The 72,089-nt window shown below is 42.9% G+C and overlaps 1 protein-coding gene across 1 annotated transcript; it reads left to right on the top strand.

The window, feature by feature from the left end:
* The first annotated feature begins 27,619 nt into the window (after positions 1–27,619).
* Positions 27,620–46,522, top strand: LOC129163239 (uncharacterized). Its single transcript, XM_054740077.2, has 2 exons — positions 27,620–30,522; positions 30,625–46,522. Exon 2 carries the CDS (start codon positions 44,042–44,044, stop codon positions 44,402–44,404), a length of 363 nt encoding a protein of 120 aa, XP_054596052.2. The 5' UTR covers positions 27,620–30,522; positions 30,625–44,041; the 3' UTR covers positions 44,405–46,522.
* Positions 46,523–72,089: the final 25,567 nt, after the last annotated feature.

The raw sequence follows: 72,089 nt of genomic DNA, 5'->3' as shown, positions 1-72,089 counted from the left end.
GATTTTAGTTTTCAAAATCTTCAGAACTTCCTGAGAGAAGCATCATTTAATTTACTACAAAGTCCCTCTATACCATCCGAATGAAACGAATCCCCCATAAAGCACATGTTTTGTACAGTGATAGGGTGCCCATGATAGGGCGGTAGCACCAGGACCGTTTCCTAGAGTTGAGTTACCCGATTAATATAAACTTTGTGTAATTGTCAATAAAAACTTTTCAGACTCATTTGTTATTTTTACAAAAATGCATCAGCATGGCATGCAAACCAACAACGTTCTGAAAAACAATACTTGTGTCACTCTCAACGTTTAGTAAAGACGTGCATGAAAACTGCAATGGGGAGATGCTGAGTACAGGTGCTTAGGGTGCAAACAACAAACTATGTTATTTAAACAAATCAGATACAGATTTTTTACAAGTTGGCAAATACATAAATAACTACGCTTCAGTATTGATGCTGGCAAACTGCAATCCATTAATGCTGATAGGTCAGAATGATTTCAACTAGCTCAACGCTGCGGCTAATAAGCAGGACTTGCAATGCATTTGCTGGTTCTTAAACTTTTTTTTTTTGGGGGCACACTGCAGTGTTTTCTTAAGTGATGTTGTATTTTCTGCTAAACAGATTTGCAGAGATCTGTGAAGCGTTCATAAAAGTGAGCCAACTAAGTTTAAGTAGACAACAAGATATCATCAGAAACAAGTCAATCCTACTTTCACAGATTTTTTTTCTAATACATTTTTTATATAAACTTTGCATGTTCAGTGAAAAACATGTATATATGTGTGAAAGGAAGAAAAAACATCCACTTGCTAATTACCATGTCTGAGAATTTTAGATGAAGGGTGAGCTGCTTGCAGAGTTTTTGTTTCCCTCATGCTTCCTTGGGTTACACGTGTCTGCCCCGGTTAACTTTCACCTTTCCCCCTTACTTGGATATCAGCTCTGCCCCCACTGACACCTGTAGCTCCAGACTTGAGCTTCGCCATCAGAACTGGAGATGAAGGGTATTGAGACTGCTCACTGCTCCTGAACGAAAAACGGGTCATGAATTTTTCCATTAGCATTTATGAGGTAAGATATTTGAGTCAGGGCTTCTCATATCTAAAGAATAATAACACACTCAGTCTTAATAAGAAGGAAAATACCTATAAAGAAGATAATTAAAGAGAAAAATTATCAAACTTAAAAAAAAAAATGTAGAAAAGTTGTGGGAAAAGCCATCCCTTTTAGCATTTTTCAGGACATTTATTTAAACTCCAAAGGTGCTGAAAGTTTCTTGTAATGAAATAAATTACTGGGGAGATTATATGTAACCTAATAATGATGACATTTCATCAGCTTGAATCAATACTACCGAAATGATCCAATGTGATTGATCTAAGATTGTAAGTCATAAGGTGTATTCATTTTAATTGATCACATTTTTAATCCTATTAAGCATGTTTGCAGTGAGAACAGCTCAACGGAAGAGTTTGGATGTTTGGAAGCAGGGTTTTGTTAAGAAGTAACAGATAATTGACAGCCTCCTTAAAGTAGCTTTAGAACAACTTGGCTTCGGGGAATTACCGGTAGTGCTGATAAAACTAATGAGTTAATGGTCACAGTGGGCTCGGTAAAGAATGGGGCTCTACACTTGTTGGAAAAAAACCCCACCCCTAATCAAAAACGCCTTTACTTCATTTTATGTGAACACTATTGTTTGAATGTTTGCATTTCTGTCAGTTCTGCAATATGTGTTTTGTCGTTTGGGTCCCGGTATTAAAAATGTTACCTCGCGGTGGGAAAGTTGCAGGTTTGAATCTTGGTTGGCATGTTCTCCCCATGCCTGCGGGAGTTTTCTCCAGTGACTCTGATTTCTTCCCACGGAACAAAACTATGCATGCTAGGTTAATTAGAGTCTGACTTCCTACGTGTCTAGTTGTGTGTGAATGATTGTCTTTGTGGCACTGTAATGGATGGTTGGAGCTAGGCACCAGTTTCTCACGACTGTCACGACCAAAATGAGTGAGTGTGAGTTTCCTGCAGGAAGTGTACGTCTGAAGCTAATTTCTCCTGTTAATAACTATGGAAACAGCTAAAGATGCTAACTCAAGTCAGGCGTGAGTTACAGTTATGGTGATTTTAAACTCAACATGAAGAAAAAAAAATCCTTTTGACTTGATTCTCAAAGTCATACTTTCACTGTGTGACTTTTCCAGATGTAACATTTAGGTCCTTCTGGAACTGTATGACTTTCTCACAGAGCAAAACACACAAGTCATGTTCTTAGATATGACCTGACTGCTCATATTGTGTGTGTGTGTGGTAGCAACATGTTGGATATAAAAAAATGCTAAAAAAAGTACTTTTTACACTCGCAGACCATCAAGTTTTAAAACCCAGAAGACCTGAAGATTGTTTCTATTGTCCATCAGGCAGGTAGGAGAACATGCAAGAGTTTATGTGGGTTGAAGAAGGAAGCCAAATGAAGAAAGTAAACGTGTTTTATGTTTTATTTGACGGATGGATGGACGGACGGACGGATGGATGTTTTATTTAACTTAAACACAGCAAACGTGTTTTCTTGACAATCCTTGTCATTAGCCCCGTTTCCATTACCGAACTCCAGGGTAGTTCCTGGCACGGGAACACTGACCAGGAGATAGGTTGCCCCAGTCCTCTCAGCTGTTGTGTCTCACCACTCCCCACAGGGATGGGTCAAATGTGGAGACTATATCCACCAATGTGTGACTGACTGACTAATGGGAATTTAAAAAGTGTTCTGGGATTCACTTGTGAAACTCAAGTTTTCAGACTTGACTCAAGAGTTGCATGAATTGGAGCTTGACTTGAACTGAGACTTGGGTGGAAAACTTTTTTGGTAACTTTACAAAACAATGACTCTGTCCAATTGAACCTCTTGTAAAAAAAACAAAGAAAAAAAACGGGTATTTTGCAGGTTACATAGGGTAAAGAATTGTAAAATAGTAATGTTACAGACAGAAATCCACTTCCGACAATGACCCTTCACTGACTAGCTGTTCATTTATTAATCTGGTGAGAATTAACTCTACTTTTACAGTTCGATTTTTACAAAACTAAAATTTCTCATTAACAGAAACCCTTTTAAAAGAAGAAGAAAGGAACTGTTCTTTCAAACTTCCTGACACACTGTGTTAGATTTGACCTGGAATGTCATTTTAAACTAATGTCAAACTTAAATGAATTAAACCCGGTGAAACATAGATTATGCCTCATTACTCTATTATATTCATTAATAGAGTTTTAAAATGTGTCTCCAGCTATGAACCCAACCCGGAGCTGTCGTGGATATTTTAATCTGCAGTACCGGTAAGAAGAGAACAAGTACTAGTGCATGAATCTGGAAATTGGAATCATTAAAATATTTATCACAAGGATTCCCTAGTCCAAACCTTCATTAATAATTGTTCTGGCATAGACTTTGTGCAACTCCATAAAATAAAAAAATACATAAACAATTAAATAAATTATATATATATATATATATATATATATATATATAATTATTATTATTATTGGTAAAAATACCATATGTATTTTTACCATAGATTTGTACAGCAAGCTGAATATTCGACTGTGTTTTCTTCCGACGACGTTTACAAAGGCTTCACTGTAACATCTGATGATCCATCCACTATATCAGACGTGTTATTTCACTTGAGAATCACGGCCTGCCTTTCATTTGTAAAACTCCAACAAACTGTCAACACATCATGGTGTTATCTCTTTCCACATCACTGAGTAGGCTCTTATTTTGCCTGTTGCGGTAAACATCTCTGAACTGTAGTAATGTGCATCCAGGGAATTGCTGCAAATTGCAAAGCCCACTTTCTTTACCAGGGCCATACACGTCCAATAAAAACAATGTCAACAAGAGTAATTGTGTTATTAGATACCTATAAATATATAAAGAGATGTTTTCCTTTGATTTATTCAATTAATTGTCTTAAACAGATCTCCGACTTTAGATTACATGTTAGAAAATGAATGTGTGGACCTGAATGGCTCAGTTGGGTTCTCACTGTTGCTGTTGTTTAGAATGCACCAGAGTATTTGGTTAGTATTGGTACTTTTGGACCAGAACATTTTAGCACATGCAGCTACCGCTGTTTTAAATGACAAAGGACATTAACTGCATTACTTAAAACCTGCTGAAAACCAAAAGATGAACCAAAAAGGCAACAATGTTAATCTTTATCCTAAATTTAGTCACCCCAAGTGTGTCCCCTGAGTGTTCGCAAAATAAATCTACTAATTTTAATGGTAATTTCAGTAATAAAATATAAGACCTGCAGGTTCAGCTTACATGATCTAAGGCCAGCAAATCATTAAAAAATTGTTGTTCCAACTATTATAAAGATACAGAATGGTATCCATCCATCTATTTTCTTCCACTTGTCTGGGGTCAAGTCACGGGGTCAGCAGCCTAAGCAGAGAGGCCCAGATTTCCCTCTCCCCAGCTACTTTGACCAGCTCCTCTGAGGGAATCCCAAGGTGTTTCATGGACATCTGAGAAACAAAGTTCTAGCATGTTCTGGGTCTTCCTTTAGGTCTCCTACCAGTTGGACGAGCCCAGAAAACCTCACCAGAGAGGCGTCCAGGAGGCAATCAGAACCCCGAGCCACCTCAACATGCTCCTCTTGAAGGAGGAGCAGCTGATCTACTCCGAGCCCCTCCCGGATGGCCAAGCTTCTCGCCTTATGTCAAAAGGAGAGCCCAGATCAGAACAGAGCACGCACGCACACACACACACACACACACACACACACACACACACACACACACACACACACACACACACACACACACACACACACACACACACACACACACACACACACACACACCATACCAAGTAGTGTTTCTATGGTTGCATTGGGATTTCTTAGTAAATATTCTATTTAGTTTTTTTTTTTTGTTTCTAACAAAATAAATTTTACTCATGAAAAATCCCATAAAGTCGTTGCTGCTGAGGACTAAGGGAATAGATGATTCAGAGCTATGATTCTGTGTAAGTTTGGCAACTGTATTGAAGAAATTTACGATTGTTCTTGTTCTCCAGTTTATGAAGGAATTTCCAAAACCAAATTTATGTAAAGTTGCAAATAAGAAATTCCAGTTAACTCTGTTGAAAGCTTTTTCTGCATCAAGAGAAAATATATTAGTTTCTATGTTTCTACTATAAGAAAAGTCTATCAATGTAACAATAATCTACGTGAATTTGTGGACGAATGCCTCCCCTTATTAAGCCTGATTTTTTTATCTGTTTGATTTTGACCATGAGCAGGACACTGTCTCAGTGGGATAGAGGGTGAGTAACAAACAGTACAGAAGCTGCAGAGGGGAGGGTTAAATTATAACTCTGCTTCCTGGTCAGTACCCTGGGTTTTCTGTCAGGACTTCTCACTTCTGCACAACGTTGTGAGGAGGAGCGTAACATGTAACAACACCCAATCGCGGAAGTGCTAGCGATGGGTGACGTCAAGCACGAAGTTAATCTAGGAAGGCCGGCACGAGCCTTGAAGTGAAATAAAGATGTGGCGACGTTCCAGAAAGTAAAAGGAACGGGCTTACTGCTTGGATGTTGCATATGGTGTCGAGGAGCGTGGAAGATCTGGAATGGCCCAGCGTGAGTGACAAGCCGTGGTGATGAAACGGGTTGAGCTTTGGTTGTCCGAACTGAACTGGATCAACAGCAACGACCAGGGAACAACTGGACGAGGTGAGCATAGACGCTCTAGGCGCAACGGCATGACGAATTGAGCCGCTGCACTGGAAACGTAAAAATAAGGCTAAAGGAAAACATGCTACCGAACTAGGCGCTGTAAGATCCGATACCAGCAGAAAATGCCAAGACCACGGACAGAGCTTAGAAGCTACAATGACTGTGCACGGACTGTTGTGAAGGACTTCCTGAAATAAGGTGTGCATGATGGCGTGGAGAGGCGGAAACCGGTGTGGAGAATTATGGGAAGTGGAGTTCAGGTACTGTCTGGTGCAAAGTGGATGGCAGTACGACTGGAATTGCAACACTGTCACGGAGATGGATGCTGTATCGTCACATCAGACCAGGTTTTCCCCAAAAGATTTTCCAATTATCAATGTAGCCCACGTTGTTTTCAGGATACAGCAGCTGCATATTAGATGTTTACAGAATGTGGACAGAATGAGGGAAATTGGCTATCCTCATGAGTATCATGCAATGATCAGGAGTGGGTTGGGACTTGTTGCAATTTTCTTTTAATATCAAGATATCTAAGCCTGACACATCTCAAACCTTTACATCAATCTAAACTGATTCCAAGTAATGTCTTTAAATTGGGGTTTAATTATTCATTAAAAATGGCAAATGTTTTTTATTTGCTCAACATTAAAGGGCATGTGTGGTAATTTCAAGCGGAGTCATTCAAACATTTCAAACTTTAAATCTAAGAAATATTGTTTGTTGTATTTTTAAAATTTTATTTCATGCATCAGTTCCTATTTTGTAGCTTTTTTCCCAAGGGGCTTGGCCAAACCTATGTGGTAGGTGTAACATTTTAAACCCGAACCCAGCTGTGAGCTTGTTTTTCCTTTCTGAAGCTGTAAATCTCTCAGCATGACAACAACAGGTTCTGATTGTTCTAAGGGTTCAGAACAGAGTGTGATTAATATAATGGGGCAGAGCAAAGCATCATGGATTAATCAACAACTAAAAACAACAAAGTTTCCTATGTAGAAGAATAATGCCACAGCATCACACCTCAATCAGACCATGACACAAAACTCCATTCGTCAAGTCAGAGTTCAGTTGCCCCAAGCAACCGTTAATGTCAAACCCTGCTTTGCACTGGGATTTTCAGGGGCCATGTTGCAGAAAATTCAAGCACCAAGCAGTGGAACTCCCCCAGGGCTCTGTTTGCTTTGGATCTTGCTCATGTAAAATTGATGTGTGTCTGGCATTAATCCATGATGAAATGTGACAACACCTGAAACAAATGCCTTGCTCCAAGCACCAATGTTTTTCTCACCTACATCTTTGGCACCTACACTAGTTCAGGCATTAAAATGAAAGGGGCGCAATAAGAGTAAAGAGTCCCATGGTGAGCAGCTCCACATGCTCCATAAGTCACAGGGGAAGCCAAGCGTACGTGTGGATGGGGTTAGTTCTGCCACCCGGGGTCATCTAGCAGAGAAAGGTACATGCAGTCACATCTTCCCTCCATGAGGAGTGACAACATGAACATTTTAGTGAAGCTCACCATGACATGTTGTTCCTTCATCTAGAACATTATGTCCATCATCAAAGAGTTCTGACAGCGATGGCCTGAAACATAAATCACAAGCGTGACCGCCAACATCATCTGCATTAACATGAAGCGCCAACAGTATAGATTTTACACTCAGCTTTTTGAGGACATCATCTTTGGATGACGATGTACTCAGACCAGCACAGTCATGTTAAACATTGTTTCTCTCTCATCCACAGTGTCCCAACACCTAACAGAAAAACAAAGTGCTCTTACTCACGCCTAATGCAATTTGTTGTCATATTACAAATCAATTTGTTCTCCAATTAATCAAATAACTGTCCTTTACATTGACTGGTGTTATCTTTCTCTGAAATGTGTAATTATTTCACTCTCCTCTTGCAGGACCCAGTTTTCACAGATGAAGACAACATGTAGGTGATTCACTCTTCTTTTTCATTTTTGGGCTCTTCCTCTTTTGCAGTTTCTGCACAAAACCCTTATCTGATGAAGTTGCTGGTACTAACCTAACTTTCTGTAAATCAGGACCTTTCAGTTTCTCTCTGGATTTATTGGCCTTGCTCAGACTCATTCCTTGTTTTTTGAACTCTATCTCTAGCAAAACACTAACCTTAGATGATGCCCTTTCTGTCTCTTATGTGTTTGAATCTCCTGTCCCTGAATATGTCGTACATGTTGTTCCTGTTTTTAAATCACCATATAGCTGGGTACTTTGCAGAGACCTTACATTTAGTCTGTTTTTCAGTGTTTTAAAGAGATGTTGGTAAAATAGACTGAATTTAAAGTACTTTTCCAGTTTTGTTGACCACTCAAGGCTCTTTTGCACTACAAGCCTCATTTACCCATTTATGCACTGATCAGCATTTCAGAGGCAATGTGAGGTTCAGTCCATGGACAAATTGATGTGTGGGGGTGGGGAAGCAGGGATCGAACTTTTTAATTAGCCCATGAGTGCTCATCTCCTTGAGTCACAGCAGTTGGATTTAGCTATAAAACAACTTGGCTATGCTAGGAAAATACAATGCCTGGCCAAAAAATAAAATAAAATGAAAAAGTCACACTAATATTTCATTGGACTGCCTGTAGCTTTGATTACAGCACACATTAGCTGTGGCATTGTTTTGATCAGCTTCTGCAATGTCACAAGATTTAATTATATCTAGTGTTACATTAATGTTTCACCAAGATCTTGCATTGATGATGGTAGAGTTTGACCACTGCACAAAGCCTTCCCCCTCACAACCCAAAGATTCTCCAAGGGATTAAGGTCTGGACTCTGTGGTGGCCAATCCATCTGTGAAAAATATGTCTCATGCTCCCTGAACCAGTCTTTTAATACTTGAGCCTGATGGATCCTGGTATTGGGTGCATTTCCATTATCGGACCCATCCATTCATCCATCCATCCACTTCCACTTATCCGGAGTCAGGTCACGAGGGGCAACAATCGGAAAACGACCTGAAGAGTTTCCTAATCTGATATGGTTTTAGCTCTCATGTCTTTTTGTTACTTTTTATCTTTAGACTTCATAGGAACACTTTCTTCTGGTTCCTCCATGTTACCAAAGTTTCTGATGCCAAGTCTGTGGTGTGGAAACTTCATCTTGTTCTGAAATGCTTAGATTTTGGATGATTTCAGAGCTGGATGAGGTTTGTCCCTGGGTAGCTTCAGTCTGGTCAGTGATGGCTTTCAAAACCTCTTCTGGACTTAGGTTCTCTTTTTTTCCCCACTTTATGAGTATTTTTTATAATTTTCTCACTTTCTGGCTCTGATGTTATGAGGTTCCACCATCTAAAAAGCCAGGTCACTAAGGAGGTCAAAATGGTTCTCTGTCTTAAGCCCAGGTAGCAGGTCAGAAAACGACAAGTTCTGAAGTGTTTACCAACCTGATGTGGTTTTAGATGTGATGATGTGCTTATTTTTGACAAATTTATTTTTTTATCTTTAGACTTTTTAGGAACACTTTCTTCTTTTGGTTTCCCGTGTTCTGTCAAAATGACCGGCTCGACTGTGGGAGATGTGTCATGTTGGGAGGCAGTTTCTTGACCCACGACATGCAGAATCACACACGGGAAACAGGTTAAGTGTAAAAAAAACAAAAAGGATTTATTGTAAATGAGGATCTAAAGGAGTAGCAACGGGAACTGAAGATGCTGCGTACTAGTAGCAGGATTCCAAGGTGGGGTTCTGAGGAGGGAGACAGAGTGAGTTTCCAGAGAGATTTATGGAGATACTGGCTTAGATGGGAGCTTACTGTTTTCCAGCAGCAGTAGGAGGCACAGAGGGAGCTTGGTCAGGTCCGGGAGAGCTGAGGGGGTCCAGAGAGTGACAAACAGTTTGTCCAGAGGTGAGGTTAGTGCGGATGCTGGTGAAGGCAGGTGAGCGGCTGAGAGCGGACGGCCAGGGGAACAGCAGTGTGAGCTGGAGTGCAGGAGTCCGGGCTGGTTATGGAGACGAGGGCAGATGGAGCGGGAGACCTGGAGGAGAACAGGGTAGAGTGGTCTGAAACTTTCAGGCGACAGGTTTACGAACAAGATACTAAACTTTGAGGCAAGTTAAGTGGCTAGAGCTACCCAAAACAGAGTAATCATCCGGCATGGTGTTGTGTCACACTGCTCCTTAACTCATTCACTGCCAATGATGAACTAAAGTCGTCATTTGCATTTTTTTACAGTTTGAGCATCAGAACGAGACCTCACGCTGAGAGAAAAAACATCTCAGCCCTGAAGCCGATCTTCATCCGCATACGTCACACATCACAGGAAGCAGACCATCCATGTATTAGGAGATCGTTTTGGGCCGTTCCTGCAAAAAAAAAAGTGAGGCGCGAACCGGAAAAGCGTCTGCCAATCACAATTCAACAACGGATTATGAAAGAACGGATAACGCTCGAAACACACGGATTCTTCCTGATATAAGAGGTGAGTCTCCGCTTTGTTTTGGTTGTTTTGGCATCATCATAATCCTAGCACGCAATGTTCTGTGACTCTTAAAAACACAGTAAAAACGGTGAGAAACGCTGGCAGCGAAAGCCGTTAGCGATCAGGAAACGGCTGGCAGTGAATGAGTTAAACCCCCTGGGCCTTGATGACAGGATTAGCTGCAGCTGGTTGCTCTCAGACACGCCCACCTGAAGACAATACTCAGAGGACAAACATGATTACTGGCAGGCAGCTCACCATGGACCATGACAAGATGTGCTTTTACCTTTCTAAGCAATCCAATTTACCATTGCAACGTAATTAGCAACAAACATCTTAAAAAAATGCCTCTTTGATTAGCCTGCCCATTTTTCATTTTGGCCAGCTGGAGGGTCTCTTTCAAAATTCTTTCAGAAAATGATTTTTATATTAAGAAATTAGAATAGAATAGAATAGAATAGAATAGAATTCAACTTTATTAACATTGCACATGTACAGGTACAGGGCAACGAAATGCAGTTTGCATCCATCCAGAAAGTGCTTTAGTCGTGATATAGATGTATTACAATATATGTTAGCAATAATATAGATGTGTAAGTATATTACAGAAATGGATCTATTATGTATGTTATAATGTGCACGGTATGAAGTATGTTATGAATATTCTATAACTATAAGTATGTACAGGCTGTAGTTAATACAAGCAGTCCATGAGGTTAACGTGGGTCATATGTCAGGAGGCAGAGTTCAGGAGTCTGACAGCTGTGGGGAATCAACTGTTCCGGTACCTGGTGGTCTTAGTCCGGAGGCTTCTGTAGCGCCTCCCAGAGGGCAGCAGGGTGATCAGTGCATGTGATGGGTGACTGTGGTCTCTGATGATTTTCCTAGCCCTTTTCAGACACCGCTTCCTGTAGATGTCCTTTATGGCAGGAAGTGGTGCTCCGGCGATGCGCTGGGCAGTTTTCCCGACCCTCTGCAACGCCTTCCGGTCCGAGGCGGAGCAGTTCCCATACCAGACTTTTATACAGTTGGTCAGGATGCTCTCGATGGTGCAGTGTTAGAAGTTCACCAGGATGTCTGAGGACAGGTTGTTCTTCCTCAGAGTCCTCAAGAAGAAGAGGCGCTGGTGAGCCTTCTTGACCAGCTTGGAGTAGTTGGTAGTCCAGGTGAGATCCTCGGAGATGTGGACTCCCAGGAACTTGAAGCTGCTCACACGCTCCACTGCCGTCCCCTTAATGTGGATGGGTGGATGTGAGTCGGCATTCCTCCTGTAGTCCACGATGAGCTCCTTAGACTTCTCAGTGTTGAGCAGCAGGTTGTTTGTGTTGCACCACTCAGTCAGACGATCCACCTCCTCCCTGTAGGCGGTCTCATCGTTGTCACTGATGAGGCCAATCACTGTGGTGTCATCTGCAAACTTAATGATGGTGTTGGAACCATCAGCAGGTCTGCAGTCGTGGGTGAAAAGGGAGTAGAGGAAAGGGCTCATCACACAGCCTTGTGGTACACCAGTGTTCATTGTGATTGTTGATGAGCAGCGGTAATCCATTCGGACATGTTGAGGGCGGTTGGTCAGGAAGTCCATTAACCATTTGCCGGTGAGGGAACTGATCCCCAGGTCTGTCAGTTTCCTGATGAGTTGTGAGGGGTGGGTTGTATTGAATGCTGAACTGAAGTCTAAAAACAGCATTCTGGCGTAGGTGTTGTTGTTGTCCAGGTGTGAGAGGACAGAGTGCAGTGCAATGGAGACTGCATCCTCTGTGCTCCTGTTCTGGCGGTATGCAAATTGGTGGGGGTCCGGGGTGGGGGGGGGGGGACAGGATTTGAAGTGTGCTAAGACCAGCTGCTCTAAGCACTTAGTGATGATGGGGGTGAGTTCTACTGGGCGGTAGTCATTGAGGCTAGATGGGTTGGAGTTTTTGGGTATCGGGACGATGGAGGTGGATTTTAAGCAGGCCGGTACCACAGCATGGGCCAAGGACAGATTGAATATGTCTGCGAGCTCCCCAGAACACGCTCTGAGAACACGCCCAGGGATGCCATCAGGGCCTGCAGCCGTGTGGACATTGATCCTGCTCAGCACTGCTCGTGCATCGGTGGGGGAGAGAGTCAGAGGTTGGTGGTCTGGCATCATGTCTGTTATGGTTGTGAGGTTCCCTTGCTCAAAACGAGCTAAAAGTTGTTGAGCTCATTGAGGAAGGAAACATCAGAGGATGCGGGGGAGGGTTTGGTGATCTTGTAGTCTGTAATGGTCTGGAGTCCTTGCCACATGCGTCGGGGGTTGGAGTTGGAGAAGTGTTCTTCTATCTTCTTTTTGTAATGGTGTTTGGCTTTTTCGATGCCCTTCTTTAGATTAGCCCTGGCTGTACTGTAGGCGTTTGCATCTCCTGTCCTAAAAGCGGTGTTGCGGGCCTTCAGTAGGAGACGAACATCCCGGTTCATCCAAGGCTTCTGATTGGGGTACATGGTGATCCTTCTCTGGGTGGTGACACTGTCTGTGGTTACGGAGATGTAATCCAGTACAGATGAGGTGTACTGGTCCAGGTCTGTGTTGGTGAACATATTCCAGTGTGTGTTTTTAAATCTGTCCTGGAGCACCGTGTCTGTCCCCTCTGACCACACTTTAATTGTCCTCACAGCAGGTTTCACATGTTGGATGAGTGGTGAATACCGAGGTGTGAGGAACAGGGAGAGATGGTCCGATTGTCCAATGTGGGGAAGGGGTGTTGCTTTGTAGGCTCCAGCCAAGTTGGAATAAACATGGTCTAAAGTCTTGTCTCCTCTAGTGTGACAGGAGACATGTCGGTGGAATCTGGGGAGGACTGTTTTTAAGTTGGTGTGGTTGAAGTCGCCAGCAACAATGAAAGCAGCCTCGGGGTGTTTTTTCTGGTGTTTGTTAATGGCTGCAGAAAGTTCTTTCATGGCCAACTTAGCATTAGCTTCGGGAGGGATATACACTGCAGTAAATATGATCAAGGTGAGCTCTCTGGGGAGATAATAAGGTCTGCATTCGACCATTAAAAACTCCCCATTGGGTGAGCAGTTACTCTCAGTAGTAGTGGAGTTCATGCACCAAGCATTGCTAATATAAATGCACAAACCTCCACCTCTGGTCTTGCCGGAGTCATTTGCTAGCCTGTCGGCTCGGTGTGTGTGGCGTCCTGCTAACTCGATAGCATTGTCCGGGCAGCTGTTGTTCAACCATGTTTCGGTAAAAAACATGGCTTTTGAGTCCATAATCCATCTGTTGTTAGTCATGGAGAGCCGTATCTCATCCATTTTGTTTGCCAGAGAACGGACAATGGCGAGGAAGATACTGGGTAAAGGCAGCCAATGTGGTGTTAGCCTTAGCTTGGCCCGTAGCCCTCCGTGCCTACCTCGCCTTTGTTTATGTTCTCGGCGCCGCCTGCATGCACTTCCACCCGGCCAGGGGGGTGGGGGTGGGCAGCCTCCGGTGTTCTGGAAATCTCTGGGATGAGTCTGAGATCGGCAATAAAACTGTTGGAGTTATAAGTCCAGACTTCCAGAATCTCTTGTCTGCTGTAGGTCAGCAATGCACAGCAATTCTGGATGAATAATCCGGTTAAAAGTAGATAAAAAACCGCTAAATAGCAGATTCTGGAGAGACACTGAGCCTCGCGTTGTTCACGCGCCGCCATCTCCCATTGTTCCCATAGAAGTGACTAATTTGGATAAGTTGGGGTTAAATACCTTGTTTACAACTGAAAGATAACTGCCCATGCAGTAATTATTGTAATGTCCAGTAATGGTCAGTTTTCATGTACATTTACAGAACTCAGCTTTTCTAGATACGAAAGTTCTGATATCATATTCAAACATAGGCACCATACATCACATCTCCACCTAGATGCATCCATCACAGTAAATATGAGTTAACTTGTCATGTTTTAATTGTTTGGAAAATAAATTCTTACTTTTATAAACCTGACTCTTTCCTTGAATCAAGACAAAGTGTTCTACAATCCCTGAATAAACAAAGTGTCACGTTTGGGGGAAGGCGCCTAAGCCAAGACATGCAGAACACACAGACCAAGAACGGGGTAAAAAATAAAATAATTGTATTAACAGAGAAGGAAACTGAGGATGCACAGAATTGTCTGTGGCTGGTACTGCTACGGGAGCTCTGCGTCTGGAGGAGGGAGAACACTGGTGAGCAAAGTTTAGTTCCTGAAGTCCATTTCTAGTCAGAATTAGTTAATCGGAACTTACAGTAGGATGCGAGTTGCTGGCTGGAGGAGGGAGCAGGTTGAAAGCCGGGGGAGCGCAGGAGAGGGAGCGTCCTGGTGGATGAGACCACTGGGTAGTGATGTCAGAGGAGAGTTATGGAGAACGGTGAGTGGGTCCAGTGTTCTGAGTATCCAAAAGCCTTGCGACCAGAGAACAACACAGGAATCCTGACGGAGGGAATAAATCCAGAGTCAGCTCCTGGTGGTTAGCAAAAATTCCAAAACCTAAAATACCTAGAGCAAAAACACTACTAGCAACATTAATCCTAGAGATCCAAGAGAAAAGCTAGAGTGGCTGGGTACTACCAAGCAGAGGCAATCTTCCGGCGTTTAATTGTGTCCTCCATCCACCTTAAGTAGGAAACACCCCGCTGATTGCTGATCAGGAACAGCTGGGCACTCCCTCTCCTGGCAAGAGACTCAAAGATGTTAAGGTGAATGAGGAGTACTCACCCCGGCTCATGACACAAAGAATCCTAGAATCTTCTGATTAAACATCCAAAGACTGTTAACAGCAATACAAATGTCTATAATGACCCTGTCAGGACCTGATGTTTTGACATGACCTGATGAAACCTGAAGTTCCTGTTGCTGATACTCACCCCTCCCTTTGGGCGATGTTTTTCTGCGCAAAGTTCCTGTTTTGTGCCGAACCAGTAGCCGCTTCTTGTTAAAATCTGTTAGAAAAGCACATATTCAAATAAGATTGCTCAAATCGAAAATGTACCGACTTGTGACCCATCCCTGCTTGAACTTGTGCCCCATCCTTGCTTGAATGAATAAATACAGCCGTGATGAAGCCGAGAATCAGAACACTTCTGGCAGCTGCTGAAGCAAGTAGGCAAACCTTGCATGAGAGCTGTGTGTTCTCCCTCTGCAGCGGTGAATCTTATTTTGACTGTTTTTTTTGACTCCAACATCAACTCAGAAGCAAACATCTTTTCCTCCAATCGCTCCGAACCTGTCTTGGTAATTTTTTAGGACCAACAATTTGGCGTCACGAACAGGATTTTTCCTCTGAGAAAAGGGGCCATTGGAGACCATTCGACTTCGACCTGGTGAAAAGGATCCAGAAACACCTGCCGCAGCACAAACAAGGTAAGCAGACCTTTTAATTCTGCTCATTGGACTTATACAAAAACATTTGTGTCTTGAATTCCTAGTAACTAAGGTCCTAAATTTTGCTCAAGTTTATGTTGGAAAATTCATAGGTATATAGAAAAAGGTTCGGGACCTAATATTAACGAGAAGATTGTCTCTGGTTTTGCTTGCCAAATATTCATCGACGGATGGATAAAATATAACCGGGTTATATTTAAGCAGGGTTGGAGGCCCTGGGGACCCCTAAATTCCACTTAAGGTCTGGGACCTGACAGAATTACATTTTCATTAAAAAAGACGAGTATACGAGGAATATGATTTAGTTAAACACAATCTGTATGAATGCCGAGCTTCAGCCAATTCTGTCGGTAAAAAAGATAGGGCTGGCTGAATAACTTGGATTACACAATAAGGGGGCATAATAAACTCTGGGAGTAGTGTATGCCTCTTTGATCTAGGAACAATATTTTTGGGCCTTTAAAGGTACCAAGTAACTGATAAAAGTACAAAAGCACATAAATATACAAAATACACAAAGAACAGCAGAGTAGGGAATAGTTAAATGAGCGGTACACCATTATAAGCCACAGATAAGAGGGTAATGAATGAATGTGTAACTAACTTTACGAACAAAGTATACCCTTTAGTACTAACCTTAAATAAGTGAGAAAAATACAGCACGCCCTTGTGGATGCACAGGTAAGAACTTCCCACCTGAAAAGGTAGAAGCGGAAGTTACCACAACGGTTTTTCAGTGCTGTCTCACTCAAACGCCAGTGATTAGAGTTCCCTAGGAGCTGAGACCTCACTGGTCCAAATTGCCACCAACAAAAACCAATATAAGTCACAACATGGAGGGTGAATTCGATCAAGAGATAACCGATGATGGGTGGGGCCCCAACGAGGTTTTGAGTTCTCTGGGAGAACAGTTAGCCTGTGTAGAAACAGTACTCAACGCCACCAATGACCCAACTGCAGCAACAGAACAAAGAAAGTTGTTAAGAAAGACAGCGGAGAAGTTATTGATGGACAAAGGTAAAGATATGAACAGTGCAGGGAAATGGGGAACGATTTGGAAGCACAAAGCAGAAGAGGCAAGAAAAAAGGAGGAGGAAGCGCGTGTATTATTAGCAACGGCAGGAGTATTAACAAAGAGGAAGCACAAGAGTGATGGATAAACAAGCAAAGAAAAGGGGGAAATACACACAGTGGGTCATGCTGTGGAACACAGCCAGAACCAATATGAAAAAAACAGAAAAAGGTAGCAAAAGTAACGCCGCCGCCCTACTCACCGGCCCAGCCCACTCCAACTGCCCCGGTACCTGGTCATTCTATATTTATATAGAGTATCACAGCTTATTGGTCATAAGTAAAGGTAATATATTAAGCTCTTAAAGTACTAAATTTACCAACTCCTACATTATCCAACAGAAGGCTCATAACTATTTGCTTAGTTAAATTCAGGTAGTGACTTTTTTCTTTGGCCAGGTAAACTACGGAATATCAATGCCATATGTCTCCATATGGTTTCTGGAGTGCAGCAGTCAGTCACTGAGGGAGCTGCCCAATGTGGATGAGGTTACATGCATAGCGTGAGAGACATTTTTAACCAGGATGCTAATTTGATTCCCATCTGGACTACAGGTCAAGGGGGTTTCCCACATTAGAAATTACATAGTGATATGGTCCATGCATCAAATATGGCTTAAAGGACTCAGAACACAGGGATTTCAGAAAACTGCAACATTGTAATCAGTATTAGTGAAAGTCCATCCATCCATTTTCTTCCACTTATCCGGAGTCAGGTCGTGGGGGCAGTAGCCCAAGTTGAGAGGCCCAGACTTCCCTCTCCCCCACTTGGGCCAGCTCCTCCAGGGGAATCCCAAGGTGTTCCCTGGCCAGGTGAGGCATAGTCTCTCCAATGTGTCTTGCGTCTCTCTTTAGGTCTCCTCCCAGTTGGACATACCCAGAAAACCTCACCAGGGAGGCATCCAGGAGGCACCTGACCAGATGCCTGAGCCACCTCAACTAGCTCCTCTCGATGTGAAGGAGCAGCAGATCTACTCCGAGCGCCTACCGGATGACCGAGCTTCTCACCCTATCTCTAAGGGAGAGCCCATACACCCTGCGGAGAAAACACATTTTAGTCGCTTGTATCCGCAATCTCGTTCTTTTGGTCACTACCCAAAGCTTGTGACCGTAGGTGAGGGTAGGAACATAGATCGGCCGGTGAATTGAGAGCTTCACCTTCTGGCTCAGCTCCCTCTTCACCATGACAGACTGGTGCAACACCTTCATCACTGCAAATGCAGCACCAATCTGTTTTAATGAAAGTCATTCTCACAAAAGAAGAAATATGGACTTCCTGATGCAGTTTACCATCAGATTCTCATTGCAGATGTGACAGGCTGAGTTTCCTGTCACTGTATCCCGAACGATCATGTGCCATGGCTACTTGGTTGCGGAGATAACCCTTTGGCTGACTGGTTTGCGTGTGTGACTCTCACCGGGGAGTCTAGGGATTGAATCCCACCCGGGCCCTTGTTTCTCCACCTTTCCACACAGACATATCTCAAAGTCCCCCAAATCTTTGCTTTGAAGACAAACTTCAAACAATCATTAAACACAGACACATTTTAAGAATAAAAAAACAATTAAATAAAATAAAACATCGAACTTATATAGTGCTTTATTAGGACACTCAAAGACGCTTGCATGAACTCTTACATTCACACACTGCCAGTGATGGTAAGCTACTATGTAGCCACAGCCGCCCTGGGGCGGTCTGACAGAGGCGAGGCTGCCATTTGGCGCCATCGGCCCCTCTGACCACCACTAACACAGGCAAGTTGGGTGAAGTGTCTTGCCCAAGGACACAACAGCAGAATACCCCTGACGGGAGCTGGAATCGAACCCATTACCCTCCGATCATGAGGCAACCCGCTCTACCAACCGAGCTACTGCTGCCCCAGAATTGGTGATTAAATTTTTTTTTTCAGTAACTTTTTCCCAGATTTGGGACTCTGGAATCCATCCTGTCCATTCTCATATCCTCCTTGCAAGCAGACCAGGACATTGTCATGGGGCTTTGGTATATTTTTAGCTTCAGTAGGTTGTTTGTCAAATAAATGTGATGCTGATTAAACGTTTTAGTCCATAGCAAGAAAAAAGTTCATTCCATGTAGATTTTTACCTTTAATCTTGGGTCTTTCTCTAGTTTTAATAGTTAAACCTCGACTTGGTTTCCTATAAAACTTTTGAAGTGTGCAGTGAAATACATTTAAACAGGCTAAACAAATGGGATTTAAACTGCCTCTACCCTCTCTGTACGATCTCCTCTGTGCTTTACCGTCAGGCTTCAGTCACCGTCTACCTCCACTCACACTCAGCAACTCAGATTTTCCACTCATGTCTGAATGTGAATAGACTTTTTATTAGTTTACTGCTTCTTTTTGGACACAAGCTAAGTTTCATTTGTGCATTTTCTCAGATGATAAACCAAAATTAAAATACAGGCTTCAGCAAACAACCCCATTCCTCAGAGTTCAGTGTTTGAGGCCTGCTGTGTGTAAGCATTAGCTTTCTAATGAAGCCACCACTGCCTGAGAGCAATGATGAATTTTGCTGGAGAACAAGCCCTGAGATGATGGCCATGGTACCAGTGGGCAGCAGATGATGATCTTCCACTGTTGATGTTGACAAGGATAATCAAGTGGCGTACGGTCATCAGGAGAGGGAACATTGCAAGGAGAACCTTTTTCCTTATTAATTTCTTGGCAGCGGCATTTTCCATGTGGGCAGCGTTGACCTGCTGCTCAGCCATTTAGAGACAGAAAGACACCATGGGAGGTTTTCATGGCCTAATGTGCTCTGAAGAGCGGCACTGCTCGGACCACAGAGAAAAGCCATTTTCATCATCTCTGTGACAGGACTCATGTAAATATTAGCTAGCAAAATAACACCCTAGACACTTGTAAACTGCCATCTGGCCTCCTCACCAAGCATGAAGAATGAAAACCTGCTTTTCTTCTTCTTTCTTTAAAGGTCCCCCTCTCGCAATTTTGTTCATTTGAAGCTCCTGACATGTCATCTTAGCAAGTCTGTTATCTGCATAAGAATCACAGCTTGCACATCAAACCAAACAACAAAACCAGTAAACACTTCTCAACCCGGAGAGAGGTAAAAGGTGCTCAGTCAATGAAAACCACCCTGCAGCATTAAGTGGGTAGTGTGTTAAAGAGGAAGAAAACAGAGGTTACGTGGACTGTATGGGCCCACAAAACAGCCACCGTGTAAAAAATGGCTCTTCTTAGTTTCCAGAGAAACCTTGATAAACACATGTTTGATGTGAAACCAGATAAGCTGCACTCTCATTGTCCAAAGAGGGCTCTTATAGAATTCATTTATAGTTAGGAAAACACGTCCTCTGGCTGTTTGCTGGATGCAGCTGAACCCAGAGTCAGCTTAGCTTCTGTATGGAAACTCAATGCTGGGAAATAACCAGCCAGAGGCGACACAGAGTGGAAAGAAAATGTGTCTTTATTATGCATATTTTATCTGCAACAGTACACTCTTAAAGTGAATCTCCATAGTTGGTAAATGACAGCCTGACTTATTTTCATCTACCGCATCGATACAGCTGTAGAGAATCCTTTAACGGTGTGATGTGAAGAAGCAGCTTCCACACTGATTGAACCTGTTGGCTTTCAGGAGTCCTGGCCCTGGAGGTTAATTAGCTTGGACAGACTTTGTGATCTATCATGGCCTGTGCAGCAGTTAGCATCTCTCTGTCTGCCTGACAGCAGTCTGGCAGAATATTGACATAAATACACACCAGGATGTCTTTTGTTGTAAATGGTGTTAAAGTAAAATACAATACAATTCCAAAAGTCTGGTGCGAGCAAGAGGAGAAACATGAAAACCCCAGCGACAGCTCAATTATCCACACATCAATCAGCAGGGGATGTGATTGGTTCTGTAAATTGAGCCGGAGTGATGTGTTGTGGTAGATCGATGGCCCAGCAGTCTTCCTCTCCAACAAGTCCACCACTATCATCATCACCTCCACCACCCACAAAGCTGCATTATGTTCTGTTTCTTCTCATGCTGATGAGATAAAATCATGCCATTTAAAATGTTAACCTGTCGTCGTGTCATTAGTGTTGAGCATGGACGCAATTTTCACTTTAAAAGGGGGGGGGGACACGGGGGGGGGGGGGGTCGTTACAGTATGCTCTAATGGGAAACAGGCTTCAACACAAACGGTTGTTTTCCACTTGGTCCTAGAGCTCAACCAGTGTCAATTTAATATAGTGTAATATTGTTTTTGGATGGTAAAAAGTGCAGGGGTCAAAACTTGACTTTGGAAAAAGTGGGGGGGACATGTCCCCCCTGTCCCCCCCAAAATTACGTCCATGGTGTTGAGATGGGTTTGCAAGAATGTATGGGGATGTACAGATCGTGTAATGCTGCTGGGTGATGGGTCGCATAACAACACAAATTATTAAAGAAAGATTTTCAGCATTTTCAGAATCAAAATATGTAATCTTTTGGTGTGAGCCAGAGTGCATTTTAAGTAGGAGACAGCAGGAAGTGGTCAGGATGCTCTAAAGGAAACACTGAAAAAGCTTTTATGAGGCAAGCAAGCACTTTACTGTGGATGTTTACACCCTGACACTTTTGCATCAGATGGTTGCAGAAAAACTACAGCACAGTCTGTGGTTTGTGTAACGCGGTCAGTGTGCAACAGCGTGTTGCAAAATGCACCATGTTACACAAACCCAATCCTTGTAGCTGTCAATGCAGAGCTGAGCTCTACAGTGGCATGTTCCCTCACTCTCCTCAGATTGTTTTGAGGTTTGAATTGTTTCAGATGTTCAGACGTTTCTTTAACGGGTCAAAGTGACATTGGCTCAACTATCAGTAAATCTTTCTGTTTCTCCTAATCTGACAAAGTAGCACAGTGTTTATTTTTTTATGTCTTCATGTATTTGATTCCTTAAAATACCACTGTTCCAGCATGGATAATTTTAGTTTCAAGAAATCGTTTTCTAATCAGTTATTTGTAAATGAAATAAATCTAACTTATTTGTATGAATCTGGAATGGCAGCAGTAAAAAAAAAAATCAAAATTGATATTTGAGAAATAATTTAATTATAAAATGTTAGCTTTATTGTTTCATTCTCACACACATCACATCTTGTATCTGTATATATATATATATATATATATATATATATATATATATATATATATATATATATATATATATATATCAGTCGATCAATCAGTTTAATATTAGAATCATAATGATTATGAATGTTAAATGTGAAATTTCTTAGTTGTGTTGTAACCTGAATTCGACGAGTTTTTTGCTCATTGATTATTTGCTTTTTTCCTGTGTTTACATCTATGTTGAGAGGCTCTTCGATATGCTGATGGCTTGATAACTGTCATATGAAATACCATGAACCTTACAGATCATTTTTGATGGATGCTTTAAGTGTGATCTAATGGAAAAGGTAGGAATAAAGCAGCAGTGATGGGAGTTGGTTGAAATACCATTACCTATCATGTCGTAGAAAGGAGAGCTCTCACAGCCCTTCTAATATAATATACCAACACCTCTGTCCTCTCTGAGTTCTCAGCATCACTCTGATGTGCTCTCCTCCAGATACATTACAGAGAAGACAAGGGTGCTTTTAAAGAGTAATTTGCAGTGGTGCTTTTTCTTTTTCCTTTTATGATACTTATTATCTTGGACTCTACCTGCACCAGCCCTCTGCTTCTGTTATCCACATTGTCTTCTTGTTCGCGATCCTCGCAGATAATAAAGGGCACTCGGTTTTAATCTAAAATTGAACAAATATTTCACGTCTCCCCACATTAGTCATCTCACTCTGAATGCAGCTCCTCCCTGTTAATCAACCTTGTTCATGCATGACGCTCCATCACTCAGCTGCTGCAGCAAGATAGGATGTGTAGAAAATGGTCTCATTAAATTTTACAACACTCTCTATCTCTGGCAACTAAGTCACGCACTTTTGTTCCTTTAGCCTTCATCAGAGGAAATGGCAAACATGTCTTTGAGTAATGAAAACTGTTTGGACAAAGTGTGTGGAGTGTATGGGCCCCACTGAGCTGTTCCACGTACTGTACCTGTTTGAAAAGTTTTCAAATTAGGATTTTGATTTGAAGTTCAGCGTGATATTTCCGCTGCTCCGTCTGTGATAATCGAATGCAGCAGGTGGTGAGGAAATGTGCTTCTCAGCAATCATCTCCATTGATATGTGGAAATAGCTCATCAGACTAGATTGTACTAATAACTGCTTCCAGGGATCACGATCGCATGTACTTCAAGGTCTTGCAGCCTGATAGGGATGTGTTTAATTCCCAAGTTGAGCATTCATGAAATATTAGCAAAAGTCTGACGATGACTAATGCGTAATCAGATACAGTAATAGTGCAATTGGTGCTAATTTGATGAATAGGCAGGTCGTTCTTTTGAGCTTTTACATTCACACAAAGCCAAAACAGATGCAAACTGGAGCGCTTTTTACCTCAACAGCTGTATTTTTAGGTTTCTGATTCAGTGACTGCTGCATCTAAATCAAATTTGGCCTCCAACAGTGTTGGCTGTTGTTTTTGGCCGTGTGGTCATGGCGGTGAGTAAGAAGAGCTGAGCTATAGCTCATTCAGAATCAGCTGGTTGCTTTTCTTGATTCTCTCTCAACCAGGAAAAGGTGTGAGGCACAAATTGTAGGAAAGTCCAATAAAAAAAATCACACATTACATTGCAGTTAAACAAAACAACTGAATCTTTATTGATTTATTAAAAACAAAACCAAATGGCAGTGGCAGCTTAACAGAATCCATGTTAAATAAAAACTTTTAAGGTTTTCTGCTCCTGTTCATTCATGCCTTTGGCTCATTCTCTCTTGTATACATTACTCATCATATCTTGGCATGTTCCTGATAGCAGATGGTGTCCTGAGGGACTTCCTCCCAGACCTGGATCACGCCATTCGGTGAGTACTTGGAAAGTTTGCGATGCCACTTGGCAGCTTTGGTTGCACCCAGAGATAATGATCCCATTCAGATTTTGGCTTCAGGAACACGAGGCTCGCTTTATGGCAACAATACATTTATCATCCAGGAAATATTGACACGCGCTGGTCACGAGGTTGGATATTCCTGTGTCAGGAGGAAAGGACGCCCACCACAACAACCATAAAACAGAACGTTAAATCACAAACTAAACATTTTGCTTGCACTTTTATTCTAATTATCTTGCGTGTCATTTAATACCGCAGAAAAGCAAACAAAAAGTCTAAAACACATCCGAATGTCTATTCAAGTGCACTTTCACAAGAACATGCTGACAAGTTGCATATAATTAGAGAGTGGAACCTGTCCTCTGATGTTTTCCTTCTGGGATGCTTCTAAAAGCAACGAGGATTATTCAGTATAATCACAAGAATTGTCCAGACAGGCAACAATTAGCTACAGTGACCACATGGCAGCTGGGTTAGTTAGGAACCCGAGAGCTGAGAGGTTACACCCACATCCGCCAAAACTGTTAATAATTTACTAATCATTTTCAGCAAGCAGAACCCACAAAAAACCTTGCAAAGTGTGAGCTACAGTTACCATAGTAATATGGAGGCAGTCTTCTTTTAAAAACAGATGTTATTGTAAATATTATGTTCATTATCATTATTATTTTAGAATACCTAAACAGGATGCTTGATCCCAAAATATTTGGTGTCCTTTTCATCATCAACATCATTTTATTTATAGAGCACATTTAAAATCCAGCATGAGAGCTGACCAAAGGGCTTCCCAGACAGATAGAGAAAAGTAAAAACCATAAAATCAAAATAAAGCAATAAAACATTAAAACAAAAGCATTTCAACAAATCACGAAAAGCCATTCCATAGCAGTGAGTATTTAAACGAGATTTAAAAACCACCAGAGAAGGAGCTTTATACCAAGAAGCAGCACATTCCATGGCTGGGGGTGGTATAGATAAATGCTCACTCTCCCTGCGATTTATAGCACATCCTGGGAGTGCAGAGCAGGAGGTGATCTGCTGACCTCAACAAATGCTTCGAAACAGGGGTGAGCAGATCGGAAAGATATACAGGTGCTAGGTCATTTAAAGCCTTGCACACAAAGGTCAGAAGCTTGAATTGTACCCGGAACAAAACCGGAAGCTAATGTAGATGCTCCAGGACTGGAGTAATGTGGCCACGTTGGTTTGTTTCTGTCAGGAACCTGGTGGCTGGATTCTGGACGACCTGTAGATGATTTAGAGCTGTGCTTGGAGCTCCAATAAGGAGGGCATTTGCATAGTCTAAACAAGAGGTTATAAAAGCGTGTAAAACTGATTCTAAATGCCTACGCATTAAAATTGGTCTAAGACGAAACAAACGATGTAGTTGATAAAAGCAAGACTTCACAACTGAGTTTATCTGAGGAACCTCAATAGGTCTACATCTAATTTTACCCCAAGACTTTTTTTAATAACAAAAAACAAGAAAACAGTTTGTCTTGAACAAAGAACCACTCTGCACTGGGATGTAGCAATAGCACTAGCTGCATAATGGCAATCCCATACAAAACATGACCTAGTATGCAGATCTAACTGTTTTGAAAGAATATTCACCTATGAAACTTTGCTGATGTCACACAAACAAACATGTAAAGTATTTTGAGTTGTCACAGAGGTAGCCATTTTAATGAACAGACCAAAACAAACTGGACAATTTTTTATAATTATTACCCTTTTTTATTGCAACAAACATATTCCCGTGTGGACATTAGATTTAAGGATGCTTCTTTGCAAATGTGAAACAAAAATTGGTCATCTGACATGTTAAAGCAAACTATTCCCCCGAAATCTGATTAGAAACATACAACCAAATCATATTTATAATAGCATATAAAATATAATATTTATAATATTCAGTGTTGTGTCCTTGGACACGACACTTAACCTGCCTTGCCTGCTGGTGGTGGTCGGGGGTGCCAGTGTTCGGCAGGCCTCATCTCTGTCAGTACACCCCAGGGTAGCTGTGTGAATGTATATATGTGAATGTGCGGAAGATTAATTGTGTTGTGAAGCACCTTGGGGGATTGTAGAACCCTAAGAAGGTGCTATAAAAATACAAACCATTTACTTTTCATGATTGTTCAATTTTTATTTTAGAGAGGAGACAAACTGTTACCATGGTTACTTTGCTGATACACTGACTACAGATTTACTAGTTTGCAGTTATCTGTGCTGTGGCGACTGTAGAATCCACCAGTTTATGTGCACACATGTTTTAACTGCACTGTGGACAGAAGCTCAGATGCATATATACTACTATGTATAAAAAGCAAATCTCAAACAAAATGTTACTATTCCAAAACTCTCAATTACAGATGTGGACAAAATGGTTCGTACCCATTGCCAATGAAAGAAAAACTCATGATGGTCACATAAATAACCTGAATCTGACAGAAGTAACAATAAAATAAAGTTCTATGAAATTTAACCAGTAAACGTCAAACATTGCTTTTCAACCACCCTTCAACAGAATTATTTAAGAAATAAACTCAAGGAACAGGCTTGGACAAAAAGGATGTACCCCTAACGTATTATTTTGTGGCACAACCTTTTGAGGCAGTTACTGCAATCAAACGATTCCTGTAACTGTCAGTTACCTGTACTTCTCAGCAGGTATTTTGGCCCATGCATCATGAGTAAACTGCTCCAGTTGTCTGAGGTTTGAAGGGCACCCTTTCCAGACGGCATATTTCTGATTCATTGTCAGATTCAAGTTATTTCTGTGACCATTGTGGGTTTTTCTTTCATTGACGAAAGGGTACCAACAGTTTTGTCCATGACTGTAGGTCAAAGATTCTTGAACCTGGGGCATTAGGGGTTGTTGTAGTTGTTTGTACTCTTACAGAGTTGCATGTAGAAGATATTTGTGTTGAAATGAACCATTTCCAGTTTTGGGGAGAAAAGTTATTGATCATTCCACTCTCCACACCCTAAGGTTTTTGTAAAATAGAAAAATAAAAAATGTCATACACTGGTAAAAATAAATACCGTAATTTCCGGACTTTAGAGTGCACCTCAATATAAGCCGCTTCGGGCTAAAAGCGCAGATATCTACTGAATTGAAAACGTAGTTTAACTGTCAGTGTCGCTCTCCATGTTGCTGTCATCATCCCCGGGTGAAGCGGTGAAAACATGAGGAGCAAGCACCACCTCACCCCTGCCACACGAACCTCAAGGGATAAACCATCAATCCTGCTGCTCAATGGTCAACTTTCCTCACGGAGTCACCCATTAAGACAGTGGGAGGGTTAAGTCAATTCCACATTTTTCCTCAAAGCAGCAGGATAAAAATCAGAAACAAGTAAAAATGATTTAATGCTAGTGCTTTAGCAGCTTTAATAAAACCAACCACTGAAGATTGTAGCACAGAGGTTTGTTTACTTTTTCCCTCTCTTTCATTCCTTTTTTCTCATCAAAGCTGCAATAAAACACAAGTAAAACACATAAATGCCAGACACACTGTCTCAGCTGAGAAAACAGAATCACTCTAAATGTGAAATAATTCGTGTTCTCCCGCGCTTAATTCCACATCCTCCCATTTAGCCTCAATGTTTTTGTAGCAAATCACATGAACGCTCTTTCTGCTGATGCTGTAATCACACTACATTACAGGTTTGTATCATTTGTTAAAATAGCTGAGTACAAATTTCCACAGCAACTACACTTCCACACCTCCTCCCAAACACAAGATTTTTAAATCAGCAGGAGAGGAAAACTGTTTAAGTCCTCAGCCCATCTGCTTTCATTAAGACAGAGTGGTGCTCTCTACATCCACAGTAATTGACATGTGGGTGAACAATGACTTAACAGTGGAGAGCTTTACAGACAGGCCAGCTGAGGAGAGTATTAAGAACTGATCAATATCGATGGGCAAATGGTCTGTGTCACAGAAACCATTGGGTGTATGTGTGGGGTGTGTGTGTGTGTGTGTGTGTGTGTGGGGGGGGGGTCTTCGTGTATAGGGGGTGGGGTGGGGGGTCTACGTGCTTAACAGTCTGCAGCCGAGGACTAAAAGACTTTTTTTTAGTAACAGAATAGATGAGTTCCATCCACAGACCTTTCATGCTGAAGTTATTAATTGGCAAATGAACAATAAAAAACTGTCACTGCAGAGATGCAGGCTTCCAGCAATTTAAACAGAGCCCATTTATCAAGACTGGAGTGATCTCTGCCTGCTTTCTAATCATATTTTGTGGTACGTACTTTGCCAAGTTCCTGCCTCTTTCTGTGTTGTCGCTGCACATAGTAGGCTTGGATTCAGATGATGTGGAAAAATTCAATTCATGGTCTCTTGTGTAAAATGTGGTGAGACACATCCAATGGCATCTTGTTAGTGTTATAAATGATGTAGATGTTACAGAGTACGAGAGCTTTGTCCTCTGTTATCCTGTCAGCCCTGAATTACCCAAACACAGCCGAGTGATTTATTTCAAAATCTATTATCAAAATGAGTGGGCAGAAAGCAGGCTCATAATTCAATCGACACTTTATGGTGTTTGTTATTGGGAGCAGAGGGGCAGGGACACATACAGATGCTAAAATACTCCTGCTGGCAGAGCCCCTGATAGAGCCACTGGCCTGCAAAGTTAAAACACACACTCAGGACCCGCAATTTGAAAATATCCACCTGAGTGTGGATGGGAGTGACACGGTGAATGAACTGTTCTCTGTATACTTACCAAAGCTCACATACAGCACATTTTTAGACACCAGCACCTGCAAATGTAAAAAAAATTGGGATCTCAGGCATGTCTCAATTTTTTTTTTTCCATGTCTTGTCTGGCTGTGAAGCAAACAGAATTGATGTCTGAATGCTGGTGGCAAGCCTTACATATTTACTTTCAGTTGGAGCATAAAAGCTGCTGCTTTAATGTCACGCCTGATACTTAAAACTTAGTCATTGTTTTTTTTTTTTTTGGATGCTTTATATTTCTGACCAGACACACAGAGGTGAAAGAGAAGGGAAGAGACAAAAGGAAGAGAGAGGGGTGGGGGGTTTCACAAAAATAAACAATACATGTTTAACAAAAGTCTGCTTCTAGACCTGCAGAAAGGGGAAAACAACACACAACAATACAACAAGAGCAAGCCATCACTGTGTCAGCCTGATGAGGAAATAAAAAAATTAACATTTCATTTCTCAGATATGGAACAATTGTTTTCAGCCTTTGGTTGCCATGTCAGTCTCAGTTCAGGTTACCACCCCCAATCCAATTGTCATGTTGGGTTGAAGTTTTTTGACCCACGACATGCAGAATCACACACAGGCAGAAGGCAAGTAAAAATTATTTATTTAAGTTGGATGAGTGATGCAGATGTAGATCGGGATTCGGGAGGTTCTGATGAAGTTCTGAAGTAGAAAACCAGAGTGAGTAGTTGCAGGACAACGGACACAAAAGGTAATGAGAGTTTGTCTTACAGTTTCCTGGTAGTTAGGGAGAGTTTGAGAGGAGGGCACGTCAAGGTTGGCTGAGTTGGTCGGGTGAGAGGCAGAGGAAATGGCTGGGAGCTGAGCACTGGAGTCCAGGGTGTACTGATGGCAGGTGGGGGTTGGAGAGCAGGCGGTCAGGGGCGAGCAACGGGCTGGTGAGCAGGATTGATCCGGTGAGTCTTTTTGCTTGATGGTGGAAGTTGGCAGATGAATGAAAGGTACCTGAGGAGGTTGGAGGTAACAGGGCAGATTAACACGATTGAAGCGAGGTAAACAGGAGATAACACAAGACAGGCAAGGTTCTGGCGAGAATACTACCCAATACTGAGTAATCATCCGGCGCTGATGTGTTGTCCCGACACTCCTTAAATCCCCTGACCACTGATGAGAAGATCAACAGCAGCTGCTCTCCGGACACACCCACCTGCATACAGAGAAACTCAACACAAAACAGGTGTTAGCTCAGCACAGACCATGACACCAATGGGCTGACAGAATGCATGAACCAGGAGTTGGAGAAATTGACCTCAGACAATCCCTTTGACTGGAGTCAATTCCTCCCCTGGGTTGAGTACGCTCACAATTCCCATGTTTTGGCGGCTACTGGTCTCTCGCCTTTTGAAGTTTCCCTAGGCTACCAACCACCGTTCTTCCCTTCCGATGAAAAGGACATTTTGGCCACATCCATTCATCATCACATCAGCCACTGTCACCGCGTTTGGGACAACTCCACATCCGCCTTCAACTGCACTCTGAAACAAAACCGGAGATATGCAGACTGAAAGAGGACCCTGCTCCCCAATACGTGCCGGGCCAACAGGTCTGGCTTTACACTCTCATTATTCCGCTCAAGTTCATGTCCTGTAAAATGTCTCCCAGGTTCGTCGTCCTTATGAGGTCTAGGAAGTTATCAGTCCTGCTTCTTTCCGTCTCCACCTTCTTCCCTGTCTCTGGATCCATGTCCTCTTTGTCCTCTGGCCATTCCCCTTCTTCCCGCCCTGCCCGTTGATGGGCTCCCCGCCTGGTTGGTACGCTGGATTGTGGACTCTTGTTGGCATAGCTGGGGTCGCCAGTTTCTTGTCAACTGGGTTATGGTTCGGAGGCTCATCAGTGGGTGCCTCGCTCCTTCATCTTGGAGCCATCTCTCCTAACCCTAACCCTCTCTTCCTTCTACTTCCGCTGGGCCACCTGAGGGGTGGTGGTTGTTGGTGGGGGTGTCATGAGTTGGTGTTTGTGTGTATGTGTGGGTTTCTGCTTTCACCCTCAGGCATCCACTGGAGGGCACTAGGGAGATGCTCATCACAGCTCCCTCTGGGAGCTGCTTTGGCAGATGTGATATCCACACACCTGCACACCATTTAGCCATCAGTAATCAGGAGGATAAAAGGGAGAGGAGGCCAGGCATCCAGTGCCAGAGCATTAGCCTCAGTGGTAACCTCCAACCATTGCCTTTGAAACTTAGCCCTTGTGTATTTCAAATTTTAGTTGGCAACCTTGATATTAATATTGTCTATTGTCTTTCTGGCTCTTTAGGTTAATTGGCTGCCTGTGGTGATTCCTGGAATCGTCTAACTCCACAGTCCAGCTTCACCCTTGGATTCCTCTGTCATAACCATCCATATCCACCTTCCTAATCTTCATTACTGGCTCTCCCCATCTCCTGGAATCCTCCTGAGCTCCTGTTTATCTCCATCATTACCATCATCATCCTCAACTGCTGTGCGTCTCCTGTCTACAGTTATCCATCTGTGGACCACACCCACTCTACCACCACTCCAGCTCCACTTCCCTCTCTTGAGTCCAAATTACTCCTCACCTCTGTAAGCATTTGCTCTTACCTGCTATTATTAGATTATCTTATCTCCTGCCCAGCTCATCTTCTTTCTTGTTTTATAGTTTTCGGGTTGCCATACCTGACATGCGTCTTCCAGTCGTCTTCACCGATTAGCTCCAGTTCCCTACCTTCCATAACACCTAATTCCTCATAAAACTTTTATATACCTATTCCGATTTCCTGTGAGTGTGTTCTCTGCATGTGGGTCACGCATCTGTCAAATAAACACAACAATTTCTGTGTTTTTAGCTTTCTTTAGGTTTTGCTCAGTATTTGCTGGTTTATATATATATATATATATATAGAGAGAGAGAGAGAGAGAGAGAGAGAGAGAGAGAGAGAGAGAGAGAGAGAGAGAGAGAGAGAGAGAGAGAGAGAGAGAGAGAGAGAGAGAGAGAGAGAGAGAGAGAGAGAGAGAGAGAGAGAGAGAGAGAGAGAGAGAGAGAGAGAGAGAGAGAGAGAGAGAGAGAGAGAGAGAGAGAGAGAGAGAGAGAGAGAGAGAGAGAGAGAGAGAGAGAGAGAGAGAGAGAGAGAGAGAGATTCTGCCTTGAAACTGCAGCTTACCTAGTTGGTTGAAGGCTCATCTGTTACTAATATTTCTCTAGAGGTGTAGATACAGACACCGCATCACTCATCTAAACAAAAATTGGCAGGGTATATTCTAATAAAATTTGGACATAGTCATCTTTAGATATTGATCCTTTTACCAACCCAGTGACTCAGCAAAAATGGACAAACAAAAAACTGTGTAACCATACCTTTTGTTTTCTACTCATGCTAGTGATGTTTTTTTAGACTTATTGAAGATTACATAAAAAATACAAAATAACCATTGACAGAGTTGTTTGGTTAGATATTATTTTTGGGTGAATCACTCTGGATCATCTTTTACAGATTGATTTTAGCAGATGCAAAGCCCTTGAATTTAACATTTGTAAAAACTATAGGAAAGGAACAATTCTGAAACCAATTTGCATGGTAATAGATGTTGTGTTACATCTAAGCTATTTTTTAGGCTTAATGGAATAATCTTTCTAGGGAAAAGTTCATTTACATTTAGATTATTGAAGAAAAAGAAGTTGTTTCCGGAGCTGAAACATGAGCTGGGTCCATGTATCTGTTGCATGCGTGTTGTTTATGTTTTTTGAAAGGGGACACCATATACACTCCTTTAATCTCTTTTTCTGTTATTTATTAAGAAGCACTAGGAGTATGTGGTACATGTGTGGACTGTGTTTCTTTTGGTTTTTCGGAGTAATCCTTAACTACGTATGTTACGGCAAATGTGTGTGTTATTTGCTGATGTCAAAGGTGTACCCCTTCTCATGTTTATGGACTACTGTGTTGGTGCAGAAAATGGAATGGATGGACTAAGTCCTGGTTTACATGGCAGACCATACACATGGTGATAAAACAAAGGTTTAACAGATTTAGTGAAACAGTGTGTGGTGTGCAGTAACTTAGCAAAAACTTCACACTATGACAAACATTCCCCAGTCTCACAGGAAATCTTGTGAACCAATCAAAACAATCTACAAACATGGCAACATGTCTGTTTGGGCTCGAAAATCAGACCAAGACATTACAAAATGTTGAAAGTCTGGCTTTATGATCAAAGTGGTCCAAGAACAGACATCACTTGATACACTACATACGGTAATATCAGATGTAGTTATCTTTGGAGCCATTATGGTTATCAAGCGTGTCCTTTAGATTGCCAAAAGGGGTGGATCGGGTCAAAAATTGGCATAACTATCCTGCCGGTGAACCAAGCCTAAGACTGGAGCCTTTTTCATGAGGAAATGCAGTTTTGCCAAAACAATAATTGTATTTGTTCGTAACTTTGTTCTAAAATGCACAAATAGTAAACTTTGAGGCCTAAAATAGCAAAGAAATTAATTTATTTGTTCTGTAACACTTGGTAATGATAAGGGTCCCTTTATTAATGTTATCATTATTGTTAACTATTGAGTATACAACAACGGCCATCGGGGGTGTCTGCTTAACAGTAAATTATTTAATATGGATAAGCAGTTGTTAATTATTTTGCAGTTTATTAATGCTTAAATAATGCACTTAGTTATGTATTAAAGGGACAACGATTGTTACCATTTATACAGTCTCTTGTGTTATAAAAATCCCGAAGTCATTGTAAAGTGATCAAAATCATGTTTTCATTCATTAAAATAGGTTACTTTTTATTTATTTCTATTTACTGGTCAACATTGTATTTTTCTACGAGGATATGGCCAGAGAAAGAGAGAGAGAGACCCAGAAGTCTACTTACTTAAGGGCTACATGTATATATTTTTTTCTTCTAAAATTATCCTAGTAATTATGGCATTGTTTCAAAACGTGTCTACATCCATACATAAACTGCACAGGGTGCTCTAACACTGCCAAAAAAATAAAAATAAATAAAAATAAATAAATAAAAGAAAACTAAACTTTTAAAATGTGCATGCTGGGTCTTGCCACTTGCAGAAATATTGTGTCAACTCAGCAGTTGTTGGCTGTTTAAGTGAGAACTGGGTGGGGTAGTACAGGACATTGGTGGATACATTTGAAGAGCAGATTATGATAAATGAACATGATAAATGACCTACACTTGTATAGCATCTTTCTGAGTCAGACTCCAAAGAGATTTATACTACACAGTCATTCACACACACACACACACACACACACACACACACACACACACACACACACACACACACACACACACACACACACACACACACACACACACTGAAAAGCATGTAGAATTGTCTCTGTGTATAAAACATGCTTTATAAAAAAGCAGCAATGTCTTTACAGAGAGCATCTATATGGATGGATGAAGGGTTAGGTTCCACTTATCGTCAACATTGTAATGATTTGTAGGTGGTTACTTTCGTGATATTGTCAATAGAATATAAAGGTATTCATTAAAATGTAATGCTCCATAAAAATATGGATTATCAATATTATTGAGCCTTTAATATCCAATATTCGATTGATGATGAAACTAGGTAGTTTGGTTAATCCATGGAAACAAGACTTTATAATAATTTGACACAAAGACCAAAAATATAGCTTATAAAAATCAATTTATTATTATTATAATGATGATGAAAAGCTAATGATTATGAATGGTGATTCTCAGTGATAGCAAATGAGACAATGAATGAACTCTGAAGAAACATGACCTGGTATGTTTAAGAGTTTTCTAAGTGACTCAGAAAGGTGTGATGTCTGGGTTATAAATGAATTAGGCTTTTTGATGGATGTAATTTACCAAGTTATCAAATTTATATTAAACCACTCTGATGCCATTGTTTAGTCTACGCACCTTGGATTGTGGAAGCTCCCGGCAATCCGGTCTGCAGGCAAAGCTGTCTCTCAGAGCGAGTGAGTAAGCTTCTGATGTAACTGAATATCGTAGGCACCCTCAGAATATGCACAACTGGTCAAAAGATACGTCCCGGGTGGCTTCTGGCAGACGATTTCATGTAATAAGTGGGTGTTGGCTTGAGCAAATAATAATTGTTAATTAATAAAAGGATGTTTCATATGCCAATAAAATTATTCCACTGAAAAATCTGGTTTCATTCCCCAGAGGACGGTCATTTAGCATGAGCTATGAGCTCTTGCTCAACTAAGAAACTCTGGCAGAACTGGCAGTTCACTAATTAGCATCTCAGTTGTCTACAACCTTGTAATCAGTCAGTGGGTCTATACCGTATATAGGGCTCCAGGTAGTCACTGTGTTGTTTGGTGATACATTGTTTACCACACTCAACATGAACCAGACAAAGCAAAGGAAAAAGTTATTTCAGGATTTTAGAAAGAAAATTATTGATGAGTGTTAAAGGTAAAGGCTATAAGACCATCTCCAAGCAGCTAGATGTTTCTGTGACTACAGTTGCACACATTATTCAGACATTTAGCTTCATGGAACTGTAGCCAACCTCCCTGGATGTGGCCTCAGGAGGAAAATAAATGACAAAGAGATGGATAGTCCGAACGTAACAAAAGAGCCCCCCCCCCCCCCCCCCCCCCCCCCAAAAAAAAAACCTTCTGAAGAGGTTCAAGGCATGGACGCAATTTTCACCTTAGAAGTGCAGGGGACACGGGAGGGGGGGTTGGGGGATCTTTACAGGCTTCAACACAAACGGTTGTTTTCTGAGCTCAACCAGTGTCAATTTAATATAAAGTAATATTGTTTTTGATTGGTAAAAAGTGCAGGGGGACATCCCCCCCCCCCCCCCCCCAATTACGTCCATGGTTCAAGGTGAACTTCAAGCTTAAGGAACGCAGTGCCAGATCACAGGGGGAAGACCAAGGATCAAGAAGGACACCATTGTTGAAATCTAATCCTAAAAAAGCCAGACTGGATTATTCAAAACTGCACGCAGATAACATCCTATGGATACTGGAATTTTTGCAAACGAGCATCAGCTCTATGTTCACAGTCGGAAAAATGAACACTGTCCTTCCTGTGAAACATGGAGGAGGCTCTGTTTTGTTCTGGGGCTGTTTTGCTGCATCTGGCACAGTGTGTCTTGAATCTGTGCAGGGTACAGTGACATTTCAAAATCATGAAGGGATTCTAGACAGAAATGTGCTGGCCAGTATCATAAAGTTTGGTCTAAGTCGCAGGTCATGGGTCTTGCAACAGAACAATTGTTGCAAGTTCCCACATGCCAAAGACAGTGGCAAGAAACAGAGTCAACAGGTGGGCCACAGAGATAAGATTAACTAACTAACTAACCCTAACCCTAACCCACACTGAAATACACTGAACTTGCTTATGCGAGTAAAATCAGCCAGAAGACAGGGGCCCAACTGCACAACAAGCATGCAAGCTGGGACAAAAGGAGATCAACTGAAGATAAAGCATCTCAGAAGTGGACAAACCCTTCATGAAGAATCCAAGGGATCAGAACTTGCTTCTGCGAGTAAAATTGGGCAAAAGGTCAAGAAGTGTCTGACCCAGCCATCAGCAGGAGAGGTGGAACCGAAGGAGGCAGACTGGAAAGAGCTCATCAGGAGACGACAGGCCTACATGAAGAATCCTGGACTTCGGAACAAGCTGAAGATTAGTAGCAAAGATGACACCAAATGTCTTGTGTTGAGCTAAAAAGCCTTCATGAAGAATCCTGGACTTCGGGAGAAGCTGAAGATCAGTTGCAAAAAATGACACTAATGGACACTAATGACGCTAGTTGAGCTAAAAAGTATGAAACTGATGTATGACCCCATGATCTTGTTGCCATGTGATAATGATGGATGTGTAACTGGAAAACTTTTACTTTGTCTAAACTGTCCCAAGAATAGTATAAAAAGAGCAGCTAGAAGCAGAGCTGACACAACAGCTGGGGCAGTCGACAGTGGAGAGACAGAGCAGAGCTGGGATAGAAGAGGTCGGCCTCCATCTTCTGGACGGAGGATGACAGGTCAGTTTTTGAGGAGAGAAGGAGAGAGTCGTACCTAGAGTTAGAGAGTGACAGGTTAGTGTTGATGCAAGTCAACCATTTATTCTCAGGAAGATTTTAGCATTAGCATCCTCCACAGGGGATAGGTTAGTTTTATATTTACTCATTTTTTGTATTTTGCAATTTTTGAGAGAGGGACAGAAAGTTAGAGGGTGTTAACCTGAAGCTGAAGAAGACTTAGAGTTGATGTAAGTCAACTCATTATTCTTAGTTAATTATTAGGATTAGCATTTCTCCTTGGGGGAAGTGATCAGTCTTATATCTACCCATTTTTTGTATTTTTTTTAATCTTGTAATAAACTTTTTGAAAAAGAATTTACATTCCTGATTCTTAAAGGTCCTCTTTAAAGGTTCGAGTGGGAGCCCCGATCCCGAAACAATAGGAGAGGTAAGCATATTGTAATTACAGGTTCCTGAATTTTCAGGACTTGCTTTACAGTTTTTGACAGATTAAGAAAAAGAAACCTTAAGTGAAGAATCTAGTCTTCTCCTCTCCCGTGAGTAACGAGATATCTTAAGGATTGATAAGCCAAAACATTAGTAGGTTAAAATAGGCTCTGATTTACAAGTGTGAAAAAGTCTTTGCCAGCGTGGGAAGGTTGGATTAATTAGATTAATTGATAAATCTATGTTAGCCTGATCAACTAACAAGAATCATTTCCTAGTTACCACCGCCCACAAAGCTGACAGAGGCGCAAATTAATCCTAATATGACCCAAAGAATTATCAGAAGAATGGCCTGCTTCTGAACTTTGCCCTAGTATTTAGAACCACTAAATAATGGGATAAACTAAAAAGAAATTATGCTATCACAAAAGAAAAAGTACGGCATATCATTCTCACCTTAAAATAGGTAACTGATTCTAATTAGGGGGTCCAAACCAGGGTCTAATACAGTAAAACTCACCGACGCCCCACGAACCCTGAGAAAGCAGCGCAGTCTTATTAGGTTCTAACGGAACCAGGTTTTAAAGGAACCGACAAATAGGACAGGCTCGCGACACAATGACCCCCAAAAAATACACTATAAAACTATAAACAACAGTTCGCTACAGTCAGGGAATATGTGTTGCTAACAAAAGCTTATTGGATGCAGCTCACCTCTTCCTTCCACACTGACAGGAAAAATCCTCTCTTCAGCAGCAGATCAACATTGTGCCATGAGTTAACACTGACCAAAAAACAAAAACAAAAAGACAGCTCATAACACCGACCAGACTGGCCCACTGGTAATTTCTCCAGTCGAGTTCTGGTTCCGCCCGCCGTCCCAGTTAGAAAGAAGCAGCACATCACACTAACTCAAACCAGAGCGTGGCTCCGTTGGCGTTTATTAGTGCACAAAGTTTTCGTAAATAAACACACAACTTAGATCTGTGGCGCGTGCTTGAAACCATCCACCCTAACCGTGCGCCAACATGTTGGGGGTGTGCGCGGCGGAGCACTGTGTTTGTGTTTGTGTGTGTGTGTGTGTGTGTGTGTGTGTGTGTGTGTGTGTGTGTGTGTGTGTGTATTTGTGTGTGTAGGACAGCAGCTCCGGCTGTTTTGAGTGAAAGGAGGGGCGGGCACTCAGTGTGATTGGCCACTCACAGAGCGTGAAGACGGTCAGTTACCCAATGAGGATTTTCCTTCAGCACAGACACAGATATTCACTGGTTTTACTTGTTTTATGCTCACACTTGTTAAAAATGCTTTATCCGTACTGGATACTCGTTTCAGATGAATAACTGGCTCAACCCTACTAAGAGGAAACCTTGGCCTATTCTAAAGCGACTTTCTATGAGCCCTGACCTCAATCATTTAGTGCTGGAGTGTCCGCCCGGGACTGGTAGAGCAGGGTTCAAAACTAGTAGGGTCATGCAAAAGACCTTAAAATTGGGACCCAATGCCTACCCGCTTGACACTCAACATTGAGGGGTTGGATTGGGGGGGTTAAACACCCAAATAGTTCCCGAGTGCAGCCACAGCTGCAGTTCACCGCTCCCAACGAGGATTGGTCAATGTGGAAATGTAATTTCACCCATGTGTGATGACGACTAGTTGACTTTATTCTTATTGAGCATCTTTGGAAGGAGCTGAAACATGCCATCTGGAAAAGGTGCCCTTCAAAACTGAGACAACTGTAGCAGTCTTCTCATGAGTGGGCCAAAATACCTCCTGAGGGGTACTTAAGTCTCATTGACAGTTACAGGAATGGTTTGACTGCATTGATTGCCTCAAAAAGTTGTGCAAAAAAATATGAGGTTATGGGTACCATCATTTTTGTCCAGGTCTTTTCCATGAGTTTATTATTATTATTTTTTATTTCATTGCAGCATGATTTAAAAGCAACATCTAACTTCCGCTGGTTACATTTTATAGAATCTGTCTTTATTATTACTTTTGACAGATACAGGTTATTTCTGTGACCACTGTCGGTTTTTCTTTCAGTGACTGAAGGGTATCAACAATTTGTTCATGTTTGTATGAAGAAAATCTAGTTAATGTTTCCTGCTGAGCTCAGTCAACAGGTTACAACCCACACACTTTGACTCAAACAAAACTTGAACAAAAGTTGTAAAGGCTTTCATTAAAATGCTTTTACTCTCTGTGTAAAGTGTTTTGATGTCAAGGTGGTGTGTAAATGGACCAAACACATTTTACAAATGAAGCAGAGACTCCCATCTGTGTAATTTTGGAGAATGATTACAGATCTGTTGTCTCATGTGAATTGGCCATTAACATTACAGATGTCCTGTTATTGAAATTGCTTTGCAGCTTTTGTCGTGACAGCCCGATCTGTCCACAGGGGGCTTGGGATCATATCAGAGAGCTGTGCATGAGTCCAGTGTTTATGCTGATGTGTGCTTGCGTTGCTTCGTTGCCTTATTGAAGAGGGGCATGCCATTGTGGCTTGAACCCATTAATCTTCTAGAGGATGGTAATGAAGGCAGCCTTGCCTGCCTGTATTTTTAATGTTTAAATAATTACAAAAGGATTATGCCTAAAGTTCATGACGCTTATTAGAATCCTATTTTAACTACATGAGAACTTGCCCACTTTCATGAATTTTGACACTTGGCATTTTGTCAGAGTGGCATGTTCCTAACCAAAAAAAAAGCTGTTGTTGTTTATGATTTGCTGTGACGGAATCCGCGACCTCGTCAGCTGTTGCAAGAAGCCTGGTGAACTTAATGGGCTTTGGGTTTTAGTAGCGTGGTTCATACATTGAGTGTTTAAATCAAAAGGGGTGAGTGGGGTTACATCAAGAACATCCTAGTTCAGACGCCAAGCTTAGAATACAGTTGCTGCATGAACTATTGCCACAGCATTTGAGAAAGTAGATTATAAACTGTATTTTGATGAAGGCAAGGCAGTTTTATTTATATAGCATATTTCATACACAAAGACAATTCAATGTGCTTTCCATTAGCAAGAATAGCAAGAACATTATAATCAACATGCAGAAAATACTATTTAAAAATAACAAATAAAGAAGAGTAATGGCATGGTTTGTCTAATTGTTTGTCATATATGTGATGATGACATGACCTGAAATGGTCAAATCTGGAGAAACATTGGGGGTGATGGTGGCACAGGAGTTAATTGCTCGCCCTGTAATCGGAAGGTTGCAGGTTCGAGCCCCGCTCAGTCTGTCGCTGTCGTTGTGTCCTTGGGCAAGACACTTAACCCACGTTGCCTGCTGGTGGTGGTCAGAGGGACCGGTGGCGCCAGTGCTCGGCAGCCTCGCCTCCGTCAGTGCGCCCCAGGGCAGCCGTGGCTACATCGTAGCTCATCCCCACCAGTGTGTGAATGTGTGTGTGAATGGGTGAATGACTGTGTTGTAAAGCGCCTGAGGGGTTCCAGGACTCTAGAAGGTGCTATATGAAATACAGGCCATTTATATAATGCAATGCTCAAATAACAGTTGTGATGGTTTGTCGGGCTAAATGGACAACTCTGTTACTAAGATTACTTAAAGTGACAGTGTGTATTTTTCCTGGCGATAGGGGGCAGTAAATACCTAAATCGTTGCAAGCTAGCAGTAGTTTTGTGTTGGAGCAAGATCTTACCAACGGATGCCCATTAGGGTCAAAAAGCCCTGGGGAATGAATACTTCAACAAAATGACAAGCACATCAGACTCCCTTTCATCACTGGCAACAAGTGAAGAGGTAAATGTGTAAAATAACAACATTTAAGAATGGCAACAGTTTTGTAACCATTTGTTTCAAATTTGTAAATCAATTTAGTCCTCAAGGGCTCCTGTAGAAGAAAACAGGGCATCTAATATGGTGTCGCCCAGAAACCTAGACCCGCTCCCATGTATTTTAGACCTGCTTTTTATGGTTAGATGTTACAAAGCTGCCAATATTTTTCAACAACTGGGCAGCATTTCATTCATTGTGAACAACATTTTGTTCAACGTTTCCAGAGATTAATGGTAAAAACTAGATATTGTCCCTTTAAAAGTCTCAGAAAATGAAAACAATTTTTCTGTGCTGTTCCACTCTGACTTTGTTTTTTTTTTTTTTTGTACTGCTGTTCATTATGCTAACACAACAATACCTTGTTAGTGTGAGTCTTCATAACATTTTTAGTTCTTGACCCTTTCCCCCAAAATAATCAATTCTGGCTGTTAACAGTTTGAGTAAAAGTAGTATCATAGTTTCTAAAATGTGCCTTTATTGTAAAATCTTAAACATGCACGAGTTTGGATTGAAAGATCCTCAAATCTGTCTCAAATATCAATGTCGTCCCTTTGCAATTTCTGTGTCTTTGAACATGGAAATCTGGCAACAGTAATAATGAAACAATCAATAATGGTAAATGATGGGCAGCAGTAGCTCAACAGGTTGAGCAGGTTGTCCAGTAGTCGGAAGGTTGCAGGTTCGATCCCGACTCCGGACAGAGAATTCTGCTGTTGTGTCCTTGGGCAAGACACTTAATCCACCTTTCCTGCTAGTGGAGGTCGGAGGGACCGGTGGTGCCTGTGCTCGGCAGCCTCACCTCTGTCAGTGCGCCCCAGGGCAGCTGTGGCTACGTTGCATCTCATCACCATCAGTGTGTGAATGTGTGTGAATGGATGAATGATACACTGTAGTGTAAAGCGCTTTGGAGTCCTTACACTTAGAGGCGCTATACAAGCGCGGGTCATTTATCATCGCAGTCGTCATCTTCTTCCGCTTATCCGGGTGCAGGTTGTGGGGGCAGCATCCCAAATAGGGAGCTCCAGACTGTCCTTTCCCTGGCCACCTCCACCAGCTCCTCCGACAGGACCCCAAGGCGTTCCTAGACCAGATTGGAGATGTAACCTCTCCAAGCTGTCCTGGGTCGACCCGGGGGCCTCCTGCCGGCAGGACATGCCCGAAACACCTCCCCAGGGAGGCGTCCCTACGGAGGGAACTCATTTTGGCTGCTTGTTTCCGCGATTTCGTTCTTTCGGTCATTACCCAAAGCTCATGACCATAGGTGAGGATTGGGGCGTAGATCGACCGGTAAATCGAGAGCCTGGCTTTCTGGCTCAGTTCCCTCTTCACCACGACAGATCGGCTCAGCGTCCGCATCACTGCAGATGCTTAACCAATCCGCCTGTCGATCTACCGATCCCTCCTACCCTCACTTGTGAACAAGACCCAGAGATACTTAAACTCCTCCACTTGAGGTTGGACCTCTCCCCCGACCCGGACTTGGCAAGCCACCCTTTTCCGGTCGAGAGCCATGGTCTTAGATTTGGAGGTGCTGATCCTCATCCCAGCCGCTTCACACTCAGCCGCGAACCTACCCAGCAAGAGCTGAAGGTCAGAGCTGGATGAAGCTAGGAGGACCACATCATCCGCAAAAAGCAGGGACGAGATTCTCCTGCCACCAAACTCGACACACTCCACACCACGGCTGTGCCTAGAAATTCTGTCCATAAAGGTAATGAACAGAACCGGTGAAAAAGAGGAGCCCTGGCGGAGTCCAACCCTCACCGGGAACAGGTCCGACTTACTACCCGCTATGCGGACCAAACTCACGCTCCTCTGGTAAAGGGACTGAATGGCCCTTAACAGAAAGCCACCCACCCCATACTCCTGGAGCATCCCCCACAGGGTGCCCCTAGGGACATGGTCATAAGCCTTCTCCAAATCCACAAAACACATGTGGATTGGTTGGGCAAACTCTCATGCCCCCTCCATCACCCTTGCAAGGGTATAGAGCTGGTGCACAGTTCCACGGCCAGGACGAAAACCACATTGCTCCTCCTCAATCTGAGATTCAACTATCGATCGGACCCTCCTTTCCAGTACCTTGGACTAGACCTTTCCAGGGAGGCTGAGGAGTGTGATCCCCCTATAGTTTGAACACAACCTCAGGTCACCCTTCTTAAAGATGGGGACCACCACCCCGGTCTGCCACTCCACAGGAACTGCCCCCGATGACCACGCAATGTTGCAGAGACATGTCAACCGTGACAGCCCTACAACATCTATGGCCTTGGGATACCCAGGATGAATCTCATCAGCCCCCAGGGCTCTACCGCTGAGTAGTTGTTTGACGACCTCAGCAACTTCTGCCCCAGAGATTGGACAGTCCATCCCCAGTCCATCCCCTCTTTGAAGCCGATCGATAGTCTTTCTCCACGGGCTCACCAAACTCCTTCCACGCCCGCGATTTTGCCTCGGCAACTGCCACTGCTACACCCCGCTTGGCTATTCGGTACCTGTCTGCTGCCTCCGGAGACCCACAGACCAGCCACACCCTGTGTAAATGGCAGCAAATTATGTTTGTGGTAAACAAAGCAGTTCTGTCACTTTACGGTTTGTGCTTTTATTTTGAAGAGCACCCCTCTTCTTCTACTACTTCCTGTTCTTCTACTACTTCCTGTTGTACACGCTAAACTTCCTGCTCCTGGCTCATCATAACGACATGCACATGTTGCTCCAGAATTGGTAAAACATGCAAATATATTATTTATTTGTCGTATTCTACATGGAAACTTGTGAAAGGGTATTTTCAATCAATCAATCAATCAATCAATCAATCAATCAATCAATCAATCAAAGCTTTATTTATAAAGCGCCTTCTGCAATCCTGTCAGGAAGCCCAAAGCGCTGAGCACGGTTCACTTGAAGGTAAATATATTGAATAAATCAAAAATAAAAGCAATTCAAATTACAAAATACAAATTACAAAATAGGTGAACCATTCTGGTACAGGACAAATGTGTGTAAATCAATGGATTGAGTGAACCAATGAAAACGGTGAAATAAATTCAACATAACATTTTACAGTGGTTCGCTTCATGTTTGTGCCGTTTGTATGTCATGTTTAAAGGACATCAATGTGAGGTGTGGAAGATAGGCTGCTAGCAGGCTGAGCTCAAACTTAGTGCCCTTGGAAGCAGAAGGAGGTAGGGGGAGACTGTTAGTGCATTAAGTGTGAAACGAGTTGTTCATTTGATTTCAAAAAGAAGGAAACTGTCATTATTTTATTTAAATAAGAACTACAACTTATAATGGCTAAAAAGGCTACTTTCATGTAAAATTCATTATTTGTTTACTAAAAATATTTGTGTTAAGTTTAAAATGTAAACATGATTTCTATGCATTATTTTGGAAATATTATGGTACTGTCACATTTGTAGTTTCTGTTCATATAGTTTTCACGGTGTCATAATGCGAGGTGAAAGAAGGAGAGGATTAAAGTTGCACCAGTCGAAGCTCTCTGCATCTTGCGTGGTTATTCCTAGTGGGCCACTACATGTAGGCCTCCTTCTTCAGCGTGACGGCTCCCTGAACCTCTGGTGCCCACCAGCGGGTATGGGGGTTGCTACCATGACTGGCACCGGCCACCTTGCGACCACAGCTAGCAACAGCCGCCTCAACAATCGCAGAGTGGAACAAGGCCCACTCGGAGTCAATGTCCCCCACTGCTTTCGGGACACGGTCAAAGCTCTGCCGGAGGAGGGAGTTGAAGACCGTCTTGACAGGTTCTTCTGCCAGGCGTTCCCAGCAGACCCTCACTATGCATTTCCTTGAACCGTCACCTTATCTTGGTGGAGGAGTTTGAGTGCCCTAATGATCCTAGGAGCTATGCTGTCTGGGGCACTTTGTGCCGCTGGTAGGGTCTCCCATGACAAATTGGTCTTAGGTGAAGGGTGAGACAAAGAATGGTTCAGAGGATCTTTCATGGATGTAAATTCAAAGAGTTGGAGTACCCAGCCCGGAGGGTTACCGGGGTCCCACCCTGGAGCCAGGCCTAGGGTCGGGGCCCGTGAGTGCCTGGTGGCCGGGCTTTCGCCCATGGGGCCTGGCCGGGCCCAGCCCGAACCGGATACATGGGCTCATCCAACTGTGGACCCACCACCTGCAGGAGGAACATGAAGGGTCCAGTGCAGTGTGGATCAGGTGGCAGACCGAGGCGGGAACCTTGGCGGTCCGATCCCCGGACAAGGAAACTGGTTTTTTAGAATAGAATAGAATAGAATAGAATAGAATACTTTATTTGTCAATTCTTCGAATGTGCTTGCCATACAAGGAATTGAAATTACGTTTCACACTGTCCCATGCGTAGACATTTACATAAAGTGCAGATGCACAACAATAACAAAACAAAAAACATCCCTAACAATAAGATAATATTAAACAGGTAAATATTGCTAATAATATACAAAACATATAGCAGCAGGTGTGTGCAATTTCTATGCAGAGGTAGTTGTTTACAATCAGAAATGTTTACCCCATTATTGGTTCAACCACTATTTCCTTTTTGTATAATGTGTATGTGTGTGGTGTGTGGCGTGTGCATGTGCGTGTGTGGGGTGTGGTGTGTGGTGTGTGGTGTGTGTGTGTGTGCGTGTGTGTGTGTGTGTGTGTGTGTGTGTGAGTGTGTGTGGGGTGCGATGTATGGTTGTTAAGTTCCTCTGTTAGGTGACACAATCCCCACTTAACAGGGATCATCTACTGGAGAAATATACGCAGGATTCCACTCAGGACTTCATGGCTTCACTTTTCACTTTCCTTTATTTCACTTCCATTTCATATTATCCAAGATGGAAATAAGGGATGACGAAGCACGAAGCAAGGCAAAGCCTACGAGCAGGTGAAAAACCTTAAACAAAAAACAGTGTGTGTGCTAAGAAACAGTGTAAATTGTTCAACATTTCATTATAAACTGCCATTCATAAAATGTGTGATGATTTCAACGTGATATTCATTTATAAATGTTTGCACGAAAAAAAAAATATATATATCATTAATTCATTCGGACCCAAACTCACTTAAATTCATCACTTCAGTTATTTGTTTCACTCTTACATAACAACATTAAATAATGAGCAATCAAACATCAAACTGATTTCTAAACACCCGACACAAACATTTATGATGCGCACCGGTGTCCACAGCGTCAGCTCCAAGCTGCGCTCAACAATCACACATCAGCTGATCGGCACGCACACACGCGTTACAAATCTGCGTCTTACCGGCTGCCTTTCCAGTCTTTAGATGAGTGTCATTTACCGCTCCGGAGGATCACCACGTTGGTGCTCCCTCTAGGAACTTTCACAAACAGTTTTCCCTCCTGACATGTCCTACATAGAACATTTCAGGCAGGAAATGCGCGGTGACGTTCTGAGACGTGGAGCGACGCGCACACTGACCTTAATTAGTTCCAGCTGTTTCATCTACCACCTACCCCGTGTGTCTTATTTATTTTCTTTATTTTTACATATTTTTTTCCATTCTTTTTTATATTTTTATTTTAGTTTTTATTTCAATCTAAATATGCTGTATGATCATAATTTTGACCGCACACCTCCCACTCGATATTTGTGTGGAATCACAAAAAATATCGCAAGTCATGAAAAGGTCAAGAACATCTCATTTCTGTCCCTCAGGCAATAAGACAACCAAGCGTCTAACATCTCTGTGTAAGATAACAGTTCTGTCTTTGCCTCCACCCAGACATGATCGGTCTCGCCGTCCGTGTCCATCTTTCGTTTTCACACCAGGTGCACAGTAACTTGGTGTAACTTTAATGTCAACATCTCTCACAATGCCTTCACTGTCCGGGTTGACCCCAACTACCTTACCCAACCTGTACTGCCCTCTTAAAGCATTCTGATCACTTAGCCACACAATGTCACCAAGGGCGACATTCCTCTGCGCAGTGTGCCCCTTGCTCCAGATAAATAAATTAGGACCTGCAAGTTGGCTCCATGCTCTCCAGAACTTGTCCACCTCCGTCTGGATGGCTCGGAGTCTTTTGTACGGGTAACTGGTAAAGTCAAAGGTCTCTGAGTCTCCTCGATGAGACGCTCGCCCAAGCAGGAGGGTGTTCGGTGTAATGTAGTGAATGCAGTCTTCACGGCTCTGGGTCCTGGCATCAATTGGCCTTTCATTCACAAGATTGGCTGCTGTATAAAGGGCTGTCTGAAACTCACTGTATGTTAGTGAAGATCCCTTTCCAAGATTTTGCAGTGCTCTTTTCATCACGCGTACAGCAGCTTCAGCAGCGCCATTTCTGTGTGGAGAATCCGCTGGATGAAGCTTCCACACCCATTCAGTTCCGTTCTTGGCAGAAAGATCCTCCAAACCTGCTTTGTCCTGATTGTCGAGGAATTTATACATCTCCTCCAAAACCGGCTTAGCTCCAATGAAATTGGTACCAGGATCTGACTCTGTATCCGACCACCACAGACCAATAATCCTGTGTCTTGATCCTTATAGACAACCAGCCTATCTCTTGTGGTGGTGGGTAGACTCATATTCTTTTGTGCTGAAAGAAAGACGTCTCTAAGGGCATCTTCCCTTTCGTTGGTCGTTATAGCGCCAACTAATGGAAATGCCTCCCACTGTGGTTTGTCCATAGCTTTATGATGTCCTCCCAGTCTTCTTGCTGCTCTCCAGAGCCATGCCACCGCTTTGATCAGTCGGGATAGGCAGCTGAAGCGCTTAACATCTATCAGATTCTGGATGGTTGGCTCTGCGGAAGGTCTCCTGCTTTTGGTTGGGGGATTTTTTGGACCCTTCTCCGCTTCAAGCTGTTTTGCTTTGGCCCTCGTCAGTGCAGCCACAAATGCCTTTTTCTGTAATTTATTGACATTTTCTTTGGCAGCGGTAGCTAATTCCTTAGCTGACTTAACCGGCCATTCCTCTACCGGCAAGCTCAGGAACTTTGGCCCGTTTTGCCACTTAGAGTCCTGTCCGAGATCTTTAGCCCCAGTGCCTCTCGTAAGGACATCAGCAATATTTAAAGGACCAGGAATCCAATGCCAGTCTTTGATATTTGTGTTGCTTTGAATCTCTCCAATTCTATTTGCAAAAAATGTCTGATAGCCATAACTGTCTCTCTGTATTGCTCCGAGGATGGTTTGACTGTCGAGGAGGTGATACAATTTTCCAACTTCAATAAGGCCATGATCTTCAAAGTACTTTTTCAAACGAGATGCGAACACGGCACCACATAATTCCGACTTTACTGTGTCACCTTTGTGCTCTACCGGAGTCAATTTGGCCTTAGATTCCACTAATCTAATCACCGGCCCCTGTTCATCTCCCCATCTCAGGTACATCACTGCGCCGAAGGCCTGCTCACTTCCATCACAAAATGTAATGGCTAAAGGTTTGCTAGCGAAGCCTAAGGGAGTCAGTGACCTGTGAAACTTAATTTTTGCCAGTTCGGTGTACTCTTCGAAAAGTTTTATTGCCTCATGTCGAAGATCATCTGAAAGCGCTGTGTCCCACGTTTCTTGCACCGAATATCCTTTTCCCTTTGTTTCCTGAAATGCTTTTCGCACAAGAATTGCTCCCATCTGTTTGACTGGCGTTCCTAGACCAACCGGATCATACAATCCTGACACTTGGCTGAGGAGTTCCCTTCTTGTCAGAGGGTTTGGTGTTGAGGCTTTAATCTGATCTTGTTGGAGATCTTGTCCAAGCCGTTTCTTCCTCTTCCTCTTCGAAAAGTTAATTACAGTCATGATTTGAAGCATGTCCTCTTCTACCTTGTACCTCAGACCTAGTGCTTTATTGTCACCTTGTTCGATCCGGTTTGGTACAATCACGGATGTTGCTTCTCTTTCCCCCAGTCTATTTCCATCCTCCTGCCTCCCACTTTGCCCAGAGAAGACCCAAGGTTTTAGTTCGAATCCACCCCCTTTCAGGATCTGGTCTACATTCTCTGTTATGGTCTTTAGCCGGATGAGGCTATTGTGCGAGGTGAGTATGTCATCAACATAAGTAGCATTTTGTATAACATCTCGTTCCTCTTTGAGGTGAGTAAATGCAGGAAGGTTGGCATTTTCACGCATTGCAAGTTGTGCAATACACCCAGCAGGTTTATCTCGCATATTAACTCTGGTGATTGCATATTCTTCCAGTTCTTCCTCTTCTGTATCCCTCCAAAGGAATCTATGCAGGTGCATTTCTTCGCGTTCCAACCAAACTGAGTTGTACATCTTCTTCACATCTCCTAACGCAGCATATACTCCACAACGGAATCTGAGGAGGACTGCGCGAACCTGATTTAGAACATCGGGACCCTTCATTAACAAGTCATTCAAACTGACTCCCATGAACCTTTGGCTGCTGTTCCATACAAGCCTCACCGGAGTTGTTGTTGAGTGTGGGTTTGGTGCAACAAGGTGACTAACGTACCACACCGGCCCAGTCCATTCATTGATCATTTCCTCTGACAGTTTGAAGGCTGCTTTTCGTTCCACCATGTCATGTACCTGGGCGGTATATGCGATTTTCAACTCTGGTTCTTTCTTTAATTGTTTTTCAGTTCTAAAAAAGGTGGCTTGAACCGCCCTTCGGTTGTTTGGCAGGGAGGCAGGATTTTCCACCCATGGATAGCGGGCAATGCCAGTGCGGTTTACTGCTGTGATCGTCTTTTTCTACATAGGTAAGTCCGTTTTTGACCACTTGTAGTTCTCTCTCTTCAGCGAGAGTCATGTCCTTCCCACCTGGCTGACAGTTTCCACATCGGCATCCTCCACATTTAGGAGTGCAGGCTGCACCGATGCTGTCCCATTTCCACCATTTGAGGAACTCACGAGTAGTAGTTGCAGTGCTTGTGCTTTGCAGATTTACCTTCGGGCACATATTTTGGGGGGACCTTTGGGACATTCCACTGATTACTTCCTCATATTTGAAAGCGGCTGTCCTCATAGACCTTGCAAAGTGTGTAACTGACCCATTTGTGGAAACTGTCAAATCTTCAAAAAGCTCCGGGTGGGTTCCTCCAACTGTTTTACCAAGGGGCCCATCCCACAGCACGAGATCTCCTACTGCATGGATTTTCTGTGGTACTAGTTGACCTTCTCTGTGACTTATGAGAAGGTGGATTTCCGTAGGCCTCTCAAGATCGCCAAGTTGCACATCTGGGAAAAACTTTTGTAACTTCTTTGCTGTCACATGGTTTTGGATGTCAGCAATGGCTTCCAGCCCATAGCAAATCAACTGATGAGATCTTAAAGTTCCCTTTGGGGTCTTCACTCTGATTTTCAAAAGATACCTTTTAGTTTCCACCTGGATTCTCATCCCTCCAACTCCATGGACAATGAGTTTTATCTTTTCACTTCTGAGGTTTAGTTTATTTGCCGCCTTGTGGGTAATATAATTTGTATCAGAGGCCAAGTCAATCAATGCACCAATTTGTTGCCCATCATTGGCAGTGACTTTCAATAACATCATGATGACTGGTAACTCATGTAAATTGTACTTTTCCAATAGTCCTTGCTTTTGTATGGAGTTTTCCAATAGTCTTTGCTTTTGTATGGAGTTTAGAGTCCTGGTGGTGGCGTTCGAAAATACATTTTTGCATTGTTTAGCCAGCTCCGGTGATAATTTGTTGAAAAACTCCTCTTGCTCTTCAGTGTATTTTCTTTGACCTTTAACCTTTTCCGGATCAAGTTTACTCCTCCTTTGGCTCATTTCGCTTTTCTTGAACTGAGCATTTGGACAAAGACAAAAGTGGTGTGAAGGCAGGTTGTCGGTCTTGCAATCCTGATCCTTGCACAAGTAGGCGGGGTTGCAGAAGGAATCGCTGTTATGCACTTCCAGGCATTTATCACATGCTCCCAGCTTTCTAACAGCTGCCTTCTTCTCTTCAGTCCTTAGACCTCGGAACTGTTTGCAGAAATAAAGTTTTTTCTTGTGCTTTTGATCTCCACAGACAACACACATAGCTAGTTCTTGTTTAGTAGATCGGATTCTGGTGTTTTTGAACTCGGATTTGGTTTCCTTTCTGCCCAACTCATCTTCACAGAGCTGATCCAGTTGTTCATAAATTTTTTCCTGGTCCTTGAGGAAATCTAACAGACTATCGAAACGATTGTCTGGTGTTACAACATTCTTCTCTTTAGCGACATGCATCAACCATTCCTTTTTGAGTGCTGTAGGAAGTTTGCTTTCAATGGACTTTGTTACTAGTGGGTTTTTAATAGCACCAGTATCTCCAAGGTCACTTAAATCCAAAAGAGCCTTCTCCACCGCTTGAATCAATTCAACGATCCTCCTTGGTTGATAATTCCTTACTGGTGGAGTTCTTTGAAGTTCCTCTACTATTTCAATAGCGATAACCGTTTGGTTGCCGAAACGGTTCTCCAAAACACGAAGGATTTCTTCTACGGTGTGATAAGTGTTAAGATGAAGGTTTCTTGTTATTTTCTCATCAAGACTGTCCAGTAACTGAAGCTTCTTCACCTCCTGAGAACCAGTTGGTTCACCCTGCTTTTGAAGGGCTTCCCACTCCTTCCTCCATCTGTGAAAGTCTCGTTTATTTCCTCCAAACTTAGGCAGAGACACTGGCTTTAGTTTAATGGCAGGTGTTGTAACATGTGTGGGTAAAGTCATCACCCTTTCTTCTGAATCTCTTCTTTTTATGAAGTCAGCCTTTCTGGAGACTAGCCTTGGGATTGTTAGTTCAAGAGCTTTGAACCGACCCTGAAATTCTTCTTGGTCATGCGATGGAATCCACCGCTTCCACTGGGCATATAATTCTTTTCCAGACCTTGCCACATCTTGTAAGTGAGTGAGAATGAGGTTATATGCCTCCTGGCTGCTATCTGGACTCACAGCGGCAGCACGTTCACACTCGGTTTCTGCTATTTGGAATGCTGTAGTTAATTCAGTGTATCCAAAATTATCCCACAAAGCATTTAGAAGAAGGGCTTTACTTTCTGTAAGCTTTGACTCGCATTCCTCTGCAGTTTTTTCTATGTCGGCCTTTTGTTGTTCTGTTAACGCTACATCCCCTTCAGAGTCCAGCTCAGCCTCCAACTTTGCGATGAGTCCCGCCTCCACTTCATCATTTGCAGTCATTACTTTCTCAGCCTGCAAGCTAAGCTTATTGAAGCTGGCTTTGAGCTCTTCCTCAGACATATCCTTGTATGTTCTGGTTAGGGTATTAACCAAACATGAGAAAGATCTTTTTGCTGTTGTTCTCTCGGCCTTCAGTTGTTCAACGGATTTCTCTGACTCATCCATTTCGATTCTTCTTTGTTGATTGCGTAGAGAACGGTTTTTCACTGTTAAGTTCCTCTGTTAGGTGACACAATCCCCACTTAACAGGGATCATCTACTGGAGAAATATACGCAGGATTCCACTCAGGACTTCATGGCTTCACTTTTCACTTTCCTTTATTTCACTTCCATTTCATATTATCCAAGATGGAAATAAGGGATGACGAAGCACGAAGCAAGGCAAAGCCTACGAGCAGGTGAAAAACCTTAAACAAAAAACAGTGTGTGTGCTAAGAAACAGTGTAAATTGTTCAACATTTCATTATAAACTGCCATTCATAAAATGTGTGATGATTTCAACGTGATATTCATTTATAAATGTTAGCACGAAAAAATATATATATCATTAATTCATTCGGATATATCATTAATTCATTCGGACCCAAACTCACTTAAATTCATCACTTCAGTTATTTGTTTCACTCTTACATAACAACATTAAATAATGAGCAATCAAACATCAAACTGATTTCTAAACACCCGACACAAACATTTATGATGCGCACCGGTGTCCACAGCGTCAGCTCCAAGCTGCGCTCAACAATCACACATCAGCTGATCGGCACGCACACAAGCGTTACAAATCTGCGTCTTACCGGCTGCCTTTCCAGTCCTTAGATGAGTGTCATTTACCGCTCCGGAGGATCACCACGTTGGTGCTCCCTCTAGGAACTTTCACAAACAGTTTTCCCTCCTGACATGTCCTACATAAAACATTTCAGGCAGGAAATGCGCGGTGACGTTCTGAGACGTGGAGCGACGCGCGCACTGACCTTAATTAGTTCCAGCTGTTTCATCTACCACCTACCCCGTGTGTCTTATTTATTTTCTTTATTTTTACATATTTTTTTCCATTCTTTTTTATATTTTATTTTAGTTTTTATTTCAATCTAAATATGCTGTATGATCATAATTTTGACCGCACAATGGTCCAGTCTGTCATCCTATACCCCTGTCACCCTAGTGATTCTGCTTGCTGGGATCTGTGAGGGAAGAGAGTTCAGCAGTCTCACAGCCTGGTGGACGAAACTGTTGGTGAGCCTGGTAGTGCGGGAGCGGAGACTTCTGTATCTCTTTCCAGAGGGCAGGAGGCTGAACAGACAGTGCGCAGGGTGGGTGGCATCGTTGACAATTGTGATGGCTTTACGGGTGAGGCGAGTGGTGTAAATGTCTTGCAGGGAGGGGAGTGGTGCACCAACTATCCTCTCAGCCATTCTCGCAATGCGCTGTAGAGCTTTCCTGTTATAGTCAGTGCAGCTACCGCCCCACACAGTGATACAGCTGGAGAGGATGCTTTCAATAGTTCCTCTGTAGAATGTGATCAGGATGGGTGGTGGAGCACTTGCCCGCTTGAGTTTGCGCAGGAAGTAGAGGCGCTGTTGTGCTTTCTTGGCCAGTGAAGCTGTGTTGGTGGTCCAGGAGAGGTCCTCCCTGATGTGCACCCCCAGGAACTTCGTGCTGCTCACTCTCTCCACCGCAGCGCCGTCGATGGCCAATGGGGGGTAGTTGTTGTGGCCTCTCTGGAAGTTGACAATGATCTCCTTGGTCTTACTAACATTTAGCTGGAGGTTGTTGTCTCCGCACCAAGTGGTCAGGAGCTCAACCTCTTTCCTGTAGTGGGTCTCATCGTCCTTGGTGATGAGTCCTACCAGCGTTGTGTCGTCCGCAAACTTCACAAGGTGGTTGGAGCTGTAGGTTGGTGCGCAGTCATGTGTCAACAGGGTGAAGAGCAGAGGACTGAGCACACAGCCTTGTGGAGCCCCCGTGCTCAGGGTGATGCTGTTTGAGACCTTGTTGCCCACACGCACCACTTGCGGCCTCTGGCTGAGGAAATCCAGCAGCCAGTTGCAAAGGGAGGTGCTGAGGCCCAGTCTGTCCAGTTTACAGATGAGTTGTTGTGGTATTATGGTGTTGAATGCTGAGCTAAAGTCTATGAACAGCATTCTCACATATGAGTCTTTCTTGTCCAGATGAGTTAGGGCTGGGTGGAGGGCAGAGCAGATTGCATCCTCTGTGGATCGTTTTGCTCTGTATGCGAACTGGTATGGGTCCAGAGTGGGGGGTAGGGTGGATTTGATGTGTGACATGACTAGTCGTTCAAAGCACTTCATAATAATGGGTGTCAGTGCCACGGGGCGGTAGTCATTGAAACAAGCTGGGGATGGTTTCTTTGGTACAGGTATGATGGTGGCCGTCTTGAAACATGATGGGACAGTGGCTTGCCTCAGCGAGGTGTTAAAGATGTCTGTGAAGACATTCTTCAGCTCCTCTGCGCAGTCTTTCAGCACACTACCAGGGATGTTGTCCGGACCTGCTGCTTTCCGGGCATTGATGGTGATGAGTGTCCTCTTCACGCTGGCAACAGACAGGCACAGAGGCTGGTCGTGTGGAGGTGGTGGTGTTTTCTGTGGGCGTGTGTTGTTCTGTGTCTCAAATCGTGCAAAGAAGCTGTTCAGGTTGTTAAGCAGAGTGGTGTCGTTCTCACAGCTACGCGCTGCAGGCTTGTAGTCTGTAATAGCCTGGATGCCTTGCCATAGGCTCCGTGTGTCCTTGCTGTCATTGAAGTGGGAGGTTATCTTGTGTGTGTAGTCCTGTTTCGCTTTCCTGATGCCATGGGACAGGTTTGCTCTCGCTGTTCTCAGGCCTACCAGGCTCTTCTCCAGCCTTCAGAGAGTACAGACGCTTTTTTCTCAGCTCCCTTATCGGCTTTCCCAAGGCTCTTGTCCTGTCTGCCTACAGAGCACTTCTCTGCATTTCTCCTGAAACCACTACTCTCTTTTTGGAAATATGGACTTAATTAATTGGTCATTCAACGTGATTGACAAAATTTTCTCTACGATGAGAACGGAGAAGGGGGCTCCCACCTGTCCCGAGGGGACATTCGCATCGGGATATGCACTCGATTCTTGGGAGGTCTGGCGAATCGTGTGCCTCTCTCAGCTGTCCATCGAGGACGTGGAAGATTTGTGGATATTCGGCCTGATGATCACTGGATTTCTTCTGATTGGAGTGGGAGGATATCTGGTTTTCTGGAAATTTGGGAAGACGGGAGCGATTGGAGTGCGACCCGTACCCACGGAATGTGCCGCTCGTGCGGTGACCTCACAGACTGGGACGTTACTCGAGGTGAACCGTAAGCTGGACAATGTCCTTGCGGCATTGCCTGTGTTAGTGCGCAAGATGGATTTGATCTCGGAGAGGGTCGCCGGACGATGCGGGGATGTGGAATGTAAAATTGGCTTCACTGGTGGACATGAATGACCACTTAGAGACTACAAGACGGAGGGGAAGATTATCTCTGTCTACCCTAAACAAAGTTATGTTTATCCTTATCTGACGCCATAGCAGCCTCTCAAGGCTGCCTCAACACACCCCCACAAAAAGGAGGAATGCCGACAGATGCTGTGTCCCGACCTTCACCCTCTCCCTTCAGGCTATATCTGCAGGGACCTCAATGTGCTCTCTGTTCCTTATCTCTCCCTCCCACCTGTTGTTCTGCAGCTGGTCGATGCGCCGCAGTGGCAGCTCCCATTGGAGGCTTCAGGATCCCGCCCACCCCCACCTCCCCATTGGACACTGATGTTGTACACGTGCTGTCTGTGCTTCCATGTCGGGTGTTTTTTTGCATTGGAGTGCTACACCCTGCTGGTGTAACCCTGTTAATGCCTTTTTTCCCCCTCCCTGAACTTTCCTCATGTAACACCCTTTTCATCTAACTATTAAGGTAGCGCGACTCATGTTGCGAATGACCGCAGTCACCAATTCTTGTTATGTCTTACCCACGTATGTCTGATCTTTGAATTGTGTGTGCTGAAACTGAATTTCATTTCTCTGTATGTCCTGCACATGTGGAGAATATGACAATAAATGACTCTTGACTCTTGACTCTATTTCATCCCCAGCTCTGAAGGCCTTGTCTCTGGCCTTTAGCAGCCTGAGGACATCTCATGTGAGCCATGGCTTCCGGTTTGCTCGAGTTGTGATGCTTTTCACCTGTGTAACGTCATCAATGCATTTGGTGATGTATGAGCTCACCGTATCTGTGTACTCCTCGATGTCTATGATGTTGTTGAAGGTGGCTGCTTCCCTGAATATGTCCCAATCAGTTGACCCAAAGCAGTCTTGAAGAGCAGAGGTGGCCCCCTGTGGCCACACTCTTACCTCTTTCATAACCGGTTTGACAACCTTCACTCTCTGTCTGTATGCTGTCATTAGCATCACAGTGAGGTGATCAGAGGTGCCGATATGGGGGAGGGGAATGGCTTTGTATGCTCCTTTTTCCTGTGTGTAGACCAGGTCCAGTATGTTTTCTCCCCTTGTTGGAAAATGTACATGCTGATGAAATTTTGGGAGAACAGTTTTAAGATCAGCGTGATTAAAGTCTCCTGCGAGGATGATGAAACCGTCTGGGTGTGCTGTTTGTTGGTCACTGATGGCCTGATACAATTCGTTCAGCGCCGCATTTCTATCGCTGTTGTTGCTAGATGGAGGTATATAAGTAGCGACCAACAAGATCGAACTTACCTCCCTGGGCAAGTAGAAGGGGCGACACTTCACGATCATGAACTCCGCCAGTGATGAGCAGTGTTTTCGTACTACAGTGGCATCACGACACCACTCGTCACGGATGTAAACACAGACCCCCCCACCTCGGGTCTTGCCTCCGTCTACGAGAGCCCTGTCGGCTCTGTAGCATGCTAGCTGCTCCAGCTGTATGGCCGAGTCCGGAATGTTGTCATTAAGCCATGTCTCAATGAAAACAAGCACACAACAGTCATTTACTCTGCGATTCGCTGATCTCAGAAGTCGTATGCTGTCCATTTTATTGTCCAGAGATCGTACGTTGGCCAAGAGGAGCGACGGTATGGCTGGGCGAGTTGGCTTAGCATCAAGCCTGACTCGGACACCTCCGCGCTTGCCCCGCTTCCTTGTCCTAGCGCACCGCTTTCGATGTCTCCTTGCCCAGCGAGGGGTAGCAGGCGAGTCCTGTGGGTTGCTAGGCCAGCTAGCAGGCTGTTGCAGAAGTCCTATTTCCCTTAACACCTCAACGTTAGTGTTCAAAACTTGGCAGATCTTGCTTCTCCAAATGTGTAAGAGAGCCTGACGACTGTACACATATTCCGACGTGGACTGGCAAGAAATACTTGCAGAAAGACACTTACTTGACAAACAAAACACTGCATTTTCAGGAGAGCGTGAGGTCGCTGCGTCTACACACGCCGCCATCTTGGAAAGATGGCGGCGCGTGTAGACGCAGATTTTTTGGTCATTTATCACTTAATGAAACAATAAAAACAGCCGATGGTTGAATATCAAATTGAAAAAAAAAAACATACAAAATATGTAGCGTAGATAATCTACATACTAGAATTAACACAGTTTGCTATCAGCTTTGTTAGATTCTGAGAAAGATCAGGCAAATTAGCATGTGAAGCTTGTATCATGTATAAATATCCAGGATATTTATACAATCAATAGAAGTTCATACATCAACTGTCTTGGTCTATATTTAATCCGAAGATTAATATTTAAGAAATGTAATTAATAGCAGAGTTTATTTGTTAAACAGAAGACTTAATGGAATCTTTGCTTATTCAATAACCAAATATACACCATTCTGTGTTTCATTTCAAAGAAGTGTCAGGTTTAAAAAGTGAAGAATTTATTACTAACAATTTAAAAATGACAATTTAAAAATGACAATTTATAAACTTGGTATTAAAAGCAACCCTGTGCCTGAATGGAAACTAAAGTGGAATGCGTATGTTGGAAGTGTGGATGAATCTCAGAAGATTTCTTTCAGAGAGAGAAACACGTTCTGGGTGGAAAAGTTGTTTTGCAGCTAACTAAGTTGTTTCTTAGAGATAACAGCATACAGACGACATCAGTCGGAAGTGTCTACGTCACCCAGTCAGGAGACCCTCTGTTGGATCCGAGATGTCAGGTGGAGCTGATGACCTCAGAGCACGAGGTTGGTAGAAGGACCTTGGTGCGACCAAATCAGTCCTGAGATGTCTCCGGGTCACAACGACTGATGAAACTACTTGCGTCTCAAAATCAATAACTCTGAAGGAATTTTGCGTCAGCTGGTTACAGGTGGTGATTATTCGGAGCGATTCTATCGGCATGACAGAAAAGCTTAGGAGGCGGCTTCAGGGCGGCTGACCCTTATACTCATGAGACTCTCGTCGCCACGAGAGTATCTGATTGGTTCAAGAACTGGACTTGAGCTGAGGAGTTTTTGGTTTTATTAAAACCTCAGAACACACCCTCTCAGAAATAGAAAGCTTTGGTTATGGAGTAGACATGTGAGGTGGTTACCTTTACCCTGAATTCAGTTCTGCATGGTGTGTACACGTGCAAATGACCTTCTTCACACTGTTAAATAGTACTGATTATCATAAATAATAATTATTATTAACCCAAAGAATAATAAGCCATTTCAGTAATTAAATACATTTATAATGCACCATGAAGATTATTTATGATGATTATTTAAAAACCTTGTAATAAACAGTAAAAATAGCTTATTAAAAATGATTATTTTAAATCTTGAAGTGTCCTTCATCTTGTGGAGGAACAGCAGACAGATAAAAGGAAGTCAGATTAAAGATGGTTTTCAGCAGACTTTACGTCTCCTGTGATGGTTAATCTGTGGGACAGAAATTCAGCCAGGACAGCGTGACCTAGCTGGGAAAGTGTGACCTTTGGGTCACAAAATGAGGTCATTCATGTCGCTACAAACACAATATGTGCATAAAACTGGAAAAAAAAAATCCATCATTTACTGTCACTCACAGAAACAATGCATGCCCAAAAAAAGAAAAACAAAGATGTTTCTAATTTCTGTTTGAGTCAAGTTAGACGTAATTTGAACAATTTCACAGTTTTTGTTGTTTTAAAGTAACTTGGTCATTGAACTTTCTTGAAACACAATGTGTATCTTTTTGTTTGCTATAGCTCCAGGGGAGCTCTTAACACTTTAAATGTGGCTCAAGGGCACTTTGACCACAGGGTGGGTGTTTCTTTATTTTTTTAGTTAACATTAGTAATAATATCGTGCAACTTATTCCAAAATCAGTTAGAAAATTTAGACTTATTTTCACAATTATCATTTTTAATCAACAAAAATGCTCAATTATCTTATCAATTATCTTCTATTATTATTATTATTATTATTATAAACTAGTTAAATCTAACTAGTTTCTAATAATATTAAAGTCAAAATGCTTCATAAATCCCAAACCAGCACATATCATGTTAAGTGTTAGTGGCTGGTCTAAATGGTTATTATTTAATAACCTGGATAAACACCGATGACGTTTTTGTTTTAAGACTCCCTTTTTAGAGCTACTGCCAGAACTAAAAGAAAATGTGTATTTTACTGATCATATAATATTTTTATTGTCATTCTTAGCTTTCCAACACAGTTAAGACTTTTTATTTATGACCACAGCTTTTGGAAATTAAAACTAAATCTGTCTACTTGGTTTCAAACTTGAACACATCATTAGCAAAACTGAACACACAGTCAACAAAACAAAATGATTTCCATTATTCTAAACTGGGACTTGGTAGGTTTCACCCAGAAGACATCACATGAATCAGTGGTGTAATGTAAAAATTTGAATTCAGACAATTTGTGCTAATAAGAACCTCAATTACACCCCTCTACAACATACAACATGCAAGCAACAAAAAATAAATAAATAAAAATCTTCAGGCATTTTTATCTGTTCAGACCAGACTAGAGGGTTAAAATTTCAATGCTCTTTCCATGATTTCATGGGCAGGTCTTAATTGTCTCTTTTCCCATCTCATCAGAAAGGTTTACAGCACCAGTGTTGACAGCAAGAGTAAGTAGCGCCACTAAAGCTGTCATTTCAGTGTGAGCAATGACTGCGGTGTGGCATGCACTGTTGATGCTCCAAAATGCTCTTCAAGCACACACGTGCAAACCCAATTTTAAATGAACTTCATCAGAAGAAAACTGTAAAGACTTACAACTTAAAAATAAGAAATATTTAATGACGTCTCTACACTTAGTTTGTGGTCAGGGTTTTACCATTTTAAGTGTATGTAATTCTTTAAAAATGAATGTTTTTCATGAAAATTAAGGTAGCAAAAGCTAAATATATCTGAATCTGAACAATAATAAGTAACTTATCAGCTCACAACTGCTGTTTGCTGGTAAAAGACTAAAACATAATATTAAATACAATAAATAATAGAAAAAGTAACTCAAAATCAATATGCTGACCCCACAATATAAAAGTAAAAAAAAAAACAAAAAAAAAAACAATTTAATGGTTGAAGCACAAATCAAAAATGTACACCACATCTTTTTTCGACTAAAATCAGTGAAGATGCTTTCAGCTTTATGCTTCAGTTGTCACTCAATGATCCTTCTCTAAAGTCATATTAGAATCTTTCTTCTACTTACTGATTTTCATGGATGAGTCAATGCATACGTCTTTACATCATTATTGAGTTATACAATTGCTGAGTGGACTAAGTGACCTTTTTAAGCCACGTGAAAAGGGATAAAATGTATTGAATTGAAGTATGTCCAGCTATAACTGCAGGTAAAACCAATTTGATGATCTTTAAAATTAGATTATTTTTAGGCAAAGATATTATGAGTTGCATGTAGTTTGGCATTTCTGTATATTATTCTCTACTTCTGGAGCATCACTGCATGCCATTCTCACACATTTTCATTACTGTCATGGTGTTTTTCATTGTGAGACACAGCAGGTGAGACAAACAGACCCAATCTACGCTGGAGGTTCTTTTTTTAAACTGAATCAGCATGAAATTGGCTGCTGTTTATGCCAAACTTTGCCTGTCAGCACATCTGTCCCCTCAGCTCTGCCTCGCAACATAAACACATGCCAAATTGGGACAAAATCAGAGCATTCTCCGTCTGTTGGTAGATGGTCTTTTTCTTTAAAAATATAAAATTCTATTTATTTAATGCATTCAGAGAAATTACAACTTCCACTTTTGCCGACAAAGCCAGTGCTGTGTTTTTGTTTCTTGTATAATTAATGTTTAAAATGTTAAATAATTCCTTTTTAAATTGAGTCCAAAGCATTTAAAACGGACTTCTGTTACACAGGAAGTAAGATCAATAGAGACAAAACTACATTTGAATGTGAAAATGGAGTCAGGATTTGAAACACTGAGTTGTTGGAGACAAAATGATCCGATTTTTCTCTTTCGTGTTTCTACAGATGCAGCAGCGAGTCTTATTCCCACCTCCGCCGTTAAACATGAACACAGACACAAAAGTGATCTTTTCTCTTGTGTCTGGATTTTAGAAATAAAGGCAGCAAAAGGAAAACACTGAGCTGAACCTCATCATGAATCTGTGCAGGTATTTTTCTCCGAATCAAGTCCTGTTCACAGCTCATCCACCACTGCCCCCATATATTCAGCTATTCCCATCTCAGGCTTTTATTGTGGTGGGTGTTAGATTATAGTACAGTTCCACAAGGGAGATGTGGGAAGTTGCTACAAAGCACAAGCAAGGAACAAATTAAACAGAACAAGTAGGAATTGTTCTCCACTGGTTCTTGTTAGACAAGTAACAAATGTGAATTTAAAATATATATATATAACACATTCATGACCCATAACAATTATTCTCTTCAGGTTTAAACAAATAAAATTGTTTGCTTTAACTTGTTTTGAATAATATTAGATGTAGACGATGAACTTATCAGTGTTTCCTTACTAATTATGCTTCATCTCTGATTTTTGTTTCCTCTGGGCTGTTTTGACTTATTGATAAATTAACATAAGAATAAATTGTCTTTTACTCCCGATCCCTTCAGTGTACTGTCACTATTAGAGATTCATTTTTCGTTGATCATTATTGAATTGGTAAGGCAACATCTTGTTTTAGGTCCAACTGCGTACTGGTGAGCAAGAAACATCAACAGGGACAGTAAATTTCAAGCAGAACGACGACCAATGAGAATTTATTGAGCACCAAGCTCAAAATCTTGGAGTTAGTTGAACTTTTTCAGCCTAATTAAAGTAATCCAAGACTAGACACAGCACGTCATTATAAACAAGAAATTTAACTAGCAGCAGGATAACACAAGTTCATTGTCTCTCATCTTTCTTCACTTTGGGTTCTTAATGGCCAGTCACAGCAAAAGCGTGTCAAAAATTCTGCATAAAACTGCCTTTTTAATTGCTATTTTCAAATTAATTCATAAACAGTATTTGAAACTGAAAATGTGTTTAAGAAACAGCAGTCTAAGATCAATAATGAGTATTCACTAGCAAAAGCTACTGCTGAAAAGGACATTTGTAAAGGACATTAGCTTATTTGTTTGCAGGGATATTTGGAATTCTGTGACCCTCTGCAGAAAGTCAAGCATCAGTTTGAATCATTTTAATGTTCTCATATAAGACATTAAAATGTGGCTGTTATGGTCTGTGCTGAGCTAACCTCTGTCTGGATCTGAGTCTCTGTTGCAGGTAGGTGTGTTCTGGAGAGCAGCTGTTACAGATCATCTCATCAGTGGTCAGAGGATTTAAGGAGCGGCGTGACAACTCACTAGTGCCGGATGATTACTCAGTATTGGGTAGTGTCAAGCCTATGCTCTTGCCTGTGTCAAGATTTGTTTGCTTCCTGTGTTTCTCAGCGATCCTTGTATTAACCTGCCCTATTCCTCCGACTCACTCAGGTTCTTCTCGTCCACTAAGACCTCACTCCTCTTCAAGAAAACTCTCTGGATCAACCCTGCCTGCCTGCCACGCCACTCACCTTCGACCGCCTGCTCTCCACTGCTCACCTGCCAGTCTAGACAAATTTGGACTCCTGTTCCCAGCCATCGTCTCTGTCTCTCTACCATCCCGCTCAGCCAGACCTGACTTGCCCTCTTCTCGAGCTCCCAAAACATCCAGGAAGCTGTAAGCGTCTTCTCACTTGGCTCCATTTACAAATTAACTTCAATATACTCATATCTGTTTTCACTTCAGAATCTACTGGAGCCCTGGACCTCAGATCTCCTCATACACCTTAACCAAGCTTAATAAATAACTTTTTAATTACCTTCTGTCTCCCATGGTGATTCTACATGTCGTGGGTAAAAATTTTACACCCAAACATGACAGAATCATCCAGTCGTCAAACTGATCCCACCGTTGAATCACTTCCGCCTGCTCTAGCCACGGCTTTATCCCAACACGAGAATTCCATACAGACACTCCTCGATCAACAGACAAACATTCAACAGCATCTATTCCAGTTGGAAACTATGATCCGGCAGATGAATGACGAGCTCACTGTTTCCGCTGCTCCTATGGTCCCGCCAGCTGCCCGAGAGCTTCCTGTCCAGACTGGTCCATCACCTCAATGGCACTTCCGGGTCATGGACTCTCCTCGTTTAGATACATTCTGTGGTGAGTTTGGCCAGGTACGAAGTTTCCTCCTCCAAGGCATGTTGGCGTTTGAAAGATCCCCAGAGGTGTTCAGCAGCAACCCAATTAAAACACCCTACATTGTAGGTTTGCTCAGAGGCCGCGCCCTACAATGGGCGGAAGCAAAAAGCCGGGACGCCAGTTTTCTTAAAGGTTCCCTAAGCAACTTTCTTTCCAATTTCAAGAAAACTTTTGATCATACTGAAACCCCAGCAGAAATGGCCAGAACCATATGGAATTTAAAACAAGGAAAACTAACGGTATCAGATTTTGCTGTAGACTTCAGAACTTTGGCCACTACTTCAAGTATGGATGTGGAGTCGTTGAAAGGAGCTTTTACCCAAGCCCTTAATGAAAAGATTCAAGACCAATTGGCTTTCGGCCCCGAGTCAGAAAATTTGGAGGATCTCATTAGTCTAGCAATCTGCATTGAAAAAAGATTAAAGACCCGTCCTAAGTTCTTGCAGCCATGTTTTCAGCCCAACCAATCCGCCCGTTCTACATCACCTCCGGTTCAGCCTCGCATCTCAGCTACTGCTTCAGCTTCTCCGGTTGAACCAATGCAAATAGGCCGTGCCAGCTTGACTCCAGAGAAGAGACACCATTGATTCTCCTCTCAGCTGTGTTTATATTGGGGTCAGTCGGGTCATTATCTGTCTAGCTGTCCGGTTCGCCCAAAAGGGAGAGCCTACCAGTAATACCGGGTGTATTGGTGGGTGGCAGTCTCGATAGTAAAACCTCCTGGTGTGCTCTGATTTGTTCTGTTTCTTTTAAACAGCAGTTTTTCCCCAGAAGGGCCCTGGTTGACTTCCTTTTGTGAAAAAAACCTTTTGGACCAGACCATTGTTAACCAACTAGGAATCCCCATGACTCAGCTCACCACTCCAATCCGGGCCTCATCGTTGGATGGAAACACGTTGACCACCATCACCCACCAGACAGTGCCCAACAAACTACAGGTTTCTGGCAACCATCATGAGGTTGTTTCTTTCTTTGTTTTTCCTTCTCCTCAGTCCCCTGTCGTTCTGGGTCATGACTTGTTGGTCACGCACAACCCCCACCTTGATTGGAGGACCAACTAGGTAGTAGCCTGGAGTCCATATTGTTTGTCCATTTGCCTTCTGTCTGCTAACATCTCTGCCCAGGCTCCTGCTTCCAGCTCTCCGAGCCCTCCCGACCTGTCTGTGGTTCCTCCCGAGTACCATGACCTACCAGCAGTTTTTAGCAAGGACTGAGCCGCCTCTCTGCCACCCCATTGTCCTCATGATTGTTGCATCAATCTACTCTAGGGAGCCACCCTACCTTCCAGCAGGTTATACAGTTTGTCTAAACCGGAATGTGAAAGCATGGCCACCTACATCTCTGAGTCATTAGCAGCAGGTATAATGCACCCATCCACCTTTCCATTGGGTGCAGGATTTTTTTTTGTATCCAAGAAGCACGGTTCCCTGCGTCCCTGCATTGACTATAGATGACTCAATCAAATCACTGTCAAGAACAAATACCCCTTGCCTTTGTTGTCATCTGCTTTTAATCCTGTACAGAACGCTACTATTTTCATTAAGCTGGACCTCCGTAATGCATACCACCTCATCAGAATCAGGGAACGCAACGAATGGAAGACGGCTTTCAAGGCCACCCTGGGCCACTACGAGTATCTTGTCATGCCCTTCGGCCTTACCAACTCCCCCGCTGTCTTCCAGTCCGTGGTAAACTCAGTACTCAATGATTACATCAATAAGTTTGTGACTGTATGCCTTGATGATATCCTGATATTTTCCAGTAACCTTTCTGAACACCGCCATCATGTCCGTGCAGCCTTGCAGCGCCTTCTGGAAAACTGCCTCTTTGTAAAGGCTGAGAAATGCGAATTCCACTCTTCATCTGTGAAGTTCCTTGGATTCATCTTGGAGAGTGGGTGGTTGAAGACAGACCCCGACAAAGTAGATGCAGTTTGCGACTGGCCTATCCCTACCACCCGCAAGCAGTTACAACGTTTCCTTGGTTTTGCTAACTTTTACAGACAATTCATCCATAACTACAGCCAGGTGGCTTCTCCCCTTACACAACTTACATCCATAAAAATACCCTTTGTTTGGACAGACGATGCAGACAAGGCATTCCTGGAATTAAAATCCTGGTTTTCCCAAGCTCCAGTTCTGTCTCGCACTGATCCCTCCCTGCAATTTACCATTGAGGTTGACGCCTCGGACTCCGGAGTTGGTGCTGTTCTTTCCCAGATGTCTCCATCTGATAACCTGCTCCACCCCTGTGCGTTCTTCTCCAGGAAACACTCACCAGTGGAACAAAACTATGATGTGGGAGACCGAGAGTTGTTAGCCGTTAAGTTGGCCCAGGAGGAATGGCGCCATTGGCTGGAGGGAGCTGAGCAACCCATCATAATATGGACAGACCACAAGAATCTTGCCTACCTGAAAGAGGCCAAGAGACTCAACCCCAGACAATCCCGTTGGTTCCTGTTTTTCACTCGTTTCAACTTTGTCATCTCTTTCAGACCCGGAACCAAAAACATCAAACCCGATGCCTTGTCTCGCCAGTACACCTCAGACAAGGACTAGGAACCAGCTACCATTCCCCCTCCGTCCTGTGTGCTGGGGTCCATTTTCTGGGACATCTCACAGAAAGTCCTGGATACCCAACAAACCGACCCCGATCCAGGTAACGGTCCTCCCCGGAGACTACATGTACCTCAACAGGTCCATGGTGCAGTGATTCATTAGGCACATACGGCCAAGTTCTCCATCCATCCGGGAGTTGGCCACACCCTCGCCCTGGTCCGCAGGTCCTTCTGGTGGCCCTCAATGTTTCAGGACGTCAAGGATTACATCAGTGCTTGTCAGGTCTGTGCTCATAATAAAATCACTAATCAACCTCCTGCTGGACTGCTTAGACCCCTTCCCATTCCCTCTCGTCCATGGTCTCACATAGCACTCGATTTTGTTACCGGTCTGCCTCCCTCTAAAGGGTTTTTAGCCATTCTCACTATCGTTGACAGGTTCTCCAAAGCCTGCCACTGTGTCCCCTTAAAGTCCCTTCCATCCTCCACAGTTACTGCAGACCTACTGGTAAAACATGTGTTCAGACTCCATGACATCCCTACGGAAATCTTATTCGACCGTGGCCCCCAATTCCTCTCCAGGGTTTAGAGGGAGTTTGCCACCTCATTGGGGGCCAGCGTCTCCCTAAGCTCCGGTTACCATCCTCAGACTAACGGCCAGTGTGAGCGGCTCAACCAGGAGTTGGAGGCCATGCTTCGTTGTGTGTGTGCTCCTCCAATCCCACCAGCTGGGGCACCCAACTCCCCTGGATTGAGCATGCCCACAAAACCCACACATCATCAGCCACTGGCCAGTCCCCATTTGAATCATCTCTTGGTTATCAGCCTCCTCTTTTTCCATCAGACCTCCCTACCTCTGTCACGATTTCGCAGTTGATTCGCCGAGCCAAGATGACATGGTCCCAGACCCGTGCGGCTCTGCAACGAATGGCCGAATGCAACCAATGGCTTGCTGACTGCCACTGCCACCCGGCTCTGCGTTATACCACTGGGCAACAGGTCTGGCTCTCCAACAAGGACATCAAGCTTAAACATTCCAGCAAGAAACTCTCCCCATGATTCATTGGACCATACACGATCAGTGATGTCATCAGCCTCTGGTCTGTCCATCTCGCATTACCCTCATCCCTTAAGATCCATCCGGGCTTCCATGTCTCCCTTATCAAACCCGTTTCATCTAGTTCGTTGTTTCCTGTTCCTGCTCCCCCTCCTCCCGTCTGCCTCGCCGACGGCGGCCTAGGTTATCGCGTACGGTGCCTCCTGGATGCCATACCCCATGGCCGGGGTCGCCAGTTCCTGGGGGACTGGGTGGGTTACGGCCCGGAAAATCGTCAGGGGATCCCCAGTTCCTGGATCGATGACCCCTCCCTCATCAGGGATGTCGACGCTGTGCGCTCTTCATCTGCCTCCTCCTCCGCCTCTTCCTCCTTTGCCTTGCCACCGGGTGGCGGGCTTTGAGGGGTGGGGTGGGGGGTGGAAAGGGGGGGTACTGTCATGGTCTGTGCTGAGCTAACCTCTGTCTGGATCTGAGTCTCTCTGTTGCAGGTGGGTGTGTTCTGGAGAGCAGCTGTTGCAGGTCATCTCATCAGTGGTCAGAGGATTTAAGGAGGGGTGTGACAACTCACCAGTGCGGGATGATTACTCAGTATTAGGTAGTGTCAAGTTGCCTGTGTCAAGATTTGTTTGCTTCCTGTGTTTCTCAGCTATCCTTGTATTAACCTGCCCTTATCCTCCGACTCACTCAGGTTCTTCTCGTCCACTAAGACCTCACTCCTCTTCAAGAAAACTCTCTGGATCAACCTTGCCTGCCAGCCACGCCGCTCACCTCTGGCCGCATGCTCTCCACTGCTCAACTACCAGTCTGGACAAATTAGGACTCCTGTTCCCCATGCTCAGCTCCCAGCCATCGTCTCTGTCTCTCTACCATCCCACTCAGCGAGACCTGACTTGCCCTCTTCTCGAGCTCCCAAAACATCCAGGAAACCGCAAGCCTCTTCTCACATTGCTCTATTTACAAATTAACTTCAATATACTCATATGTTTCCACTTCAGAATCTACCGAAGCCCTGGACCTCATATCTCGTCATACACCTTAACTAAGCATAATAAATAACTTTTTACTTACCTTCTGTCTTTCGTGGTGATTCTACATGTCGTGGGTCAAAAGTTTACACCCAAACATGACAGTGGCGAGTATCAGACTGAGACGTAACATTATCAGTAACATAATTTTAAATCTATCGGCCTGATCTCTGAAACAAAATAGAAAAGATTATGATCAGGGCATCACTATTCAGTACTTTTTTTTGAATGCTAAAATGTTACTTCTACTTTTCGGTTATGATCAAATCATATGGTACATAATTAATTCTGACATTTTCATTGTCTCAATTAAAAGTTTCAGGGGGTGATTATATTTTTGTCCTTTATAGAAATTAAAGGCATACTGTGCAACTTTTTCATTTTTTTAAAATAATTTTCTTGAGCCAGTGCATGCCAAAATGATAATGAAAGGCCACCCAGCCCCTATCCCTCCCTGTGGCCAGAATATTCCACTTGCAACTTCAGACAGGCGGGCCGCTCTGTTGGGAAATGAGCTGACGTATCTAGCTCTACAGTCTGCTTCCAACACATTTCCTGCATGTTTTAGATCATGAGCACAGCTGGTTTGTTTAATTTAGTGATGAATCACTCCTGTAGACAGAAAGGCTGAGGAGACATTTCAGCTGTTTAAGGAGTTAAAAAGACGAATGTGCAGCAAGAACATAGATTTTGCTTTCGATTCTACAAACGGACACTAGTGGGTGCTAAAAGCAAGCCAAAACTGATCAGTTCCTTTTTAATTATTTCTCAGCATTTTTATGTGGTCTGCATCCACAGACATACTATCGATTTCAAAGTCTCTCTCTCTCTCTCTCTCTCTCTCTCTCTCTCTCTCTCTCTCTCTCTCTGTGTGTGTGATGGCAGGTAGAATGGTGTTGGGGTTGTCAGTGAACTAAAGTTTCCACTTATGTTTGGAGAGTATGATCAATAGACCCCATTTGCATAATGTTTTCCCCCATTTTGATGCAAATAAGTTTAAATTGTGAATGAACCAAAACTTTCTTATAAATGGGTGTATCACTGATATGCTTATTGCATTGTAGTTGTTAGATTTGTTTGCAGCTGAGGTTAAATGTGTACTTTGTCTTCATGTGTCACGACTAAGTTTATATCTATAAACTGAGTAATTTTGCAGCAGTTAGGTCAGGTAACACTAAGGTTTCTGCTTGTTCAAAGATGTTATCATGTAAGCTAAAAAAAGACACTGAAAGTTTTATCTTGCTACATTTACACATGCTCAGAAATGTCAGGAAATGCTTCTGCTCGGCTGCAGCATGACTAAAAGCAGTGCTAAACCAACCAGCTGTGCCTATTTTGAACCCATGAAACTGTTTGCCTGCAAGGGTTTGAAATTAGCATCTCCCAAATTTACATGTTTAAAAATGATTGTAGCAAGAAGCGTCATCAAGTTACCTTTTAACTTGGCAGGTTCTGAATTAGCAGTATGCTAAATGTTGCAATCCTGAGTAGATTATGCAAGTTCTTAAAAACGTTTTCATTTTTCCCAGACACACACATCAGTCACTGGCGTTCATCAGGCTGATGACTTACTTCACAACATGATTACATCATAGAGGTTGATGAATAAAAATGGGGAAACAATCTCTATTTTAAGCTATAGACGCTGTTTTTGAAAGTGAATCCACTCCTTTGGATTCATCCAGAATGGCAACTTCTCCACACCCAAGCGTAATGGTATTTATTAGATCCGAACCGTGCGTGGCCATGGAAGAAAAGTACCCATTATTAAGTCCACTGCTCATCTGAAAGGATACTCATGACTCTATTCTTCCTCAAAGACAATTCCATTTCATTGCTGCTGTAGCTTTGATCAGAAGCAGAAAGCTCTCAGCAGTATCCAGCTAATACTAAATGTTTAGGACATTTAAATGTTCCAAGACTGCAGTTATTTAATTGTGAAGCCAAAAAGTCTATTATAACATTTTGTTTAATAAAATTTTGTTCACTCCTACATTTTAATTTCACAGATGTAGATGCTAAAAGCTTTCCACAGCCATCACACAATCACAACGTGTTGCACCTCAGCCCACCTACACTTTTTTGAAGAGGCTGTTGCTATAAGCTAAAATATTTATCTGTTCTGCTCAAAGAGCCAGTGGAGGCGACAAAGCTGAGTCAAAGCTCCTTATTAACTAACACTCTGACCTCAACAATGAATTATCACTCAACTGTTGTTCTAGTCAACACAAATAAAAGGTCCCACTTTCAGTTTTGTTGTTGTTAATTAGCGTTAACAGTTGGGCGAGGGTTGTGTTTGGAAATCTCCCTTGTTGTTATTGAGGTTGCGGTACACTGTGTGGTGCATCTCGTTAAAATGCAGCACAGTGTTTGATCTCTAACTCTTCTTAATGGTTTTAAACTTTAGATGGTGTTGCTTGTCAGAGTAACTGGTGGCTAATGTTCACCATGCTAATTCCCATGATTACCGACAAGAAGATCTAAAAAGTTAAACTAGCAATTTTCAGCTATGAAACGCACACAAAGTTGAAATTAAAGATTCTAATTGATTTGCATTTTTAACTCCTGTCACAAAAAGGCTCATTTGTACTTTGCAAATTAAGGTTTGACTTTCTGTCAAGCTTAATAAAAGGAAGAGAAGTTGAGATGAGGAGTGAAACAGTCTGAGACAACAGAAGCCCTAAAAGCCACAGAGCTACCACTGATAGATACATGAAAATATACACAAATTAAACTATTCATTTTATTACACGTAAAACCTTATAATACTGTATGCTTGGTCAAATGGGGCCATAGGAAATGATGGGCAACAAACTATAACTGTCGTGTTGTTGTTGCAATGCATTCACAAAGTGCCTTAATTATTTCTCAGTTGGTTTGCAATTTACTCTAATCTTAATAGAATATTTATAGCCAACAGCTACCAAAATTGTCTCACAATTCTCACACTTTCTGACTCAAGAGAACTCAGAAGACTTTAGTAGGCATTTCTAACATGGCAGCGACAGCTTCCAACAACATGAGAACAGCTTGCCTGTTAGCGTGCTCCAGGGCAGCTGTGGCTATGATGTAGCTCATCACCACCAGTGTGTAAATATGTGTGTATGACTGGGTGAATGACTATGGTGTAAAGCGCTTTGGGGTCCTCTAACACATTAAGGTGCCACACAAGATTGGGTAATTTGCATTGAACAAAAATATAAATGCTACACTTTTGTTTTTACTTCCGTTTTTCATGAGCTGAACTCAAACATCTGAAAATGTGTCTACATACACAAAACACATATTGTCACGTATTGTTCTGAAATCTGTCTATGTGTGTTGGTGAGCACTTTTCCTTTCCCACCTCAAAGGTGTGGCATATCAAGGGGCTGATTAGACTGCATGAATAAAATACAGGTGTGCCTTAGACGGCCCACAATAAAAGGCCACCCTGACATGTGCACAGTTTTGCTTTACGGGCGGTGGTGGGGCAGAAAACCAGCCAGTATCTAGTGTGGCCACCATTTACCTCTTGCAGGGCGACACATTGTCCATTCAAAGATGAGTGACCAAGCATTTGTTTCTGAAGTGTTGGGGCTCCCAATGGAGGCAACGCGCTGTGCCAGAGCATCGCTTTCCGACGCCCACGGTATAACTGTAATTTCACCAAATTGCGTCCTTTACCCTCTTGCTATTTAACCTTCCACTCACCCCCATCCTAACCTTAACCCAGTTGTGCATGCAAATCTTTGTTTCTAGTTGTGTCGTCCCTCTCAAGCACAGTTAACAAGAAATTTATATTGAGAAATTGGGTTAAGGTTAGGATGGGTGTAAGGGGAAGGTTAAATAGCAAGAAAATAGGGGTTAAATGTTGGTGAAATGTGCGTTTTCCCGCGGGCATTGGAAACCGATGCTCTGGCATCGCGTGGCACCTCTTGACTTGTTGGAAGCCCCTACGCGTCGGAAACCAGGGCTTGGTCACCCATCGTTAGTTTTAGCCGCTTCTGGTGTAAGAATGTATTGCCGTGCGAAGTTGCTGAATATTGGAACTGGAACACGCTGTCAAATGTGCTGATCCAGAGCATCCCAAGCATGCTCAGTGGGTGACATGTC

This window comes from Nothobranchius furzeri, chromosome 5 (assembly GCF_043380555.1).
Source record: "Nothobranchius furzeri strain GRZ-AD chromosome 5, NfurGRZ-RIMD1, whole genome shotgun sequence".
NCBI lineage: Eukaryota > Metazoa > Chordata > Actinopteri > Cyprinodontiformes > Nothobranchiidae > Nothobranchius > Nothobranchius furzeri.
This window is presented reverse-complemented; position numbering and strand designations above follow the sequence as displayed.

Bases quoted from the DNA above. Each gene is read 5' to 3' on its own strand.
- LOC129163239 (XM_054740077.2), top strand. From the start codon at position 44,042: ATGCGAGGTGAAAGAAGGAGAGGATTAAAGTTGCACCAGTCGAAGCTC.